Here is a 67,824-nt window from a genome sequence, read left to right on the forward strand (position 1 = left end):
AATGTAAGGGTGCAGCACAGGGTCAAACCGCTTTTGTAGCACTGTGCAATGCCTCGGGTTCCATCTTCAGCATCAAAAAGCCAATTCCGGTTGTACTCCCCATCCTTTCCCCTTCCTTTTGAGCATTCTTTGCCCTGAATTATTGCTTTAGGTAGAGCTGGAATCTGACCAAGCTGGGTCTGCACTCCTTGCCACTGCACAGAGAGCCCGCGGAGAGTCACTATGCCCAGACCATGAAGGACTGATCAGTTAACCCTGCTTAACTTGAAGCAGGAACGTGCAGAGGGGCCTGTCTTCCGTGGTAGAGAACGGTTAGATAAATGTTACCCTGAAGACACTGAGTGGATCTGCAGTTCCAGGGACCCTGAGTAATCAGAGGGCAGCTGGGGAGTCTTGAAGCTCTGTTGGCAGAGAGCCTCCAGGTGACCCCAGAGCCTGGTCTCTCAACCCTATCCCTGGCCCATCACCCCTGCTCTTGTTGTGGTTTCCTCTTCTGCTTCCTCAGACATCCCAACCTCAGTCCAGCCTGCTTTGCTCCCCCTGAGTGAAAGGAATTCATCCTCTGCCTTCTCTTGAGACACCCTGCCCTGCTGCAGAACACTCTAGTGTGGTGGTTCTCAACCTGTGGGTTGCCTGAGGGTTCCCATTTCACAGGGGACACCTAAGGCCATCAGAAAACACAGGCACCCCCATTAGGATTCACAACCATAGTAAAATTATAGTTATGAAGGAGCCATGAAAATAATTTTATGGTTGGAATCACGACAACGGGAGGAAATGTATTAAAGGCTTGCAGCGTTAGGAAGGCTTGGAACCACTGCTCTAGGGTACCTGCATTTGTCATGGCACTTGGTTGCCATTTCTACTCGCTTAGAGATGACATCATTTGCAGCCGACTCCCGGCCAGACTTTGAACATCCTGCGGGGCAGTGGCTGTGTGTGTTTTTACTTAGGACTGTACCCTAGCATCTAACTCAGAACTTAGGATCTACTATGCATTCATGAATCGCTTGTTGGGTTTGGGGATGTAGCTCCCGTGAACTCTTTTCCACAGGACTTACTGCGTATCACACACTTCCAGGTCCCAACTGTCCCTCTTCCTCCTTCCCAATGCCTCTGGGGAAGCTTCCTGTCCTCTGTTTCTCCTGAGCCCACCTTAGTTCAGCCATGCCACCTCTCCCCCAGGTCTCTCCTCCGCATCTCAGCTGCTGCCCCTGCTTCCAGAGACTCCTTCCGAAGTATCCTATATCAACACTTTAAGAAGGATGCTAAACTGCAGAGCCATCTCTTCTTGCTCTGGGCAGTGGCTCTGTGATCTCTTAATCTCACATCGTAATCCATCATTAAGCCCTGCAGACCCTCCACGGTTCAAAGATGTAGCCTCACTGGGATTCTCTCCTGGGCTCCCTCTTCTGTTGAACTGTACCCCTTAAGACACACACAGTTGCAGAGACATTCAGATGCATGGCAAGGTCACCAGATGTCTGGGTCACTCTCTGGAGACCTGTCCATTCATAATCCAAGAATGGACAGGAGACACAAAATTGCTTTTGAGTCCCTAAGAACAAGGTAGGGGTGTTGGAGTCTCTGTCCAGGACCAGGATGAGCCTGTACCCTGTGGGTTGTGATTTGTGCTGGTGTAGTGAGAGAGGACAGTCCAGCCATAGGCTCCCCCTGCAGAGGTGAAGATTAGCAATTAACTGGAAGGAATCTTGGGGGTAAAGTTAATTTAATGGGGAAAAGAGGGAAGGCAGCTAAAGTTCTTCTAGTTCATTAAGGACTTTGCCCTTGACCCGAGGGTATAAAGAAAAGGGTCTTAGTTCCTCTTTAGACTTCCCCCAAGCAGCCGGGCTGGAGCTGAGCCACAGTCAAGGTGAGCCCAGGGCCCCTGTGTTCCAACCCTACCCCTATCCCTTCACCCCAGCTCTTTCTGGGTTTCCTCTTCCTGCTACATATGACATCCCAACCCCAGCCCAGCCTGCTTTGCTCCCCCTGAGCTAAAATAATCCCTGCTCTTCCTTCTCTCGAGAGCGCCTGTCCTGCCCTCTCCTGCCCTGTCCTGTCCTGCCCTGCCCTGCCCTGCCCTGCCCTGCTGTGAACACTCTAGGCATAGTGGTACCTGTATTCGTCACAATACCTGGTTGCCATCTCTATTCACTGAGACATTATATCGTTTGCAGCTATCTCCCCACTAGACTTTGAGAGCAGTGGCTGTATGTGTCTTTAATTGCTACTGTACTTGAGTGTCTAACTCAGAACTCAGCAAACACTACGCATTCAGGAAACACTTCTTGGGACTGGGGATGGGCCTCAACACTGGAGTGCTTGCCTCCTATGATGAGGCCCTAGGTTCCATTTCCAGCAAAACAAATCAGCTACAAAACCCTACTGGATGGATGAATGGCTGCTTAGGTCTATGACAAGCACCTGGGTGTCCATCTCTAGATGTGTGTGAGAATGAAAAGAATCACAGACCCTAAGTTGGATATCATCTATATGGGTATGAGTGTCCTAGACACAGCAAATGTCAGATTTGTCCCAACCTTTTGATATACAGGACTCATTGTGGGTGCCCAACATGATGTCCTACAGCGAGAGATTGGGGGGACCGGCTGTCTCCCCACTTCCAGTCCGTGGGAGACACATGGTGCATGGGGCAACCTTTGCTTATGTGCCCAGCCCACAAGGTAAATATTACTCCTATACCCTGAGACCTGCTTGCCCACAGTTAGCTACCTGCTGTCCCTCTACCTGTTTCTTCTGGGTTGTTGAGGCCTCTGGGAAGTCCTAATCAGTCTCCCTCCTCAGTCCTGCACAGGATTCCTGGAACATCCACCTATGCCATCTCCAGTCTGAGCCCGGTCACCCTCACAGAGCACAGCTGTCCCTGTGGGGAAGTCCTGGAATGTCATGACCCACTACCCGCCAAGCTGGCTCAGGAAGAGGAGCAAAAGCCAGGTAGGTCAAGTTGGGGAGCAGTGGGTTATGGGTGGTCACTTGCTATAGTGTTCTGTCCACTGTATTCATGCTTGCCCCACCTCCAGAGCCCAGGCTGTCCCAGAAGCTTGCCCAGGTTGGCACGAAGCTCCTGAAGGTGCCTCTGATGCTGGCTTTTCTTTACCTCTTTGTCTGCTCCCTGGATGTGCTCAGCTCCGCCTTCCAGCTGGCTGGAGGTAGGGCCCAGGTGGAGGAGGGCAGGGAAAGGGTTCAGAAGGGTCCCAGTTGACGCTGGCTTCTGTTCTGCAGGGAAGGTTGCTGGGGACATCTTCAAGGACAATGCCATCCTATCCAACCCAGTGGCAGGGCTGGTGGTGGGGATCCTGGTGACAGTTCTGGTGCAGAGTTCCAGTACCTCTACATCTATCATTGTCAGCATGGTCTCTTCCGGCTGTGAGTTGGCCCAGAGTGGCCGGGGATAGAGCCCAAGGGCCTGGTCCTTCACGATCGGGGCAGGCATGTGGAATTGCTGAGGAGGCTGAGGGGAAGGGTGGGACTTCAGCATCTCTTGTACTGTCCCCTGAAACAGGGCCAAGAGCTGAGTCGGGAAGGAGCTCCAGGAGCTGGGGAGTGTGGCAGAGGGGGCACCACAGCTCCTGGAAGGCCACGTCCCTTCAGCCACACTGTTGCTCAGGAAAGCCAGAGAAAGCCAGCCAGTAAAAACCACCCCATGCATGCAATCTATTGCAAAGAATTGACTTTCAGGGCTGCGGGGATGCTCTTAGTGGTCAAGAACACAGGCTGCTCTTCCAGAGGACCCAGCTTCAATTCCCAGTTCTCTCATGGCAGCTCACACCTGCCCATAACTTCAGTTTCACCTTGAGTTTCAGGATCTCCTACACCTTCACTCAAACATACGTGCAGGCAAAACACCAGTGCACATGAAATAAAAATAGACAAATCATTTAAAAAAAAAAAAGGAATTGACTTTTGAGATTGTGTGGCTGTGTGCCCAAGTCTGACATTTACAGTGTGACCTATTCAGAGGGGCAGGGTGTGTAGGTGGAAGCCAACCGTGTGAGCTACAGGTGAACTCTCTCCCTCCAGGAAGCTTCAGTTTCCCACCTGAGACTCTCGTCCCATTGGCTGAGGCCCTCCAAGATCACGAATCATCTCCTTTACCTGGGGCTAGGGAGTCTCAGTGGGTCAGAGTGCTTGCTACACGATGTGAAGGCCCAGGTTTGAATGTCCAGTACTCACCTAAGAGCCTGGGCACAGCTGCATACACACCAGTGCCAGGGGCAGCGGTGGAATTGCTGGAGTGCCATGGCTACCACCTAGCTCCAGGTTACGCAAGAGATGCTGCCTCATGGTAATAAATTAGAGAGTACTAGAGCTGAACGCGTGAATTCTTCGGGCTTCCATCTTTGCATACCACACACACACACACACACGCTCACACACGTAGACACACAAGAATACTCTTAAAATCAACTGGGTGCTATCGGCTACCCAAGTCAACACATAAAACCAGCGATCCCACTTGTGGTAAAGCATACCTGCACACACACAACGTGTGGACTGCACAAGGTGTGAGTTCCCATGACACAGTCACATGCACATGTCCACCCTCAGGAGCACATGGACACGCCCTGTACGGTGTGCGAATCTTGTCACATGTGGATATGCTCACACACAAGTAAATACACCGTGTGTGTACACATGGACCTGTGAGGCTCAGCCTAGGAAGTCAAGAGGACACTGGAAAAGACGTCTGAGGCTGGAACACAAGTCATAGGGCTCGTAGGAAATATTATGGTAGGACAGAGGCTGCAGCTGCAGCCCAGGTGTTTGAGAGGTTCCTCTTTCACCAGTGTTGGAGGTGAGCTCCGCCATTCCAATCATCATGGGCTCCAACATCGGAACCTCTGTCACCAACACCATTGTGGCCCTGATGCAGGCAGGGGACAGGACTGACTTCAGGCGGTGAGCTGGGGAAGGAGGTTCGGGGCTCACACTTGTTGGGGGAGAGGGCAGAACTGAGTGCTGGGGCCCCTCATCTTGGGCACACCTTGGAGCTAGGTGTCCTACAATGTGACATCCCTGCTCAGGGCTTTTGCAGGGGCGACCGTGCATGACTGTTTTAATTGGCTGTCTGTTCTGGTCCTACTGCCCCTGGAGGCTGCCACGGGCTACCTACACCATGTCACCGGGCTTGTGGTTGCTTCCTTCAACATCCGAGGTGGCCGTGATGCCCCTGACCTTCTCAAGGTTATCACAGAGCCCTTCACAAGACTCATCATCCAGGTGAGGGTGGGGCTTGCCACGGGATGGACAGATGTGGGATAGCAAGTGGCCCTACCTTCACCTCTCTCTCTCTTTCTCTTTCTCTCTCTCTCTCACACACACACACACACACACACACACACACACACACACACACCATCATCATCATCATCTTGCTCACAGCTGGACAAGTCTGTAATCACCAGCATTGCCGTGGGGGATGAGTCCCTGAGGAATCACAGTCTCATTCGGATTTGGTGTCACCCAGACACAACAGAGGTGAGTTCCAGAGCCAGGTAAGATGACACCCTCTTTAGACAATGGCCTGTTTGTCTCAGAGGCCTTGGAAATCACTTGGCTAGGAAAGAGCAGATGTGTAATTGTTCTGCATCAGTACAGCCAGGGCAGACATTGGTAATCCCTCCTAGCTGCACACGCTGCTGTAGGCAAGCATCAGCTGTGTATTTAGCGTTTCGTGTAATTGATCTGGCCCAGTGGCTTTCAAAAAGCTGTTGTTCCCCAGACTAACAGCCTCCATCCCACCTGGGAACCTATTAGAGATGTAAACTAGATACAGAGTAGAAGAAAACCCACTGCGTAGTACGTACACATCCTTCATAGACCAGTTGAATCCAGAAAAATATGTTGGGAATGAGCCCGGTTGCTATGTCTCCGACTTGCCCTCTAACTGCTCCGTGATTGAGTTTGGAAACCATGGATCAAGCTCAACCCTTTGGTTTCACAGACAGAGACACAGGCCCAGGACTACCCTGCTGCAGGGACACTTGGGGCTAGTCACTGGGCTCTGTCATGCTTGGAGCTTGAGATGTAAGCAAGGTGGAGAGGACCAGGAAGAGAGTCTAGAAGGATATCGAGAAGCTTGGACCCTAGGACTCCAGCTAAGGAGCAAGACTGGGTGTGATGCTCACCAACTCTCAGGGGTGGCCCCCCTGAGAGACATAGCAGTCCCTGGTGCTGGCAGGGGGCACTTTCATTGGGAGCCACAAGTTCATTGTTTCTGCTCAGAATGAGGAACTGCTGGGATTGGTTGGGCACCCATGGATCAGCTGTTATGCCTGTGGTAGTAGGCACAATAGCAAGGCGATTAGGCACAAGGAAGTAGGCAATTAGCACACTTTCTTAGCCATAAAAGGGAAAAAATGCTTCACCAAACCACAGTCTTCCCAATTTGCTTCTCCTTAATTATTGCATACAAGAAATAGCTCCATTTAGAAAAGCTACAGGGAAATCCAGAGCGCACGGCAGAGGCACAGGCCCATCCTCCACTTTCTGTCCTCTTGCCATGGATGTTCCCGGTCCTTTCTACCAGCACTCACGAAACATGTTCTGTCAGCCTGCCCTACGGTGTTCCTTGGCATCCCAAGTGGCTCACGGCATCAATGCCACCCTTCTGAGAGTTCTGCTCTTCCAAGAGTTCAAGGCAGCTTGACAACAAAAAGCCTACGTGGACAGCTTTGAGGCTGCCTCTGTGATCTTCCTAACACGTCAGCCACCTTCTCATGAGCTCTCTGGCACTCTCAGGCAAGCTCTGTGAGTCACTGCAGCCTCAGAAAGCACAGTCTGGATAGAGGAGGAGAAATCACGTACTGATCTAAAAAAGCCTTGGAGATATTTCCGGCCTGATGCCTGTCTTGGGCAAGTCTCTACCTGTGCCCTGAACCTCTTCACCCACTGTAGTCATGAAGTGAGACCAGCCAAGTGTGCCAGCCATTTTACACAAACGGAAACTCAGCTGGGCCAGCCTTCAGGCTGTTTGCTGTTCCAGCTGTCACTTGCCAGAGCACTGGTTCAGGTCCCTGCACTAGCAGGAAACCATTTTCTGTAACAGCAGGTTGCATTTCTTGGCTTGGAGTGTACGGCTGGATCTGAGGACCCTGCTCTCTGCCTCCTCTGGACCTGCTGGGATGTGACTTGCACAGCAGCATCACATGGTCCTGGGATATGCCTTTTTTTTTTACTACCCTCATTTTTCTTTTCAACTCTTCATGGCCTCCAGCCTTCACCACACTGGACCCAACGTTAGCCAAACTGGTCTCAATGGAAAGGGGGAATCAAACCTTTTGAGCGTTTGAAACTTGTGGGATGATCGGTGACCTGGCATTGTCCTTGGAGTCCCTTCTGAGAGTCTCAGTGTGAACTGACAACTGTGCCTGCCTGACTTAAGCAGCATCTTTGGAGGACTGGTAACTAGGGGCAGCTGCTATTACTCTCCACTCTGCAGATAGATGGGAAGCAGCCTCTCTCAGAGGGGTACAAGTGACTTCCTGTGTTATTGCTTCCTGTAATGGAGGGCAAGTCTCGATCCTAATGGAAAAGTCACTCCTCGTGCAGCTGCTTCTCCCAGATGCCACTCTAAGGTACCCGAATCTGTGTCCATTTCTCTTCCTGCCTGCGTCACATCCCAGACCACTCCACCCTCTCGAAGCTGGTGGACTGGAGATGCTCTGAGAAGTTCTCTTTTCAGCCACCAGATGGCGCTATTGGCCTAAAGTGCTCCGCGGCTTCCAGAAGAACAAAGGGCCCCTCAGCTACTATACCCTCAAAGGGGAAGCTATTGTGCAAGCCCACATCCTCTGTGGTTCTCTCCTGAGGAAGGACTCTTGAAGTATGGAAGTCCTTTGTGAACTTAATCACCTCCTTCAGTTCCCAGAAGTGTCTCAATCTAGGATGTCCCTGTAGGCTCTTAAATACCAAGATGCTCTCTCTTCCAAGATGCTTCCAAGAAGCCCCGCGGGGGAAAAGAAGACAGCTTCAGGGACTCTGTCGTGGAGACAAGGGAAGCCAGAGAGGTTAAGTGTACCGCCGGCTCCATTTCACACAGCTGAGAATGGCTCAGCCGCAGTGTGAGCGCAGGACTGTGGAACACTCTTTTGTTCTGCTTTCCACTTCCACCCGGCTCCCTTTCTTCGCCACTTCTCTACCACAGATAGGGGGGGACACATCTTGGGAATGGGACCAGATCTGGGCTTCCCAGCTCTATGAGCTAGGCCAGAGTTCCTACCTTCTCTGCCCTGTACGCTCTCCTTAAAGGATTCTTTCTCCCTTCAATTCTGTCCTAGCCTGGCATTACAGTGGATCCTCCCTTGTCACTCCCTTGCCTCTCCGTTCCCTTCTTCCTCTTTAGGGTCTCTGACTCTCTTTCTGGGTTTAGTTAAGGTCACACAACCCCAGGAAGAAAAGTCAAGTTTCCAGAATCCCATAGGAGGGAGGAGAACAGAATCATCCTTGCGTGAGGTCTGGAGCACCAAAACTACAAATAAACAACAACACTCCAGATACCGCAGTCCTCAGCCTAGCCTTGCCCCTGACTCAGTCAACCCTACAGTGGGACCTTCACCTGCCTCCAGCCTCTATAAGACCCACAAAAATCCCGCCCCCCAGAAGACCCCAGGAAGCAGCTCAGCGAAAGCCAGTAAGGTGTGCATGTATCTCAAGAAGTCATCTGCTCCCTAGGGCTTTGGGCTGCAGACCTCCAGGAAGGTCTTCCAAGTCCTTCCCAAAAGGCTCAGGATCTTTTCGCCTGTAACCTTTATATCTTTACTACTCCAATTTATTTTTCCCAAAGATGTATTTGTTTTATGTGCCCTGGTATTTTGCCTGCATGCATGTCTATGTGAGGGTGCCAGATCCCCTAACACTGGAGTTACAGGCACTTGTGAGCTGCCACGTGGATGTGGAGATTGAACCTGAGGCTTCTGGAAGAGTGCCCTGTGCTTTTGAGCCCCAATTATCCAGATTTAAACAGGCTCAGAGAGGTGGTGTGACCTGCCCCGGAAAGTTGATTTAAAAAGGAGATTTGAACTCAGCAAACACTTGGCTCTCCCGGTGACTAAACCCCAGCCTGACTCTCCCTGACTAATCCCCCAGTTTCTCCTGAGCAGGTCTCACATTATTAACATTGTTGTTTTGTTTTCTTCTTGAGATAAGATCTCACACTAGTTCAGACTGGCTTTAAACTCATGGCAATCCTCCTGCCTCAGCTCTCCAAGTACCCATCTGGATTTCTGTCCTAGAAGATGAGTTTGTTTTTTTTTTTTTAAGGATTTATTTATTCTTATATGAAAGCACACTGTAGTTGTCTCCAGAAGCACCAGAAGACGGTGTCATATCTCATTACGGGTGGTTGTGAGCCACCATGTGGTTTCTGGGATTTGAACTCAGGACCTTTGGAAGAGCAGTCAGTGCTCTTACCCGCTGAGCCATCTCACCAGCCCCCTAAAAGATGATTTTTATCCTAGTTTCTTGCCTAGAGTTTCACGCCTCTGGGCTTGGTGGTGCCCCAAGGCTTAGCTATAGTGAACTGGGAATAACAGCTGAGCACGATGTCTTAGCTATAGTGAACTGGGAATAACAGCTGAGCACAATGTCTTGCTCAAGGGAGAGCATCCCACAAACTGTGATGTGAGAACCAGCTGCGGGCTGTTGAGCCTGTCGACATTACACTGGAGGCTTTTTGTAGTGTATTGTTTTGTTTTGTTTTGTTTTACTTTTGTGATTTGGGGGATGAAACCAGGATCTTGTCCATATAGACAAGGGCTGGACCACTGGCCCAAGCCCCAACCTGATCATACATTCTTTAAATGACACATGGCTTGGAAAAGAACCTAAGGAAGCCATAAGCCTCCCAGAGTGAGTTCCCTCCTGAGCCCCGCCCTTAGCTTCTCCATGGCCATTGCGTTTCCTCCTGACACAGCTCCATGGTTCCTGGGCACCGGTGGGCAAAGTACAGAATCCTGGCTTCATTTTCAACAAGTCCATAATCCAGTGAAACTACAGACTGGTACTCTACCGCCTGAAAGGACACTTCTGCTGGCCTGGGAACTCTGTTTCCTGGAACTTTAAAGTGTGTCTCCATAGGCCTACTGACATAGGCGTGTGACTCCTAAATACTTGGGGGCTGAGGCAGGAGGATGGCAAGTCCAGGGCCTACTTGGATAATTTAGTGAGACCCATGTCTCAAAATAAAAAATGAAATGAGATCTTGGAGTGTAGCTCAATAGTTGGGATGCTCGCTGAATATTTGTGAGTGTCTTAAGCTCAATCCAGAGTATTGAGGGAAAAGAGGCATCTGGGTAGATACAACATGCATAGGAATTGAGCCTAAAGCTACATAATTGTGCTTTCTCTTATAGAACCAGGAGCTGGGCCACACTGGGGTGTATTTCTGGATGGTAACAGTGGCCTGGAGCTAAATTGCTGCTGTCTCTACAGACCTGCCATCTTCACAGGCAGCTAAATTCTACCATAATTTAGGTCACCTGCCTGACTTTGGTCCTCTGTATCTAGGGACTCTTCGTCACTTCACTCACAGTAGGTCCAGAAGAAAGGATCAGGGCTAGACCCTCTGCCCTCACCCATCTTCCTTCCATTTGGGTTCCACAAAGGGCAAGGCACTGAGCTTGGGCGGAATGAAGCTTGGGCTAAGTGAGCCTTACAGGGATCATGGGGCAGGAACTGAGGAAGAAGGTGTCATGAGGATAAGAACTGGTAAGAACAGGTAGGGATGGAGGCTTTCAGAAAAGGGGCTGCAGAAGCCACTGAGAGAGAGGGGGACCAAGACAAGATGCTACTAATGTGGTGATTGGAGGTCCCCACTGATCCCAGGGGTAGGCAGATCAGGCCAGTGACGGGGTAGAATATGTACGAGGTCATATTTCTGAGTGGGATTTCAACTTCATCTCTTCTACTGAGAAGGTAGGCTCAGAGCCACCAAGCAACAGGTCCATGATCACAGAGCCAGAAATGTGTTCTGGTTCTCCCATTTCGCTAGAACCTCCCATTTAGCTCCACCACCACCCCCTTTTCTAGCTTCTCTAAGTCACCTTCCTCTGAATTTAGGCTTCCACTTCTATGTCCAGGGTAGAGGCCATCGGCAGCCTTGCAAACACCACCATGGAGAAATGTAAGTACCTCTAACATGGGAGGCGTCCACGTGATAGCCCTGCACCGTCGTGCCCTGGCTGGCTGCTGCTCATGTTCTGTCCAGCCCTGGGAAAAGCAGCTAACATCTGGGCTTACGGAGACCCTGGTGCAGAGGCTGAAGGACCTAGATGTGGGGGTCTTAGGCTCACAGCCCGTGGGTTGGTAAAGGCGGGAAGCCAGATGTAGGGATAAAGACTCCTGATACTGTCCTTTCAGGCAACCATATCTTCGTGGATACGGGGCTGCCCGACCTGGCCGTGGGGCTCATTCTGCTGGCGGGCTCCCTGGTGGTTCTCTGCACTTGTCTCATCCTCCTTGTGAAGATGCTCAACTCCCTGCTCAAGGGCCAAGTGGCCAATGTCATCCAGAAGGTTATCAACACAGGTGAGCTGGAAGAAGACTGCAGGCCTAGGCAGGGCCCCAGGGAATACTGCAGGCCTAGGCAGGGCCCCAGGGAAGACTGCAGGCCCAGGCAGGGCCCCAGATGAGCTCTTTTGGGTGTTGTTAAATACACCACTATCATCCGTGAACCTCAGGTTCCCCTAAGAATCAAGAAGAGGTGGGACCAGGTCATCCTGGAGGCTCCTTAGATGCTGACAGCCAGAAAACTGGCTGTCTCTGACTTTTGCATTCTCTAGCAGATGGGCATCCTTAGAAGCCATTGTTTTGCTTTGCTTTGCTTTGGTTTGGTTTTTCGAAACTTGGTTTCTCTGTGTAGCGCTGGCTGTTCACTTTGTAGACCCGACTGGTTTTGAACTCACAGAGTTCTTCCTGCCTCTATCCAGGGGGCTGGAACTACAGGTATGTACCACCGTGCCCTGGTTTTGTTTTCACTTGTTCTGGATTTTTCAAGACATGGTTTCATGTAGTCCATAATGCCCTAGACCTTGCTCTGCAGCCGAGACTGGACAAGAACTTCTGATGTTCTTGCTTTGACTTCCCAAGTCTTAGGATCACAGCTATGCATGACCATGTCTAGCTAGAAACCTCTGTTTAATAGACAAATGGACATTAAGCCCCTACTGTGTGCTACAGGACACCGGAGTGAGGCAAACAGAAATGGATCCTGGATCCCAGGATCTTGGAATTGTGATTTTTCTTTCTTTCTTTCTTTTTTTTTTTTTTTCTGAGTCAGGGCTCCTCTGTTTGTAGACCAGGCTGGCCTCGAACTCAGAAATCTGCCTGCCTCTGCCTCCCAAGTGCTAGGACTAAAGGCGTGCGCCACCACACCCGGCATGTGAATTTTCTCATAAAACCAGGCAACTAGGTCATGCTGGGCCGTGTCCCAAATGGTGGCAGTGGCACAGAGCTGCTTAATATTGTCCCTAAAGGTCCACCATTTCCTCATGCCACCTGGGTGGGCCCATCATTTCGGTCACCAACCGGACCGTTTCCTACCTGGCCTTCCTTTACTCTCAGGCTAGGAGGAAGGAAAGAGTGGGGAGGGGTCAGTGATGGTAAAGCATGCGTGACTGGCAAGGGGACAGAAGGACAAATGGCAACACAACACAGTGCCAAAGAGGTCGTTCCCAAGGTGATCAGAGGCCTGTCTGAGTAAGCCAAGACCTGCAGAAGGAGTGGTGTGGACAAAGGGGTTGGATATGGGGACACACGTTTGTAATCCCAGCACTCAAGGCGCGTGGGCAGGAGGATTTTGAGACTAGCTCAGGCCTTGTCAGAACAAACAAACAGAATAAGCTTTTTATTTGTTTGTTTGCTTGCTTTCTTGCTTGTTTCAAGACAGTTTCTCTGTGTAGCTCTGGCGGACCTGGAGCTCTGTAGACCAGGCTGGCCTCGAACTCATAGAGATCTACCTGTCTATGCCTCCCAAGCACTGGGATTAAATGTATGCACCATCACTACCCTTGGCTTTTTTTTGGGGGGGGGGACCTATATATTCTTAGCTAGTCTAGAACTCGATATGTAGACCAGGCTGGCCTTGAACTAAGAAATTTGCTTGAGCTCAGAAACTCTACCTCCAGGGTGCTGGGATTAAAGCCATATACCAACGAGCTCTGCCAAAATAAACTTAAGCAGGGCCAGGATTCTGTGCTTGCTGGGCAAGCCTTAGAGCCTGGGTTGGCTTTCCACAACCCACATAAAAAGCAGGGGTTGGGGTGCATGCCTGTACTACCAGTGCTATGAGGCAGAGACGGCATCCCGGTCCGGCTGGCCAGCCAGTTGAGGCACTTGATAAGATCTAGGGTCCATGTGTTACCTTGTCTCAAAAAATAAGACAGCTTAGGTCAAGGGTGATAGCTCATGCCCTTGACCCTAGCACTTGGGAGGCAGAGGCAGGTGAATCTCTATGAGTGTGAAGTGAGCCTGGTCTACTAAGTTCCAGAGCAGCCAAGGCTACACACAGGAAACCCTGTCTTACCCCCCGTCCCCCAAAGAAGACACAGAGTTAAAGATACAAGGTTTCCCTCTGGCTTACACACACACAGAAAAATAAAACACAAGAGGATGAAAGTCAGACCGGATGACTCACAGCTGTGATCTCTGCACTTGGAAGGCTGAGGCAGGAGAATTAAGAAGAGTTTGAGGTCAACCTGGACTACAGAATGGAGACAGTAGCAACTGCAGCAGGTTTGGGACAGAGTGGCTGGCAGCAGCTTGGGAGAGACAGGCTACGACTAGACCCAACATAGATAGATAGAACCAGATTTAGGGGCCTCGAGACTTTACCCAGAATCCATGCTTTACTGAGAGCGATGGTGTATTTGCAGGATTGGGGCAGGAGTGGGGGTGACATTAACCAATTCTCATTTTAAGCTTCAGTTTGGGCTTTTGAGTTATTACACTGACACTGGGGAGTCACACGTGACTAATGTGGGAGTAAGGGGTGCCTAGGAGGCCAGGATGGGCTTTCCAGCAAGGAGGTGAGCCCTGGGGTGAACACAGTTGACATTCTGTCTCTGTGGGACCCTGATCTGCAGAGAAAGTCAGCCATGAATCAAAAATGTTTCAGAAGAATGATGACAGAATTTTGTAACTTTTTTCTTAAACATTACAGAATAACAAATATTTACACATTGCAATGCTTTTGTTTGCTTGTTTGGTTTTGGGGGCTTTTGTTCTTGTTTTTGTTTTTTTTTTTTTTTTTGGTTGTTTGTTTTTAGACAGGTTCTTTCAATCAACCATGGCTGGTTAGAACTATGTAGACCAAGCTGGCCTCAAACTCATAGAAATTCACCTGCCTCTGCCTTTTGAATTCTCGAATTAAAGGTGTGCATTATCAGCCATTATATACTACAGGAGAGTGTAATAGCCCCAGAAGGAAAGCTCTCTGGTCACTAGAGCAAGCAGAGCAAATGAGAGCTGCTATAGGGGCGCAGAAGACCAGTTAGAGTCTTATGAGGAAGCTACTACCCCAGTACCTCCTCCCTAAAGCCAGTGCCTGCTCTACCAAGGGTTCTCGCTGACCTAGCTTACTGGGGATTTGGCTTCCTTTCAGACTTTCCAGCCCCCTTCACCTGGGTCACGGGCTACTTTGCCATGGTGGTGGGTGCCAGCATGACCTTTGTTGTCCAGAGCAGTTCCGTGTTCACCTCAGCCATCACCCCACTCATTGGTGAGTGTCCATGACCAGCCATGCGCAGCGGTGGGGTGGGGTGGGTGGGTGCTCAAGGAAGTCGACCAAGAAGAACAACGTTCTCTCCTACCTACTAGGCCTGGGTGTGATCAGCATTGAGCGGGCCTACCCTCTCACCCTGGGCTCCAACATTGGCACTACCACTACAGCCATCCTGGCAGCGCTTGCCAGCCCCAGGGAGAAGCTATCCAGCTCATTTCAGGTACATGGAGAGATCTGGCTGTCTTTAGTAGTAGAGGGCTGGGATGGAGAGCACAGAGGATGTAACAATGTATATAACCAGCATCAACTGCCAGCTAAGGTAACAGAAACCGCACTACTCACTGGGAACCAGGATGAACAAAGACTTAGGGGGACTTGTCAAGGTTGCATAGAAGGAAGGGATGGTAAACAGATGGCAAAGTGGGAAATGAAAAAATATTTAATCTTTAGTGGCTGCTAAAGCCAAGCATGGTAGTACATGTCTGTAATCCCAGCACTTGGTAGGAAAGTGGCCAAAAGTCCAAGGTCAGCCTGGTCTACATAGTAAGAAGATCCCGTGTCAGAAAGACATTTTAGCTGCTGGGTTGTAGCTGAGGAGTTAATGGGGGCAGCTAATAAGACACGTGGAAAAGTCCAGGGCAGTTGTCATTGGCCAAGTAGTTCAGCAACACAATATTTTAATAACCAGTCTGGCGTCATCTGGAGCCACATCAGCCTTGAGAGGTTCTCTCCTGCTACCCAGAGCACGTGAGGCCTCTGATATCTACCCCCTGTTGGGCTCACATGGCAGCGCCTGATCACTTCTGACTTCTCTCCTGCAGATTGCCCTCTGCCACTTCTTCTTCAACATCTCGGGCATCCTACTGTGGTACCCGCTGCCCTGCACACGCCTGCCCATACGCATGGCCAAGGCCCTGGGCAAACGCACCGCCAAGTACCGCTGGTTTGCTGTCCTCTACTTGCTCGTGTGCTTCCTGCTCTTGCCCTCGCTGGTGTTTGGCATTTCCATGGCAGGCTGGCAGGCTATGGTCGGTGTGGGCACGCCCTTTGGCGCCCTACTGGCCTTTGTGGTGCTTGTTAATGTCCTGCAGAGCAGAAGTCCCGGTCACCTCCCCAAGTGGCTGCAGACATGGGACTTCCTACCTCGCTGGATGCACTCTTTGCAGCCCCTGGATGGCCTTATCACAAGAGCCACCTTGTGCTATGCCAGGCCCGAGCCCCGTTCACCCCAACTTCCCCCTAGAGTCTTCCTAGAGGAGCTTCCTCCAGCCACGCCCTCCCCCCGCCTGGCACTGCCTGCTCACCACAATGCCACCCGTCTCTAGGCTACAGGCCCATACTACTGCCTGGAACGGGGAGTGGTATTTTTACAGTGCCCACAGTAGAAAGACAGAGCATGTGTGTGTGTGCGCACACGTGTGTAGATGCGTGTCACTTGAGGTACATGATTTTGTGCCACCCTTGGGTACCTGTGCATATTAAGGGCCACAGTGGCGTGGGCTTTTGTAATTAAGAGGTAGTGTGCACAAATACATGCTAGGTGCTGAGCCTGTATGACCGTCAGTGCGGGTGTATGTGAGTACACTGTGTGGGTACAGGGGGGTGCAGATGCCTAGGGAGTCTCCAAACTTTTCTGGAAAGAGTCAGCTATACCCTCTCATCTTCTCATGACTCTTGTACCAACAGGAGGGACAGAAGAACAGCTGGCCTTCTGTATACATGGGCCTTACCTCTGCCAATTCTGCTAACTGTGCATAGAAAAAAAATTGAAAGTTGCATCTGTTCTGATCATATATGGGCTTTTTTTTTAGAAATCATATTCTTTACCCCGACGGCACAATAATCCTTTACATGGCTTTTATATTATATTGGGTATCTAAATCACCTGGAGGTCACACATCAGGGGATGCAGGTTGATTCTTTGCAAACATTGTCGCTTTATAAAAGAGACTTGAGCACCTGAGGATTTAAGTATCCTGAGGTATCGTGGAACCAAATCTCCAAGCATACAGAGGGACACTCGCCTTTAGTCTGAATCCCACAGACCTTGGCTGGTGTGTGCTGGGGAGGGAGATGCTGAGAGACATTCCACTGTTCATTGTGAAACCTACTTGTGTGGAAAGTTCTGTGAGAAAGATTGCTGAAGCCTGAGGTAGAGTTGGAGAACTTGCCACCCCAATATTCCTAATCAGGTGTGGGGTCTCTGGAACCCTGGGAAGGTGCCAGGACCGAAGGCCCCTCTTTATATGGTATCTACCACAGGAGTGGGGAACAGGGCCCAGGAGGCCTGGAGGACCACCAGGATTATTGTGTTCTGCAAGAATCTCCCCATAAGCTAGTTTTCTTGTTTGCAACTCCTCACAAATACACAGAGGATACCTCTCAGAGCGCCCAGTTCACGGTTTATTCTGCTCTCCCTACCAACCACGGGCGGTCTAGCTGTCCTGCTAAGAGCACTGCTCACGCAGCCCACCAATCAGATCGTGCACTGTCTTATTGAGAATGCCTCCATGCACGCCTCGTCTGCCCATGAGCACCAGGAGCGCCCGTGGCGTGTGGCCCACACAGATTGCACGCCCGTCCAGGCCCTTGGTGCGCGCATCCAGTACGCCGTCACCCTCGGCCAGCAGGTAGTCACGGATAACGCAGCAGCGGCGGCCTGCCACACTCAGACCCGTCTGCAGAAAGGTGTGCCGGTCCGGCCCGGTGAGCACACCCACCTCCTGCGGGGAGATGGCCGCCAGCAGACCCCCAGGCCGTGATGCCCACACACAGCGATTGTCCGAGTGGCCCACGATAGCCACGTCATCGATCCGCTGATCTCGCAGCACTGCACTGATGTAGCCCTTCCAGTCACTCATCTCCGCTCAGTCAGTCCCAGCAACTTGTGCTTGCATTAGAGGGGGTGGCCGGCTGGATCCAGAGCTAACAACACTGGCCGCACGCCCGAAGTTCGCAGGGCGGGGCTGTGACGTAAGACAAACGTCACAGAACATCTAACTAGGAAGAGAAGGAGAGGGCGGTAGAGTTGGTGGCGGGGGTCGGGGGAGGTTCTAAAAGTAGCATGTAGGAGGAAATGGAAGAAGATGGATGAGAGGCTGGAGAGGTGGCTCAGCGTTAAGAAAGAGCATTCATTTCACAGAGCCTGAGTTCCGTTCCCAGCATCACCTCTTTTGGCCTACAAAGCCTGTAACTCCCACTCGAGAGATCTGACAAGTCCTTAGGCAAGCTCACACACAAACACACACATGATTTAAATTTAAATAAATAAATAAATAAAAGGGTCCCGCAACTGAGCGCCATTTTTTTTTTTTTTTTTTTTTTTTTTTTTTTTTTTTTTTTTTTTTTTTGGTTTTTCGAGACAGGGTTTCTCTGTATAGCCCTGGCTGTCCTGGAACTCACCCTGTAGACCAGGCTGGCCTCGAACTCAGAAATTCGCCTGCCTCTGCCTCCCGAGTGCTGGGATTAAAGGTGTGTGCCACCACGCCCGGCTCGAGCGCCATTTTCTGAGGACCAGAGTTCAATTCCCAGCAACCACATGATGTCTCACAACCACCTGTAATGGGATCCAATGCCCTCTTCTGGTGTGTCTGAAGACAGCGACATTGTACTCATATACATAAAATACATAAATACATTTCTTTTATTATATCTAAGTACACTCACAACCATCCTTAATGAGCTCTGACGCTCTCTTCTGGTTCATCTGAAGACAGCTAGCAGTCCGTGCTCTTAACCACTGAGCCATTATCTCTCCAGCCCAAATTCTCAGGTTTTTAATTATTTAAAAAAATGGTGCCAGGCATGGTGGTGCATACCTTTAATCCCAGCATTTGGGAGGCAGAGGCAGGCGGATTTCTGAGTTCAAGGCCAGCCTGGTCTACAAAGTGAGTTCCAGGACAGCCAGGGCTACACAGAGAAACCCTGTCTCAAAAAAAAAAAAAAAAAGCTCAGACGGTAAGGGCGCATTGTCTTATAAGCCTGGTAGCCTGAGTTTTATCACCGGAGCCCCCGTAAAGGCAGAAGGAGAGAACTGGCTCCACAAAGTTGTCCTCTGACCTTCACACTGCACTGTGACACACTCACCCATAACACAAACCACGTTTTTTTTTCATAATTAAAAAAAAAGCCAGACATGGTGGCTTATACTTAAACCCGTCACTCATGAAGCAAGGGGATCTGTACAAGTTCAAGGCTACCTAGCAAGTCACAGGCCAGACGAAAGCTATGCAGTAAGATGCTGTGGAAAGATGGGTGTAAGGACGGGGAGTGTAGCACAGTCAGTACAGTGCAGTTAACAGAGGGCCTGACTAGACCAAGAACAAAGTTTTGGGATTGATCCCCCTGCACCACATAAACTGGGTGATGGTATAGGCCTATAATCTCGGTATTGGGACCACAGATGTCTCAATAAATCAATAAAAAGAAGGACATTTTTAAAAGCAAGAAATGTACTCATCTAGACAACCAGGCTCCTCTCCTGCAAGGGAACCACAAACCTCGCTTTGGAGTCACGGTGTCCCCACAGGCTCTGTCTAGCTGGCTCCTACCCCAGATTGTACTTAGAGGCATCGGATGCAGCCTCAGATTTTCCTTGACACAAACATGCACCACCATGCCAGGCTTAAAGTTCAAAACAAACAAACAAACAAACAAACAAAAAACCCACACAACCCAACACACCCCCCTCCCCCTTCTTTTAATGGTGGTGCTGGGATCTAACCCAGGGCGTCTCACACATGCTCAGCAACTACTCTCCGTACCACGATTCCTGCCTGAAGCACTCTTAACTACAGTCCTCAACCTCTATTGCATAAGGAATCACCTGTAGCATTTTAAAAATATACCAAGACTGCCTTCTCCCTAGAGTCCAGTTAATTGACCTCAGGTGGACTTGAACATGGATGTCAAAAGCTCACCCAGGTGACCCAAAAGTATATAGTCCAGGCTAAGAACCTGTTACTGTATAAACATAGAATGGGGGAGTTCTGGCGAGCAATCTACAGGGCCTCCTTGCACAGGGGTTGGCCCAAAGTAAGGATGAGAAAATATGGTGGTCGGACGCCTCTTATGCTGAGATCTGGCTAGTTGCCTTGTCCAGGCAACGAGGGAGTTGGCTTACCTGTGCTCCCACTTGACGTTTCAAGACAGAATTCTGAGGAACATTTTCAAAGCACTTTATTGAGTTTCTGTGCCCCCAGTGTCGGGGCACTAGCTTCACTGTGACCGAGCATGCCTCATTCATCGTCCCATCCCAGGAGCACACAAGGAGGGAAGGACAAAGCCTGGTTAGTTATGAAGCAATATGCTTCTGGATCCAAGCCAGGTAGTTGGCCACGTCTGTGTAGACTCCGGGCTTGTTGCGGTCACCACAGCCCGAGCCCCAGCTGATGACTCCGCGCAGAGTGAGCTGATGTTTTGCAGTTCCTTCCTCACACACCAGAGGGCCCCCGGAGTCACCCTGGGTGGGGAACAGGTAGCACGTGGTTCTTGCCCTATGCTTGACGAGCAGGGACCAAGGTACCTACCAGGACCCCAGGGCTGACCTGGCAGGCGTCGGTGCCTCCCTCCAAGAAGCCAGCGCAAAGCATCCCAGGGAGAATGGCATCTCCGTGCACGTTAGAGTTGGAGCAGTGATCCAGGGCGATAAAGGGAACCTGTGCCTCCTGCAGGAAGGTGGAGTATTCTTCAGCCCCTGCAAATCAGAGGGGAGGACCTGAGCTTGCTGCGTGGGCCAGGCTACCAGACAATTCCCCACCTACTCCGCTTTGCTCCCTCACAGCAAGCCTGAGTGATAGGGACCTGCCAATAAGTATTTCATGGCAAGGGCACTGAAGCCCAGAGAAGAGCAGGGCTTAAAACACAGGAAGCCCTTCCTATCCTCTCCCACACAGTGGCTCAGAACCTGGCTCCCAGAATAGTTCTCTCCATTGTCTCCATTGCTCCAGCGTAGGGACAAAGTCCTGGTTAAGCCTTTATAATTTGGAGCCCAAAAGGAGCACAAGACAGTTCAAGTCTCCCTGTAATCCTTGTGCTGGGTTACTATCTGTCAATTTGACACACTCAAGAGTCATGGGGGGGGGGAGGAACCTCACCCGAGGAGATGCCTCCAGATTGGCCTAGGGCAATATCTTTGGGGCATTTTCTTGATTAATGGTTGATGTGAAAGGGCCCCGCCCACTGTGAGTGATGCCGCCCTGAACAGGTGGACCTGGGTTGTGTAAGATAGAAACTGAGCCAGAAAGGTGCAAGCCTTTAATCCCAGCACTTGGGAGGCAAAGGCAGATGGAGTGCTTAAGGTTGAAGGCAGCCTGGTCTACAGGGCTGGACAGCTCCTGGACAGCTCCCGGACAGCTAGGACTACCCAGAGAAACCCTGCCTTCAAAACAAAAAACAAAAACAAAACAAGAGGAAGAGGAGGAGAAAGAGGAGGAGAAAGAAGAAGAGGAGGAGGAGGAAGAGGAAGAGGAAAAGAGAAAAGCAAAGCAAAGTAAGCAAGCCGCAAGGTGTTGGGGACTGGCTCAGAGGTTAAGAGCTCTTGCTGCTCTTGCAGAGGGCCTTGGTTCCGTTTTCAGCCCCCACACAATGGTTTTCAACCTGTACTACAGATCTGGCTTCCCCTGTACCAGATGTAAATATGGTGCACACATATGCTTGTAGGCAGACTCACATGCACATAAAATAAAAATAAATGAATTTTTAAAAAAGAAAGCTGAACAAGCATGAAGAGAAAGGGAGCAAGGAGTGTCCCTTCCCGTTTCCTGCCTCAGTTCCTGCCTCCACTCCCTGTTGTGGCTTCCTCAGTGGTGGACAGCAAGAAACCCTGCAACCTCGGAAGCCAAATAAAATCTTTCCTGCCTAAGCTGGATTTGGTCATGGTGTTTATCGCCACAATAGAAGGCAAACTAGAACAAACCTCAAGGACTCGGGAATCTCGATGAGAATTCTAGAATCTGGGAAAGTCGCTACAGAGAGACAAGGGCCCTGTGTGTTCTTTACAACTGTCATGTCAGTGAACCGTGTCCCCCAGATTCATCGGGGCGCACCAACTGCGCGCCTAGATAACCAAAAGTCTCCAACCAGCGCCCAACAGTTGTGCCTACCCTCGAACTGGTGACCCCAGCCGGCCACCTCGCAGAGCACTGTCTCAGAGGGTGGGGCCGCGCCGCTGGGTAGACACACCGGCTGAACGTGAGGTGACAGGATCGCGCAACTGTTGGTTTTGCTCTCCTGCAGGCGCAGCAGAGCTACCCCGAGAGGGAGAGGTTAGATGGCGACATAGGGCCCCAACCCTCCGTCATCCTTTCTCCCTATCCCTGTAGGGCCACCCCACCCAAGTCGTGCTGGTAGGTGATGGAGGAGAAGCCCTCGTGAAGGCGGTAGGAGCGCACAGCCAGAGTCTGGCACCACTCGCAGCTCTGGTTGTGGCGATCTTGACCAAGTACCACTGTCAGTTCCTCGGGCGCTGGCCTGCAGTCGGGTGGGGGACAGACAGCAGGCTCAGACCGGCTAACAAATGCTCTGGGGGTGCCTTAGTTTCCAACCCCTCGAGGGAGCTCAAGAATGGCGGGCGGGGGAAGAGTAGGATGCAGGTACGGTAGGAGCGGTCTAGGGGGTCCCCGAGGGTGGCGCTTGCCGATTCTGCAGGCAGTGAGCCGCGGTCAGCACCCAGCAGGGGGCGATGAGACTGCCCGCGCAGAAGTTGTTGCCCCAGTACAGTGCAGCGATGTAGGGGTGCGACCCAGGCAGAGCCACTAGTCCGCCCACCACGCGCATGAACGAGGACAGTCCCTTGCGGAACCTCTGTCCGCAGCCCACCGTGTTGGTCTTGGACAGAGAAGTCTGATGATCGGTCGAGTCTGTGGAAGGAGAGACTGACTGAGGCCATGGATACCTGGCACGGGCTGCCAGGAATAAGAGAGACCCATGTCCTCTGCGCCTGGACCCCCTCCTCTGCCTAACCATTTGGTGCATAGGCCAGAGATGGTGCCTGGGACGGGGACTCCTCCTGACTCTCAGGGACAAATAGAGGTGCGAATGTTGGCGTCTGGCACTGCTCCAGGCCGCAATAGTCCCAGCTCAGCCTGTCGCCACTCCAGACGAAGCACCATGGACGTGTGTCATTATCTGGGTTCCTGCAATCTCAAGAGGGAGCACTGTTAGAACGTGGGGAGGCCCTCGAGGACCCTAAGAGGAAGCAAGTTCCCCTGCCCGGTCCCTTCTCGCGAACCGGCAAAATGCGTGGTGGCCCAGGCCCCAGCTTAGCGCTTGCTTCTCAGTCATGTTCCGGTAGGTGGCCTCCACGGTCCACCGCTGACATGGCGCACCCGACTGCGTAGTTCCAGCCTGGCCCCGATAGCTGAGCCCCCTGCCTTCATAGCAGGTCGCCCAAAGGTCTAGAGAAAGAGAGTTGGCTCCCTGCAGTCAGCGGATGGGTCTGTTGGTGCCCTCTGGTTCACTTCCATTCTCTCTATCCACCTCCGCAAGCCTTTCCACACGGGGTCGTACTCACCCAAGTCGCAAAAATATCCGGTGTAGCCGGTAGGGCAATGGCACAGTGGGTGGTCCTCCACGAGGAGGCAGCTGCCCCCATTAAGGCACGGATTGATGCTGCAGGCTGGGGGGGTAGGGGGGAGGTGCAAACTGAGCCTTCCCTGAGTACATCATTGCACCCAGCCTTCTACCAGGGTTTCCTGACTCTCTGCCCTCCTCCCCACAGTCCCTGCACACCCACTTACCCTGACTGGCCACCGGCTTGCAATGAGCCTCAGAACCTTTGCACTCGCACCTGGCCACACCTCCTGGCCCCGTTCTAAACCATAGCTCATTCTCATGGAAGAACTTGAGAAGCTGAGGCTCAAAGCATTTCTCTGGGGACACAAGGAAGTCAATGGGACCATGGCAAAGCTCCGGGGCTCCAGGGACATCTTGCTGGGAGGCAGTTCCTCTTACCTTTCTGGCAATGTTTCCCAGTGAGGTGTTCAGGGCAGAGACAGTGTGGGCCATTGGGGGTGTTGACACATGTCCCTCCTTTGTGGCAAGGGCTGTGTTTGCTGCAATGGTCTGAGAGGTAGATAACAAGAGAGAAGCACCCGGAGTCAGAAGGACATATGTAGGGACCAATACCCTGCCTGCACCTGCTTGTCATCAAACCATACCCCAAGCTTCTAGACCCTCAAGCTCATCTGGACAATGGTGGCCTCTTTCCCCAGAATTCTTCCTCTGACTTTTGAAAGAATGCTGTAAGAGAAGGGAAAGGAGGGGGGGGGGGCAGAATCCCAAGTGTTTGGCATCTGATGATGCTGAGTGGGTGAGTAGGTAGGTGGGAACGGAGTGAGCAGCAGGACACGCACAGCCTTGAGCCACCCAGGGCCTGCATGCCATACATACCTTTCACTTTCTTGGGCTCCAAGCAGTATCCCCATTGCTGATCTTCATCAAAGTTGGGGGTGGTAGCACACCTGGGGGATAGATGAGGTTTCCCTGCAGTGCCTGAGGCTGGCTAGGCTAGCCTTGCTTCACACACACACACACACACACACACACACACACCTTTTGACCAAACACGATGCTTAGATAGCTAGACAGAGTCCATTTCATCCAGCCCCCTCCCCCAACCCCTATTAGAAAATGTCTTACCAGGGCCGGGAGCCTGGCCGCCTTTTGTGGATGCATTTGTGGTGTAGCTGACGGTGGTACTGAAAGGGAAAATGGCAGAGCCTCCCATCCACAGTGAGAACTGTAGGAACACCACACCTCAGAGCCCTGCCCTGAGGCCCAGCTGCCCACCCTCTGCCTCACAGTGCCTGACTTGGAAAAGGGTCAGCTATGCATTCAAGACTGCATCCTGCTTAGAAAGTAGGCCTCTAGAGTCGGACAGCTGGAATAGATAACTGACCCTGAGCAAGTCTGAAACCCAGGTGCATGTCACAAAGTTGAGCTCATTAAAGATTTAGGTCACATGCCTTTCATCCCAGAATTTGGGAGGCTGAGGCAGGCAGATCTCTGTGAGTTCAAGGCCAGCCTGATCTACAGAATGAGTTCCAGGACAGCCAGGGCTATTACACAGAGAAAGCCTGTCTCCAAAACAAACAAACAAACAAACAAACAAACACTTAGGTCTCTTGGCCACTTTTGGCTTTAGTAAACTGGCAACAGTAATGCAACTGCCAATCCTCACTGACTTTATATTTGTGAACCTGCCTGCTTTGTTTTGTTTTGCTTTTTGGTTTGTTCCCCCACCCCCACCCCCAAGACAGGGTTTCTTTGTGTAGCCCTGGCTGTCCTGGAACTCACTGTGTAGACCAGGCTGGCCTCGAACTCAGAAATTCACCTGCCTCTGCCTCCCAAGTGCTGGGATTAAAGGCATGCGCCGCCACTGCCCCTGCCTGCTTTGTAAACATTTATTTGTAAGCCCCCTCCAACCCAATACTTGTGATTCAGGCTGAGGATATAGGTCAGTAGTGTAGTGTTTGCTAACAAGTCAGCACAAGGCCAAAGAAAGCCAAACAAACTGCCAACGTTCACAGTGCCTTCATGATCTTTATGGAATTGAATGGGTCAGTGAAAGATGCTCGAACACACACACATACACACACATGTACTTGCACACACACATGCACACAAACACACACACACACACAAACACACACATATATACACACACATACACACATACAAACAAACACACACATATATACACACACACACAAACAAACACACACATATATACACACACATACACACATGCACTTGCACACACACATACACACAATGCGCGCACACACACACACTTCTTTTTAAAGAGGGCCAGAGTTTTAGCTCAGTGGCCAAGCATTTGCCTGGCATACACGAGGCTCTAGGTTCGATCCTCAGTACCTCAGGGAGACAGAGTGGTTCTGTGTGTATGCCCAAGTGTTACCTGAGGCGCCTACTTGCAAGAACACAAGAAGTTGTATGTGCCTTATGAAGAAAACGTGTCAGGGACACCTTGTCAGGCAGGCGGTAATAGTGGCATCGGCCATTAGACTAGTGTTAAGGGATCAACAACATGCACACTGGATAATGTCTTTTTTTTTTTTTTAAAGATTTATTTATTTATTATATGTAAGTACACTGTAGCTGTCTTCAGACACTCCAGAAGAGGGTGCCAGATCTCGTTACGGATGGTTGTGAGCCACCATGTGGTTGCTGGGATTTGAACTCTGGACCTTCGGAAGAACAGTCGGGTGCTCTTACCCACTGAGCCATCTCACCAGCCCAAGACAGAGTTTTCTATGTCTTAGCTTAGATGTAATTAAAGAGTTAGGGATGGTTGTGAGCCACCATGTGGTTGCTGGGATTTGAACTCTGGACCTTCGGAAGAACAGTCGGGTGCTCTTACCCACTGAGCCATCTCACCAGCCCTGGATAATGTCTTTAAACAGAATCCAGATGTAACAAGGTTTCATGTTAATGATTGGTGAAAATGTCATAGCCAGAGGCTCACGGAAACTAATTTGTGAACGGAATCACGGAATTTGTGAACTTGATGTTCATGGTAGCTGAGAAGAGTATAATTAATCATAAGAAATAATTATTGGGGATATGGGAGGGTTTGGAGGGAAGGAAGGGAGGGGGATGATGTGGTTACATATATATATATATATGGGGTTTTTTTTGGTTTGTTTTTGTTTTGGTTTTTTGGTTTTTTGGTTTTTCGAGACAGGGTTTCTCTGTATAGCCCTGGCTGTCCTGGAACTCACTTTGTAGACCAGGCTGGCTTCGAACTCAGAAATCTCCCTGCCTCTGCATCCCAAGTGCTGGGATTAAAGGCATGTGCCACCACTGCCCAGTGATGTAATTATATTATAATCTCAAAGAGAAAATAATTAAGAAATCGCTGTCTACTTCAGGGGAACATCGTGAAGCTTAGTGGCAATGCTTGGGACATTGAGTCCGGGACCCAGTAGGTGCTCAACAAATGTCTTTTTCTTTTTCTTTTTCTTTTTCTTTTTCTTTTTCTTTTTCTTTTTCTTTTTCTTTTTCTTTTTCTTTTTCTTCTTCTTCTTCTTCTTCTTCTTCTTCTTCTTCTTCTTCTTCTTCTTCTTCTACTTCTCCTTTTAGTGGCAATTTAGCAACAGGGTGATAAAAAGAGAGGGAACTTGGAGACAGGGGGCCATGGTGGGTCAGGTTGAAAGGGACAGCAGCTGATTGGTTTAGAGTGAAGTTAGGACAGAAGCCTAGAGGGTCACACTGAGTTGGGCTTCAGTGAGAGACATCACACTACAAGCCTCAGCTTGACCCCACAGACAAGGCTCACCGTGGTAGATTTCTGTACTCACAAGTCCTACAGCAGGGTTTGGGGCAGGATGGGGGTGGAACCCTTCACCTAAGTCGAATTTACTAAAAGTTAAGATTTTTTTTCTTGGGCTGGAAAAATGGCTCAGCATTTGAGAGCTACTGTCGGCTCTTCCAGAGGACCTGAGTTCAACTCCCAGCAACCACATGGTGGCTCACAGGTATCTGGAATGAGATCTGATGCCCTCTTCTGGCATACAGATGTACATGCAGATAGAACACTCATACATAAAATAAATAAATAAATCTTTAAAAAAGAATTGTTCTTTCTTTTAATATTTATTTACTTATTTATTTACTATATGTGTTGCTGTCTTCAGACACACCAGAAGACGGCATCAGATCCCAGTACAGATAGATGGTTGTGAACCACCATGTGGTTGTTGGGAATTGAACTCAGGACCTCTGGAAGAGCAGCCAGTGCTCTTAACCTCTGAGTTATCTCTCCAGCTTAAGAAAGAATTTTTTTCTTTAAAATTAAAAAAAAAAGGTTTTTTTTTCCCTCACAGTGCTGCAGACCAAACCCAGGTGTGCATGCGTGCATGTTGGGCAAGTGCTCTGCCAGTGAGCTATGCCCTAGCCTAAGAGCTAACATGTTAGGGCAGTTTCCTGGCAGCAGCATCTACAACAATGAGGAACCCTTTCTCCTCAGCAACCCGTCTAACTTTTCAGACAGGGGAAAATGAAGCAGAGAGTAAACTCACAAGTGAGAAAGTTAGGGTTTGGAGACAACTTGGGGTGTCTGTGATCTTGGGTGAGTCTAAAGCTCTGTTCTGGCTCCCATTGCCCACTGAGGCTCTGAACTCTACCGGTTATGTCTGCCATTCTCCAGGAGTGTTGAAAGGAAAGGGAGGAAGGAAGATGGGGAAACTGGCGAGCGCTTGTCGGTGTGCAGGTGTGATGACATCATCAGATGACATCATCTCCAACACTACAGAGTACCTGCCAGGCTTTAACACAGGCATCCAGGACAGCCCAAGCCCGGCACTCCAGGCACACATCTGGATCTGTAGGCGCCCAGGTTTAAATGTCAACGGAACAGCTTGGCTCAGGATCCCTCCTTGCTCCAGAGGCCTGAGACCCGCAGGCTAAAGCACAGTCATCCCCACAGAGTAGATTAGGAAAAGGGTCCAGGTCACTTACCCACTGTGGGCCCATCAAGTCCGTCCTTAAATTTCTTGGAGTCTTTCCATGGTGGAGCCTACAGGAGAGAAAAGGCAGGAACATTGCCCACAATGTCAGACTTCCCTTGATCCTATAGGCCTCAACCTCCTGCCACCTCGCCAAAGTACAGGATTTCCTCACAACGTGTGGCCTTCCTTTCTCTTCTCATTGACTCCCCCACAAAAGTAGCCTGTGTCCTCACATCCACCAGCATGGGCTGCTACCTCCTTTGTTTGGGTCTTCTGGGCTGGCTGTGCCTTCCCCCAACCACCACCACCACCACCACAAGTCTCTCAGTCACCTGAACTAGCAGGTGACAGGCAGAGGCTAAATCTGGAACAGGGACCCCTCACTGTCACTCTGGCTCAATCCCAGTGTCCACAGTCCTCACCGAAAGTGTCAGATCCAGACTCATCAGCAGAGACCCCAGGAACAACAGAGCCGTCATGGCGTCTGCCGATGGCCCCGCTGCCTGCCCAGGAGTGAGGATCAATAGATGCGGGCAAAGGTCTCAGAAGCCTCAGAGGTGGAGATTGGTCAAGCTTGCTCCTGGGTCTGAGGAGCAAGGCCTTCATGGAAAGCCCAGCAGAACAGCACTGTAGAACCGTTTTGAGCAGGGAGTCACTGATGGGAGTACTGAAGAGCTAGGCTCCTGCCCTCCACTTTCCTGACTTTACTAGGATGGTGTTCCAGGTCCTGTTGAGGGTAAGGTAAGAATGATGGAACAAAACCTGCTTTCAGACTCTTACAGAATGCTTATGTGACCTTCCTTCATGCAGCTTCCTTCTGCTGTGTGACCAATTACCACACTCTGAGCACCCTAAAACAATGCCCCCCAAAAACTACTTTTACGGATGCTCAGACCCATGGGTAAACACTTGGTGCTGCATAGTTAGAGTTTCTGCCCAGATCATCAGAACTCTGAGGTTCAAGCCGAGGTCTCTGGAGCCTCTAAAGTGAGATCCCCTCCCAGGTCCTGGTCAGAACTCACTTCCATGTGGCTGCAGGACAGATGTCCCAGCTTCTTCTCAGCTGTTGACCACGGCTACGTGTGATTTCTACATTTCTGGCCACCTACTTCCTCTAACTTTAAAGCCAGTGTCAGGGCTGGAGGTGTCGCTCAGCAGGTATGGACATTAGATCCAAAGGATCCAGGCTCTAATCCCATCTACCTACAGGAGGGCTCAGAGCTGTCTGTAACTCCAATTCCAGGGGTTCTGATTGCCTCTTCTGGACTTTGCAGGCATCAGGCATGCACATGGTGCATGGGCATGCATGAGGGAAAACATTGTACATAGGATAAATAAATTAATTTTAAAAATTAAAAGCAATAAAACAGAGGGTGGAGCAGAGAATGCCCCTGCATTGAATTGCTTCACACTTTGTGTCTGCTTTGCCAGGAAACTTCTGGTCCCTTTTCAGGGCTCATCTGATTGGGTCAGGTCCATCAAGGATACTCCCACAGAATGAGAGTCCATGGCGGTACATGCTTTTACCGCCATGATGCAAAGGCAGGTAGGTCTGTATGAGTTCGAGGCCAGCCAGCTGTCTACACAGTGAGTTCCAAACCAGTCAGGGCTGTGTAGCTAGACTCAATATGGGCCCTTAATCACATTTGCAAATTCTTTTCCTCTGGAGACACTATGTTTCTCAGGTTGACCTAATTGTGATTCTCCTGCCTGCTTCAGCCTCCCTAATTTCCTGTGCCACCATGGCCAACTACATCGGCAAATTCTCTTACAAAAGGACTGGGGATGTGATTCCTCCGTGGAAGCATGGGACTCAGTGGCAGAATGCTCGCCTAGGATGCATGGCCTTGATTCCTGGTGCCTCAAGGAAATATTTTACAAAATAACCTCAATCACGGTTAACTTGGGTGGCTGGGAGCAGGCAGAAATACACAGGGATGATGATCTCGCTGTCATCTCACCTGTACTCTTTCCAGAGCGAAGTGCTAAATCAAAGGGCATTGCCTTGTCTTACAGCTGCAGTGCTGAGCAGAAGGTGGGGAGCAGGACACTGTGGCTTTTTCTACCCAGCATTCATTTTGCTCAATAGGAACTCTTCCTCCCTCCCTCCTTCCCTCCCTCCCGGGAAGGAGCTTCCAGAGTTGCCAGTGGTACCTTCTCAGTTCAAGAGACAGAGCATGGCATCTCTAGACTACAACTGAGAAATAAGCTTTGCCTCCTGAATGCAGGGATTAAAGGCAAGCGCCACCAGCCCCAACCCCGCCCCCGACCCCCACCCTCACTAGGGTCTGGGATTGTTGGTGGGCATCTTCCACTGATCTGGGACGGTCTGAGAAGAAAAAGCCAAGAAAACAAGGAAGAGAGGGTGGAGAATCTTCATAGGTGATTTCATTTTATAGACAATAAAGGCAGACCATAACAGGTTCCTGGTGCTGTCCAGGAAGAGAGGAAGGCTGTGATCAGCTTTGTCCCGGAGGAACAACGGGACACTTATTCAACTTTTGGTTTCAAAAGGGACTTTTGGTGATTGCCACTAGGACGTGATGAAGACAGTGTTATGGGTCTGGGGCCATTCAGAGACTCGTCAGTCTGATCATTAATACATTCTAACAAAGAAGAGGCTTTTATTCAGATACTGGCTCCATCCAGGTCTATATTTGCAAGTTGGGATTCCCTAAAGCAGCACCCAGCTACCTCAGTCAAGGGTTTTTAAAGGCAAGGAATACAAAGTTACAATTTGTTCTGGGCCAAGCAGAGGGTCCTCTGGAGCAAAACAAGCTCGTTTATAGAAACCGAAATAGTTGTAAAAACAAATTCTAAGCCTTAACCGCCCTTAACATTTGGAGGTCTAATTTTGCTTTATAGTTTTCTTAAGCACAGACATTTTAAACTTTTAAACATAAAATTAGCTGCCATCATAACGTTAGCCATCACAAAAGCAAGACTGAGCCACATAGCAGAGCCAAAAGACCAAAGTGAAAGAAACCGGTCAGTCCAGGGTTGTACCAGGACAGACTTTGGCCCCAGGACCTGACCCTATGACCACATCCTCCCGGGGAGGGGCCAGAACTCTAGGGAAGAGGAACTGGTTTGTACCATAGAGGGCGTGGTTTGTTTCTTTGTTTTGTTTTTGTGAGAGGGACTCGATCTAGGGTGACCTAACTTTGCAATTTCCCTGCCTCCACCTCCTAATTACGGGAATTACAGAAGTGTATTACCACAGCAAGCTAAGAGGGTTTTACAGTAGGAAAGGAGGGAAGGGTTTCAAGGTTATGCAGGAGCCTAAATTCAGCCAGTCCAAGAAGGACTGTGGTGAGCACAGGGCTTCGTATGGGAAGTGGGTGTTGTATCATGAGGTGCATGTGTAGGGTGTAAGGTCCAAGCACACACCTCAGGGTTTGAAAACTCTCCAAACCTTACCGATCCCCTCCTTAGAAATTTCCGGGCTGGTGAGATGGCTCAGTGGGTAAGAGCACCCAAATGCTCTTCCGAAGGTCGGAAGTTCAAATCCCAGCAACCACATGGTGGCTCACAACCATCTGTAATGAGATCTGACTCCCTCTTCTGGGGTGTCTGAAGACAGCTACAGTGTACTTACATATAATAAAAATAAATTAAAAAATAAATTAAAAAAAAAAAGAAATTTCCACCCTGGAAAACTCCACCACCAAGAAACCCCATATAAAGCTTGCCTCCCACTCTGTTCCCTGCTGCTTCTCCACCAAGGAGAGGCAGCCACCTTCTTGTATCTCTCCCAATAAATCTTTTGTGTGAGGTTTGTTGTGCAATGTCACATTGTGATGTTCCTTGGTTACTGAATCCAGGATACCTTTCCCCTGAGAGCTATAACATATCCTGGATGCTCCTGGGCATTTGGGGGCTTACAGCCTGTCATTGTCAACTCTCCAGTCCCTGGGAAAGTACAAACCAGTCATCGGTCAATACAAGAGGCCTAGCATGAGCTAAGCATAGTGGCTCATCCCTTTAAACTCAGGGTTCAGAAGGCAGAGGTAGGATTCTGGGCCTACTTTCGTGTAGCAATTTCTCTACAATGAACTATTCCTAAGACTCAGAAAGTCAACTTAAGAAGCCCAGGAAGATCCTGAAAGTTACAAGATTTATTTTTTTTTAAGATTTATTTTTATTTATATGAGTACACTGCAGCTATCTTCAGACACACACTAGAAGAGTGCATCAGACCCCATTACAGATGGTTGTGAGCTACCATGTGGTTGTGGGATTTGAACTCAGGACCTCTGGAAGAGTAGTCAGTGCTCTTAACCTCTGAGCCGTCTCTCCAGCCCTAAGTTACAAGATTTATAAAGTTTCACTTCCAAGGTTATAAAAGCAGTAAACAGTTGCTGGAGAGGCCACTTTCCAAGCAGCCAAGCTGCTTGCCAGCTATGCAGGGAAGCTCTAAGCATGCAGCTTCCGTGAGTCATCCCATCCCCGTGCTGGAGCAGCCTTTATGGAAATGTAGCTGCTTTTGAGTCATTCATGTTCCTGTAAGTGACCCCTTACACATGTGTCTATAAGCAACTTCAGTAAACTTACAGGTTCAGTAAACTAGACTTGGTTCAATCATTTCTTTAGCCTGTCATTGGTACCCTTGTAGTCAGAATTTTGGTTTCTTAAAAAACCCAGTTATGTGAATATGTTTTTATTTGAATCCCAGGCATGGGATAAGAGGCTGCTTCACAGTGGGTGATTGTGATTTGCCTCGTGCACTAGCCGGGGTGTGAGTTTTGCCAGCTGCAGAGTGTTTCATTCTGGGGACTCTGCTCCTCTTGCTTGCTGTTGTTGTGGTTTGAAGAGAAGAAGTTGGAGCTATCCCGAAGGTGAAGAAGACTAGACTTGCCCCAAGAACCCAACATCCTCAATCAGCAGGAAGTGGTCTATTTTGATTGGCTGAAATAGGTCTACATCCCCTTCTCCACTAACCTTCTTTCTCTCCTACTTAGTGTTGGGGGGTTTGGGAGGGATCAGGGTGGAATAAAGCTTGAGAGGGGGTGAGGGACGCATAAGAACCCAATAAAGTAGAGCAAAATCATAGAGCCAACATGCCCTGACTGTGGTGATAGACATTTGTTCATGTGTCCCCATGTTAAATCATACAACAGCTATGCAGTGAGTTTCTAGGCCATACATATAAACAAATAAGTACATAAATAATAAAGAGGGAAGATTAGACTGAGAGGATGCAGGGACATTCTTTTAGTAGTTTGAAAATGTCTTCAAGGATCCAGGTTCCTTCCCTCTCTATTTTAGTTGTACCCTGAGATTTTAGGTTAATATATAGAGTGAGAGGTTCATCATGTAGTCTTCCTATATACACATGCCATTGTAGTTAGCACCCCACCCCCCACTTCCCTCCTCCACACTCCCTCTTTCCTCCTGACTGGCTCCCTCTTCCTCCTCCTCTTTCTCAACAGGGTCTCACTGTTTAGCAAAACTGTCCTGGAACACACTGTGTAGACCAGGCTGGCTTCAGATTTAAAGGCATCCACCTGCCTCTGCCTCCTGTGTGCTAAAATTAAAGGCACTAGCCACCATACCTGGCCCTTTCGACTCTTTTATTATCATGTTATTGCCTGTATTTTCTCTCCCTTAAGATCTTTTTTTCCTCTCAGAATTCTCTTTCTAGCTTTAACACACACAGGCACACACTTACACACACACACACACACACACACACACACACACACACACTTTTTACATACAGATTCTGTATAGAAGCAAAAGCAAGATGTCTAGATGCTTATTATCTTTTTGAGTCTGGGCTAACATAATGATTTTTAGTTATCACCATGTTTCCTGCAAATGTCATGGTTTTGTTGCTCTTCATAGCTGGGTTGTATACACAGACCACATTCTCTTCATCCATTCATCTCTTGATTTTCTTTCTTGGCTGTTGTGATTACTGCAGTTATAAACGTGGATGCTAAGTATCTCGGACATAGAGTATGTTGATGTAGAGTCCTCCAGGAACCCCTAGTGGTGTATCAGGGTCGTCCGGTAAATCTATTTCCAGTTGTTTGAGAAACCCCCATACCGATTTCCATAGTGGCTGAACAAATTTACATTTTTGCCAGCAGCGAGCAGAGCTTCCTGTTTCTTGGCTTGCACAGCAGTGTCTGTTGTGGTTTGTTTTCTTGGTGACAGCCTTTGTGACTGGGGTGACATAGAACCTCAAAGCAGCCGTCACTGTATTTCAGGATGCTTAAAGGCGGTGTGTATTTTTCCCATGTAGTTACTGGCCAGGTAGACTTTTTCTCCTGAGAGCGGTCTATTCAGCTCATTAACCCATGACTTGATGGTTTGCTCCACTGGTGTGCAGTCTGCTGATTATTCCCTTTGCTATACAGAAACATTTTCAAATTTATTTTATTTATTTATTTGTTTGTTTGTTTTATGAGACAGGGTTTCTCTGCGTAGCCATGGCTGTCCTGGACCTGTGTAGACCAGGCTGGCCTCAAACTCAGAGAGATCTGCTGCCTCTGCCTTCCAAGTGCTGGGATTACAGGGTGTACTATGGCCACCCTGTTCCATAAACCTTTTAATTTCACTTACTTTAATTTCACGTTGTCAATCCTTAGGGTATCTCGTACTAGTTGTTTTCAGAAAGTCCTAGCCAGTGCACATATCTTAGTTTAACCTATATTTTCCTCTAACAAAATCAAAGTTTGAGGTCTTCTATTAGAGTCTTTGATCCACTTTGGATTGGTTCATCCCTGGTTTATCATGGCTCTCGGTGTGAAAATCTTCAGGCCAGCTTCCTTTATGGTCACATGATGGCTGTCGCAGTTCTAAGAATCATATCTAAGTTCACTCCCTGCTGCTTAGGTGGGAAAACACTGGCCATGCCACCAGCTGCTGCTGAGAAGGGAGGGAGGCTCCACAAAACTGCTAAGCTGGACCTGGTGGAGCACACAGGAAGCAGAGGTGGGAGGCTCACGACCTCTCAGAATGCTGAAGCAAGGATATCACTAGGCAGGCAGCTCAGAGGGAAGGCCACTTGCCACCAGGCCTAATGGCCTGAACTTGAGCTTCTACATGGTGGACAGAGAGAACAGAATGGACCCTCACAAGTTGTTCTTTTCATGGCTTCTGCCTGCACATACACTCGTGTGCGCGTGCACACACACACACACACACCCGTAAACCACCTCTAGCAAAGCCTAGGGGAATTCCCATAGCTGGCTTAGAGCAATTAATCTTGGCGCTAGATCGGAGAACTCCAAATTTTAGTAGCCACTGAAGACAGGGGCAGAGAGGCCTGAGATGGCATGACAGCCACAGGCACTTGCTCCTCCAATCCCCGTGCTTTCTGCTTTCTGTTCTCCCATGGACCCTATCCATACCGGTTTCCACATGTATTTCCTGCGGTTGGCTCCGTGGAACCTGCAGGCTTTCCAGTGAATTCTCTTCTGTTTATAGAGCCATTACTTGTTTGCAGAGCAGGACTCCTGCACTTCTGTAGGTGTCACACCTGACCAGCACCAAGTTCTGTTTACCCCACTGCCTGGACACAGTCACATGTCACTTGGTAGGGACACATCCCCAGAGACAGGCATTGATTGGTAGCTAGCTGACAGTCAATACGTGGATGCCTCAGAATGATGTACTCGTGCAATCTAAGACAGCCACTAAGTCACAGACTGTGAAGGGGTCCTCAACCAAAGCACTGTTATGCAGTACATCACTGTGCCCCTCCCTCACTCCCACCTTTGTGTGTGTGTGTGTGTGTGTAGGGGGAGGTATGTATGTGTCTGTGGAGTCCACGTTCCTGTGTGAGAGGCCAGTGGTTGATGTCATGTTTCTTCCTCAATCACTCTCCTTTTTATTTTATTTTTAAAAATTTTTTGCCTCTTTTTAAAAGATTTATTTACTTATTTATTTTAAGTATATGAGCCCACTGTCACTCTCTTCAGGCAGAACACCAGAAGAGGGCAGCAAATCCCATTACAGGTGGTTGTGAGCCACCATGTTGTTGCTGGAAATTGAACTCAGGACCTCTGGAAGAGCAGTCAGTGCTCTTAACCACTGAGCCATCTTTCCATCCCTTTCCTTTTAATTATTATCATCATTATTTTATGAGATAGGATTTCTCTCTATATAAAGCCTTGGCTGTCTTGGAACTCATTATGCAAACCAGGCTGGCCTAAAACTCACAGAGATCTTCCTCCTTCTGCCTCCTGAAACTGGGATCAAATGCATACACTACTACTACCCACTTGCCACTTTAAAAAAAAGAAAGAAAAGAAAACAAAGAAAGGAAGAAAGAAAGGAAGAAAGAAAGAAAGAAAGAAAAAGATTTATTTATTCATGTACACCAGAAGAAGGAATCAGATCCCGACAGATAGGTTTGAACCACCAGGCGGTTGCTGGGAATTGAACTCTGGACCTCTTAGCCATCTCTCCAGGCTGCCTTGTGTTGTTTTGTTTTGTTTTGTTTTGTTTTGTTTTAAAGTATGTGTGTTTATATACATGTGTGTGCAGGTGTCTGCAGAGGCCAGAAGAGGGCGTCAGATCCTCTGTGGCAGTCACAGGTGGTTGTGAGCTGCCTGGCATGGGTGTTGAGAACTGAACTTTGCAAGAACTTCGTTCCTAACTGAGGAGAGGTCTCCCTAGTCACCATGTGTCACCTTTTGGGGACAAAGTCTTTCAGTGAATCTGGAGCTCACTGGGTCAGCTAGACTGGATAGTCAATGAGTCCCAGGAACCATCCCATCCTCTCTGTGCCTCTTTAGTGCTGGAATTCCAGCTGCTGCCACACCTGGCTTTTTGAGTGAGTGATGGAGATGTGAGCTCAGGTCCTTAGGCGTGAGCAACAAGCACCTTACTTGCAGAGCCAGCTCGCCAGCCTACAGCTATACTCTCAAACTTCTCCATCTTCATTTCTACAGCCCTCCCTTTGACTTCCAGGAAATTAGAGGGGTCCAGGGGCTGGTGCCATCAAGCTAGAGGTCTTCTAAAACATCTCTGAGAGAGAACACAACAGATTAAAACAAAGATGGGGGTTGTGGGGTGTAGCTCAGCAGCAAAGCACCTACTTAGTAGGCTTGAGGCCCTGGACTTTTGCCCAGAATGGCAAGAACCAAACAAAATGCTTACAAGTGGAGTTAGATAGGGGATAGAGCTTTTGAGGGACAAAGCCTTTGAAAGCACACCTCCAGAGACACCTGCGTTCAGGACCATCTGTGTCTTGCAAGTACTCTAGAAGGTAGATGCCCTTTCTGACTATGCCAATCTTATTTAAAATCAGAAGTCTTAGCTCATGCAAGAGGTTGAGATCCACTGTGTAAGTAGCTTGAGAATAAGAAATGATGTCCTGGGGAAGAGAGGGTGAGAACCACAGGAGTGGAGGGAGGTGGCCTGTGATACTGTTAGGGCCAATGCCCATTGCATGCTTCTGGGTCAAGGGTCAGCCTCTCTGACCCTTGACTTTTGAGGATCCTTAGGACAGAGTGGGCACTGCCACTAGTGGGATGTTGGTTGGGATGGAAACACACCAGGGAGGCAGAGTCTGGTCACTGTTCAACCCTGGAGAATGGAAAAGCTTTATCACAAGGCCACACTCTGAGCAATTGCTACACTTGTCTCCTGTTCCCTCTGAACTCTTGGTTTTCTTCCGTCCCCAGCTGTGGACCAGGGCAGACAGATACCCTCTCTCTGTCTTGGTTTCTCTCCCAGCAAAGCTGGGCTGGGGGCTTACAGAATGGGAAACACCAAAGTCTTATTCTTTGATGTCTGATACTTATGAGCATGCAGAGACAGAGTAACTCAGGCTGGTTTTGAACCCTCACCCCTCCTGCCAGGCTCTCTAAGCAAGATTATAGGCCTGTCCCATACTCAGCTCCATTTCTTTTTAGCGAGACTTGGGGCATGGCTTTCAAGAGGTTACAGACATACTTGTTCAAAAGGAATGGGGGGACCAGACAGTATCCAGTCCATTGTCTTCCACATCTTGGTACCCTTACTCCCCCAGTCACCCCGCTTGACATAGGGAAGGCTGCCAAGAGGCAGCTCCCCTTCCCACTAACAGCTTAACCCAATGGAGCTTTTACATGACTACAAGCACACAAACTATGGCTTCAGGGGACCGAGGAACTGGATTCCGGTTTGAGAAGGCTAGGCTGATTCCATGACAGGCTTCAAATTGGCAGTAATCTAGCCTGAGGCAAGGACAATGGGTCAGCAGCAGTTTCCAGCCCCCACATCCCAGTGATGGAATATCTGTAGATATGGACCCAACAGATTAACATAGAGGTCACCTACCCTGGAATTCCTTAATCAGGCCTGCAAACTCACTTGGGTGTCTTTCTATTCTGGTAATGGGAGACCCCAGCCTGGTGGACTTCTGCAGAATAAAACACTCTGTATTTACATACTGTTTGAGTCCAGGATATCATTCTTTGGCTAATCATGAACCCTTAGAGGTTTTTATTTTAATATTGATAACCACATGTGGCTGGTGGCTACAATACTGAGAAATGTGGTTCCAGGGTAAGAGAGGCCATGTGTATGGCTGCTAGCTTGCACCAAGCAAGGGGCTGTAGACAGTGGAGGGATAAACAGGGCCCAGATGAAGCAGCACATTTGTAGGCCATCTGGAGGAGACTGGAGTCTCTTTTTATTCACTTTGGTTTTTTTTATTATTTTGGGCACAGGAAATGAAACTGGAAGCCTTGTCACTTAGCGACTTAGACTTTGTAATGACATGTCATGTTGGCTGCATTCTTTTGGTCTGAACTCATTCAGGCAATGCTGCCACATTCAAGGGGTGGGGACATTCGGGTATGAATGCCTTTCAGGTATTAAGGCCAGGGACACTTTAGAAGTTGGTCAGCATGGGTTGCCACAGAAGGTTCTCAACGAGAGAGAGTGATTGGGTCAGGTCTGTTGGTTGTTTTGGTTTTTTGAGACAGAGTCTCTTTATATTATCCTGGCTGTCCTAGATCTTACTTTGTAGACCAGACTGGCTTTGAACCCACATAGATATGCCTCCCTTGGCCTCCCAAATGCTTGGATTAAAGGTATGCACCACACACCTGGCACAGCTAGTAGTTTTTAAGAATAAGCAACCTGGTTGGGTGACATGGCAGAGACTTGTAGTCCTTACTAGGGAAGCCAAAGCAGGATTGCTTACAACCCAAGTTCAAGACCAGGTAGGCTGAGTGACAAATATTAAGAGCTTGTTGAAAGAAAGAGAGGAAGGAAAGAGGGAAGGAAGGGAGGATGGAGAAGCCTATCACTCTACAGGAAACGACCAAACTTTTCTTACTCAATTAGTGCACCGTTTTGAACAATGCCGCAATCACTAACCTTGATGTTTATTTCTTTGGACTGAGTGCAATGACTTCTACAGGCCAAGATTCCAGGAAATGTACCTCTGACATTATTGTGTGGTTATTTCATCCAAATTGAAATGTTCCCTCCTGGAGATGGGAAGTGGGGGAGATGTCTCAAAGACCAGAGAAACTAATAAGAGTTATCAGGCTTAGGAAGCTCAGACAGCTTCAAGATACACATGTTACATGAGCAGGAAACAACTTCGCAGAGAAAAGGGAGTCCCTGGTTGAGTTGTATGCACATTGGGCAAGGAGCTAGCCCACACAGGACTTAGGAAAGCTACGTAGGCTTTCCTAAGTCCTTACCTCTGCTGGGTGACTCAGCTGCCTTTGAGTCAACTATAAAGTACGTACCCCAAAGAAGCTCATTGGTTCAAGGAAGCTAGAACTGGGTTGGACTGTGCTAAGTTTTCCTTTTTAAAAATGTCTCCAAAATCTGGGAGCTGTGACTGGTATCTTCTCTTCACCCTAAGTTAATTCCAGTTCAACTCCATTGTTTACATGGCCTGGCTGTCACCCCAGGACAGGGTACCACTATTCTGCTAATGGTTCACCCCAAAGGTCCACTTCCTGTCTTAGCCAAATACTTGGTTGCAAGCAGCCAAACCAGATTCTGGGTAATTTAAGACCAGGAAGAGACTGGACAGTTCTTGGAAGGGAGCTTGTTTGAATTCCCCATGCTGGCTTAACACCGCTGACCTCTAGCCCCCCAGCCTCCAACCCCAGCATCACCACCACCCCTCCCACAATGAATTTCAAGTGACCGCCAGCTGTCTTGTGTTGGTCCCTTCCTTGGCTACAAAGGCCCTGTTGGAAACACTGTAACACTGTCTGCTACCCAGGACCAATACTCACTGTCTTTTCCAATTTTCTTTTCTTCCTTCTTTTTTTTTTTTTGGTTTTTTTGAGACAGAGTTTCTCTGTATAGCCCTGGCTGTCCTGGAACTCTCTCTGTAGACCAGGCTGGCCTTGAACTCAAAAATCCGCCTGCCTCTGCCTCCCAAGTGCTGGGATGAAAGGTGTGCGCCACCACTGCCCTTTCTTAGGTGCCTTCAGATTTTCTTAGAGTCAGGACCTGCCTCTGCTTCTCCTAGGATTCCTCCCAGATGGTAGAGTGTTCAGATACTAGACACCAAAACAGATTGCCTGCCATTCACAGCCCAAGGCCGCAGAGCAGCCTAGAGCCCTCTAGGAAAGCAAATTTACTCATCTCCTTAAAAATCTGCCTCCATGACTCCCCATTACCCTCAAAATGAAGTCCAAGGACATCCTGGATCCAGGCTCCATCAAGACACTCTCCTCACTTCATGGTCCCCGAGCCCACCCCAATGCCCACTGCAAATTCTACAGACGCTCTGCCCTTAGGTGTTATATATGTTAAGCACCCTTCCCTCCTCTCCTGACCCTTGTTCATGCTACACTTGTTTAGATCGACTTGTTTACTTATATTAACTTATTAATCTGTTTGTAGCTAGAGGAGAACAAATACAGTTGACTGTCTTCTTCTACCAGATGAATCCCAGGATCGAACGCAGGTCTTCATATTTGGTCAGGCTTGCCCACTGGCGCCTTTACCAGCTGAGCCTACTTGCCAGCTACAGGATCCTCGAGGATGCTGAAAGGGTTCTTTATCCAGGTTCTTTCCATCCTCCATGCCGTCAAGCCTTCACAGGTGCACATTCTCACTAGCCCTCAGGTCTCATCTGGACACAACGGTCTTCACTTGGTGCTTAATCATCCACTAGTCCGAGCTATCATTGGTAAATATGTCACCCTTCCAGGAGTTTCACATTTCACAAAATAAACCCTTCTCTGTAAACCACAACACCTTCCATGGTCTAGCTGACACCCTTGCTTTTGGCTCACCTCAGAACACTGGATTCTGGAAACATTTATGCTTTGGTCCTCGCCAAACTTAACTTTGGGCGCAGTGCCTCTTCTGGATTTACTCAAATGTCATAGCCAGAGACCACTCTGGTCCCTTTAATGACATGTGGCTGGGGGTGGGGGTGGGCATGCGAGGCGCACTCTACCACAAAGCGTCCTCTCTAGTTCTTTGTTTTAGTAGCATTCATTCTAAAACCACCCATTAATGTGCTCACTTACAGGATCGCTACCACCTTTCTTCCCGCCTAGCACGTAAGCACTGAGTTTGGTTTTCTTGCTTTTACCACTATATCCGGCACCTGGCTGGGTGCCTGGGAAAAAAAGCAGTGGCAGTTATTTTTTTTTTTTCAGAAATGAATGAATATGGATCAAAAACATGTAGTTGAATCCGGTTGTTCCTTAATTCCCGAGTTTGGGCAAGCCTCCGTTTCCTGCTGTGCGAAAAGGGGTGGTGATGAGGAAGTGGGGGATTGAACTACACTGTGTTGATGAGATGCAAAATTCGGACCTGTCCCCCCACCCCCAGTCTCCGTGTGCAGCCAGCCACTCAACATCCAGCGCCTCAGGTCCCCACCTGTACAATGGGTGTGAACTCATCCTCAACGACTTAGGGTGGCTGCGCTGCCTTATAAGGCAGCAGAGGCCGAAGGCACCGGACGGGTGGGAGGGGAGAAATCACAACATCCGGCTGCGGGGGCGGGGTGCGGGGTGCGGGGTACGGGGTGCGGCTGGGCTGGAGGCAAGCGCTGCTGGGAAGGCGATAGCCTCCTTCGGTCCTCTGCTAGCTTTGGAAGCGCGCCCTTCCGAAGCAGCTGACCTAAGGGACGACGGCAGGACACACATTCTAACCAAGCTACCTGATAGCCGGCAGGAGACACAGCGTGTCCCCAACAAAACCCTAGAAATCCCATCGGCGCACCAGAAGCCCAGCCACGCCCCCATCCTTTCACCCAATCAGATCGCAAAACTGGATGGTCGACGCGTCTTTAATCCAATCATATGTTGGGTATCCTGGGTTTGGTTCCCGAGAGGCCCCACCTCCGACTTCTCGGCAGAGGCTCGGCCCTAATTGGCAGCTCGGCATCCTACGAAGGCCTAGACATTCGAACCTAGGGGCCGAATCCCGTCCGCAGTCCAACCAGAAATCGGCGACGCGACGGGGCCCGCCCCCTCTCTGCAGGGAGCGAGTTCCCGGCTCCGTGGGCGGGGCAAGAGAAAGAGGCTGACCAATAGTAGTCCGGCGCGGGGAGCGTCCGCTCGCCCATTGACTGAGCCAAGTAAACAGAGGGCGGGGCGGGGCGGGCGCCGGTGGACCGGGAGGGGCGCAGAGTACGCGGCGGGCGGCGGCGGCCCGGGAGGCCGGTGAGGCCCGGAGGCCGCGGTGCGGTCAGTCGAGCCGAGCCGAGCCGAGCCGAGCCGAGCCGCGCCGATCGCCATCGGCTCCGGCTCTCGTGGGCGGTCCCGGCCGGCGGCGCGGCCTGGCGGGCCGGGCGGCGCTGCAGCCCATGGAGCTCGAGAACATCGTAGCGAACACGGTGCTACTCAAGGCCCGGGAAGGTGAGGCCAGGCAGGCGGGCGGCCAGGCCTGGGCGCGGGGATCGCAGGCGCGCGACCTCCGAGCTCCATGAGGCGCCCGGGCCCCAGCTATCCTCGTGCCCTCGAGTCTGCACCCGCACTCTTAAGCGCAGACATGAGCCCTTCCGGCCCTCCGCTTCTGCCCCCGGAACCCGGGGCCCAGGAGGGGCGGGGGTCGCGCCATGGGCCTCAAGCCGGGTTTGGGGGTGATGAAGAAGAAAGGGAAGGAAGGGAAAAGGTGGAACGTGAGTCCCAGAGGAATGCGTGTGAGGCCTCTTCTATGTGAGAGGCAGGAAGGTGCCCCACGTGCCCCAGGCCCAGATGCCCTGAAAGGCACAAAGTTGGTAATCGGTAAGGATTAGAGAATGAATGAGCCGAGCCTTTGCATAGACAACCCAACCGACAGGGGGAAACTTCTGGACACACACATTACATGCAGAACCACCACTCACCTGGAGCTTCTGGGCACTAAAAACGGGTGCATGGGTAACGATTTTGGCATTTAGCAAGCCTGTGACCTGCTAGGGCAGATGCACCGGGGAAATAAATGAGAGACGAGCATACCGGGCTATAAACGACTGTAGGGCTAAAAGCCAGTCTGGTCGACTTAGTGTGTGCGCGCACATGGATATGGTGCGGAGTTGCTCTTCCTTGGTTTCACTCCAGATGTTATTTGGCTCTATGGGTCCTAGATGACTAGAGCCAGACAAACGACATAGAGTGTCATAATCATTAGATACCTGTAGTGCCCTACTCTGTCCAGGGTGCTGGTGGGCAAACACCAACAAGATTTTTCTTTTTGGAACTCCAGGGAGGGACACGGTGACAGCTTTCCACTTTCTGCTGGGTTTCCATGATGAACGAACCTTCAGCTTCACTGTTCTATATCAGTTTACAGGTGTGAAACTGAAGCTCAGATCAGAGACTAACCCAGTGAGATTGTAATTGACCTAGGGTCAGGCAGATACCCAGTAGAGTCTATAGGTAGCTCAGACAAGTCCCCAGTGTGCTGCAGTCCCTGGTGTCCTCTGCCTACTTGGTGCATGTCACACCCAGAGAGGTGTTACCTGGAAATGGGATGGGCAGGTTGGATCCCTAGTGCCCAAGGGAGGCAATCTTATCTCCTGTCCCTTATCAAGCTCAGGGGCTGGGCCTTCCTCTCAGCCTCTGGGGGCATCTGCTGATTCTGTTCTGCCTCGTCATGCAGCCAGCCAGGGAGGAGGGATAAGGAGAGCCAAGGCCAGGCTTCACTTCCTAGGGCTAGCCAATTCGGGGCTCAGCTCTGCTGAGGGCATTGCCTTGTTGGGCGAGATCCTGTGGGCACCTTTGCATAGGTGAGCCGGCATTACTGGATCTTGGCCCAGGATATCATGGCCAAAATGAGGACTAGTGCCTCCTCTAGAGGTCCTGTGTCCTGGACTTACTGTGACAGCACTGTACACACCTGCATGGCCTTTGACCTGCTTCCTGTCCCTCAACATTATTGTTTCCTTATTTTACATGTAAATTTTAAGGAAAGCCTCATTGCCCTGAAATCTTCTAATACCCGTGGACTGCTTGTATGAGAATCATTGCACAAAACAGCTAGCAGCTTGAGGCCAGCTTTCCAAGTGACCAGAGACCCTCACAGCAGTTGGGAAACCTGTGGTATATGCATACAGTTGGCTTTATTTTGTAGATTCTGTTTTTGAGATGGTCTCACTATGTGTATAGTTTTGGCTTACTTAGATCTTGCTATGTAGATCAGGCTGGCCTTGAACTCAGAGATCTGCCTTTGCTTCCCAAGTGCTGGGATAGAGCTCAGTTGGCTTTTAATAAATGCTAGTCATGTAAGGAACTTGGATTTGAGAGCTGGGCTTGAATTCTCTTCTACTGTTACCCTCAGCCTCAGAATTCACTGCCCAGAGCTTAACTTGTACGTCATCTGGCACTAGGTGGGATGACCTTTGGGGTGTGCTCCCTCACTTGGATTTCTTCCTTCCCCCAGTGCCAGAGGCCTACAGGAGGAGGGCAGAGTAGGGTGGAGAGGAGACCCACAGATCAGCAGCTGGTTCTAGGACAGGATATTTGCATGTGACTTTTTGCTCTTGTCTTGATACAGCTGGGAGGATGGGGAGGAGGAAGTGGGGGGGGGTGAGGCAAGAAAATGTAGGGCTGGGTGGGGAACCTGGGTTGGAGGGAGAGTGGGAGGGAGCTCCCTCTGGGGAGGCTTGCCCATGGTTAAGGAGTTGGAGGTTTCTTGCTCACTTGCAGTGAGGCAATGGCTGTGGGGCACATAGGGTACAGGCTGTAGCAGGGCCACCAGAGAGGGTTTCTCAAGGGGACACTAGCACTTCCTCTTTCCTCATGGAGCCCAATTAGGGACCCAGCTGTGACCTCTTCCCAGAAGGCAGCTCCTCCCCCTCCATCACTTGCACTGGATCAGATAGAGGCAGTGCTGGGGAAATTGAGGCCTGGCTACAGAACTTGGTTGCCCTAGGCTGTCAGTAAATTGGACATAGGTCTTACCTCTCTATATAGCCCTACTGGGGGCCGGACACAGACTTTCCCACTCACCCTACAGTGCAGTGATGGCTGGAAGTATACCCTGGAGATTCAGGCCCAGGCTCCTCCCGTCATTCTGATGTCCCCATGTGTTGTCCCAAAGACACTTGTGGGTCCCATTCTGATGTGCTCTGTTTGTCTGCAATGTTGGGTTTTTGTTCACTGGTTCTTTGAGACTGTGCCTAATTTTCAAATTTCTAGTCTAGTTTGCCTGTCTCTCACTACTTCTGCAGGTGGGGGTGGGAACTCCTGAAGCACACATTTAGCCTACCTGTCAGACTCTGGAGGCATCCCAGCTGGCTCAGCCAAATAAAATAAGGCAGGCATCAGTGGGGTTGGCGGGGGAAGATGGGGCATCCTCCTGCCACCTCCTTGCTGAGGGCAGGGGATAGTTCTGGTGTGGTGATTGGTGTTACGGGGATGAGGGGTTGTTCAGATTGCCTCTGGCATCTCACATGTGTCCCATATGACACAGGATCTCTGGCTGGCTTGCCTTGGCATCTTATGTGATACCCTCTACTGTGGTACCTTTGTCTACTTTCTTGATTGATGTAGCCTAGAACTGACTTGTAGACCAGGCTGGCCTCAAACTCAGAGATCCACCTGCTTTTTGGATGGCGAGTGCTACCATGCCCGGCTTCTTGTCTTTTTTTTTTTGTTTTTGTTTTTGTTTTTTTTTTTTTTTTTTTTTTGTTTTTTCGAGACAGGGTTTCTCTGTGTAGCCCTGGCTGTCCTGGNACTCACTTTGTAGACCAGGCTGGCCTCGAACTCAGANATCCGCCTGCCTCTGCCTCCCGAGTGCTGGGATTAAAGGCGTGCGCCACCACGCCCGGCTCCGGCTTCTTGTCTTGTCTACTTCTTTTTGTTTTTCTTTTTTTTTTTTTTTCCAAAACATAATTCCTCTGTGTAGCCCTGGCTGTCCTGGAAGTTGCTCTGCCGACCAGGCTGGCCTTGAACTCAGATTTTCCTGTGTCTGCCTCCCAAGTGCTGGGATTAAAGGTGTGCCCCCCACCCCCCTGCCCAGCTCCTACTCTCCTAACCTGTAGACTTCCCACTGTGTTAGGAGTGAATGAGGCGGAACTTCTTGCTGAGATGTCTTCATGGTCATTTTGGTTCTCATTCAGGGAACTCTTACCATGGGTTCCAACAAGGGCCATGTGTGTCCTGGAACTTGTTAAGGGCATCCTGGAATGTTTGGAAGAAGCCTCAAGGTTCCTCCCACAGCAGGCTTGGCCTTACTTAACAGGGCCCTGAAGGCCTCTCTGTACAACATGTTAAGGGGAAGGTTCCGAGGCAGGTGGCTCAGGACTCAATGGGACCCAGCTCCTGATTGCTCTTGCAGGTGGTGGCGGGAATCGCAAAGGCAAGAGCAAGAAATGGCGCCAGATGCTGCAGTTCCCCCATATCAGCCAGTGTGAGGAGCTTCGACTCAGCCTTGGTGAGGCATGGCTCCCAGAGCAGATTGGGGGGAGGGGAGCTAGGGTGGTAGCCATGAGGAGCCATCCCCAGGCATTGCCTTGGCCATGGGGGCCTGTGTAGGAGGGATGTCCAGGAAGACCGAGACGCCATAGTCCAGTTCCAGTTCCTGGGCCTGAAATGGCAGAGGGCAGAGAACGAAGACTGGTGTCAGCAGAGTGGGCATGGGCGAAGGCAGAGGGCCAGGATGGAGGGTGGTGAGAGAAACTTAGGAGGGAAGTCAGGTTTGGAACAGCAGTCCTGTGCTCATGAGCTTGCATCTGAGGGTACCCGTCAAAGCTAGGGCAGTATGGTGGTTACCTCTAGAAGGGCTCATCCCAGTTCCAGCATCGTGGATGAGGGTCTGAACTGTATCTCAGGTGACCCCGTCCTCTGCTGATGGCTTGCATGCGCTTGGGAGGCCCAGCTGAGAGCAGCGGAAGCCACAGCTTCCTCTCGCACTTTCGCCAGGCAGGCAACAGGTGTAGACTTGGGCTGGGCTGGGCGGCAACCACACAGACCACACCCAACTCCAGAACTGTGACAAGCAAGTCCAGGAAACAACAGGGAAAGGAGACCTGGTGTCTAGAGCCCAGACTCCTGGCTGTGTGGCACTGAGTTGAATTAATCAACCTCTCTGGGCCCCATAGCCCCCAGGTTACATTGGACTTGTAGTGGCACCCACCTGAAGATTGCAGGGAGGGTTCTGAAGAGATAATGACTGCCACTTTTTGGGGCTAGAAATTATTGGATTCCAGATGTGGGGATGTAGAACAGGGTGCCCTGCCAGTGAGTCCTAGGTCTGTGACCTCGCAGTTCCCCTCTTGGCCTGCAGAGCGCGACTACCACAGCCTATGTGAGCGCCAGCCCATTGGGCGCCTGTTATTTCGTGAGTTCTGTGCTACGAGGCCTGAGCTGACCCGCTGTACTGCCTTTCTGGATGGGGTGGTGAGTATCCCACCCAGGGCCCAGCCCAGCACTGAGGGCAGGCAGAGGTCCTGGCCATTTTCCTTCCCCCCCCCACCCCCACTCCGTCCCCACATCTGTCAGGTTCTTTGCCTCTCACCCTGCAGGCTGAATATGAGGTGACCCCTGACGAGAAGCGGAAAGCATGTGGGCGCCGACTAATGCAGAACTTTCTGAGCCACACGGTGAGTGAGCGATGACAGGGAGATGACAGCAGCGGGCAGGGCCCAGTGACAACAGCACAGGAGTGACCACAGCCTGGGCACTGAGTGCCCGGGAGCTGTTCCAGGCAGCCCCAAGGGCATGGAGCCCAAGGGTTGGGCTGAGCTTGGGTCAGGCAGCCTGCCAGGGGCTGGCTCACCCTGCCTTAAGGGTCAGCAGAAAGGGAGTTGAGCAAACTGGCAGCTAGTGTGCACTCGCTACCCACAGCCGCCCTCGGCACCCACAGACATCTGCCTCGGGAGTAGGCAATTGTCCAAGGGAGCCCTCCTGCATTAGCTGTCTGTGGCATGTCCCTAGGGTCCCGACCTCATCCCTGAAGTTCCACGGCAGCTGGTGAGTAACTGTGCCCAGCGGCTAGAGCAGGGACCCTGCAAAGACCTCTTCCAGGAGCTGACCCGGTAAGGCTCCATACCTCCTGGTCTGGAATTGTGCCAGGGAAGGGGGCTTCTGTGGGCTCTGAAGTCTGTGATAAGCTCAGCTCCTCTTCCTGTCCGCGTTGTTGGAGTTTAGCAGTTGCCTCCCATCCCCGCTTCAGTGTGGAGTACCTGCACCCTCCTGCTCAGGGCCTCAGTGAGAAGCTTGTCCAAGGAAAAGGATGGTGCTTTGTGTCTGACCGGCATGTAGTGGGAGGCCTTCAGACTCAGAATTGGCCTTGTTAGAGGCTCGCCTACAGACTGATCCTCTCTCAACAGGCTGACCCACGAGTACCTGAGCACGGCCCCTTTTGCCGACTACCTCGACAGCATCTACTTCAACCGTTTTCTGCAGTGGAAGTGGCTGGAAAGGTGAACGCCTCCCAAGCTGGCCTGTGGTAGGCCAGATTGTGGGCTCTCATGGCAAGCCCTGCCTGTGTAAATGTTTGTTTCTTTACTCTCGCCTATAGGCAGCCAGTGACCAAAAACACCTTCAGGCAGTACCGAGTCCTGGGCAAAGGTGGCTTTGGGGAGGTAAGTGGCCACCCAGGTCTTTGCAGAGTATAATAGATTGGGTACTGTAGGCCCGGGCCCTCCCACCTTCAGCAAGAGCATGTCTGGTCCCCATCCATCCCTGTCTGCCTGGTTACAGGTATGTGCCTGCCAGGTGCGGGCAACAGGCAAGATGTACGCATGCAAGAAACTGGAAAAGAAGCGGATAAAGAAGCGAAAGGGGGAGGCCATGGCTCTCAACGAGAAGCAGATCTTGGAGAAAGTGAACAGTAGGTTTGTAGTAAGTACACAAGGAGCCCTCTCCCTTCCCCTGGGCCACACCGCCTGCTACATTCCCCACCCACCAGGCTAAAGTCCCTCCCTATTGCCAAAGGGACTGCCCTCTGCCCCATCCCTTCCTGCCCTGGACAGTACCCAAGAAGGGTGGGGTAGGAGTGCTATTCCAGGCTCAGGAAGCCTGCTGGGTCCTAAGGAGTGGCACACAGAAGATTGTTTGGGTGGCTGCCATTAGCATTTAGGAGAGTGAGCATGCATGCAAGCAGGTTCCTGGCTGAGGGTGTGGGTCTCCCGAGCACAGGTGAGCTTAGCCTACGCCTATGAGACCAAGGATGCACTGTGCCTGGTGCTGACATTGATGAATGGAGGCGACCTAAAGTTCCACATCTACCACATGGGCCAGGCTGGCTTTCCTGAAGCACGTGCTGTCTTCTATGCTGCTGAGATCTGCTGTGGCCTGGAAGACCTGCACCGGGAACGCATTGTGTACAGGTAGGGCGGAGCTCGGATGGCTGGCTGTTCCAGGCCTTGGGCCTTCCTGGACATCGACAGCAGTTAGGTTTGAGAGTGGCAGCTCTGGCTGCCTGTCAGGCAGGGCAGTGGAAGTATTGTGTGCTGGAGGTTTCTCTAACCACAAGCCAACACCGGCTCTACACAAACTCCCCGTGTTTGATAGATTTGAGTGCTTCAGACCTAGGTTTGGGGAGCCAGCCTCCTGGCCAATGTGTGAATTCTGATTTTTGTCATGCCTCTCTGTGTGACCTTAAGCTAGTCCGCTCCCTGCTTCCAAAACAAGTTCTGTTTCTGGGAGACTCTACTTCCTGCCTTGCAGGCGGGCTCAGTAGTAGCGAGCCCTACTTATGATTATGGATGGAGCTTTTATTAGAGCCTCCCAGTGGCCCCCTGAGGGGATGGAAGGGTAGCCTCATGTGACGGAGAAGGTAGAGTTGGCCACCGGGGGAAGGGAGCACAGGTGAACAAGTCCAAGGATGACTTCCAGGGATCCCCTCTCCCCAGGTGGCTCCCCCCACTGGGTTGGAGTCCTCACTTCTTACTACTCTAAAAAGTTCCTGAGGTCCTGGTTGCTGCCCGGGGAGAGCAGGGCTTGTTCACCTTGCTCCATGCCTGAACCCAGAAGGCACTTGAACTGCCAGAGGCTGGCTCTGTCTGGCTTCCTGGAAAACAGGCATCTGACCCTGTGTTTCTCTCCCCATAGGGACCTAAAGCCAGAGAATATCCTTCTGGATGACCATGGTGGGTGAGAAGGCCCAACTGGGAGATGGGGTGAGGTTGGAGGCTTAGCCTATCAGTGAACCCACCTGCTTCCATACCCCTACCCAGGCCACATTCGGATCTCGGACCTGGGACTGGCCGTGCATGTGCCTGAGGGCCAGACCATCAAAGGCCGTGTGGGCACTGTGGGCTACATGGGTAAGTCCCTTTGACCTAATATGCCAGTCTCCTCAGCCCCCTTGCTGTCCCAGGCCTGGCCTACTTACTCACTGTTGTACTAGGGGAGGGAGGGTGTTAACTTCAGAGAGTAGGTAGATGCCTATACCAACACTGCTACCCGTGTGTGTGTGTATGTTGGGAAACCAAGACTTAGCCAGATCCCACCATTGTGAACCCTGCTATTCATTTGCCGGATGCTTATTGAACACCTAGGACTGGGTGGGCCTGTGAGGGTGAAGGGAAACAGAAACAGCATACACATCCATGCCCCATGCTTGGATAGCATGCCATTCACAGGGGACACAGGCAGTGGAGACCTAGCTTGTGGACAGTGTGACACAGTACAGTCTAGGCTCTCCAGAGTCCATCTTGGGCCAGGCATTCCACTTCTTGCCTTCTTTCTCCTACTGTAAAACCTCATCAGAGCTGTCTCCTGGAGGGCTTTGAGGTGAAAGGGGATGCTGAATGGAGAACTGTGCATGGGGCCTGCCAGGGCTGGTGGGAGGTAGCAGCCAGTGGGCGTTTTCAATCGTTGTGAAAGCCAGAAGTTACAAATCAGTAGCTAAGTGGTCCTGATCTGGCATACATTAAATTTGAAGTTGAATTGTTTTTAGAATAATTTGAATTGATTGCCAGCATTTAAGGCAAACAACTTAATGTTAAAAAAAAAAAAAAAAAAAAAAAAAGGTGTCTGGGGTCTTGGTTGGGTGTGTATGATGTAACTCATAGAGCACGTGCCTGATAGTTGTGTGGCCCTGGGTTCCACACACTCCAGCACTAGGAATCCCACCCACACCCCCAGGAAAACAAGCAATCAGACACGAAGTTCTTGGTGTGACCCTCCCCTCAGGGCCACACCAGCCACCATTGATGAGATGTGGCTTCTCATACTGGCTCAGTCCACAGCAGGCCAGTGGCATACCTGCCTATCCAGAGGATGTTTGATCAAATCTGGTTTTTGTTTCTGGGGCCGAGTGCTCCCTGCTCCTCACTACCTGCCCAGCCCTGACTCCTGGTCCCTGTCCAGCTCCAGAGGTGGTGAGCAATGAGCGCTACACGTTCAGTCCTGACTGGTGGGCGCTAGGCTGCCTCCTGTATGAGATGATCGCAGGTCAGTCACCCTTCCAGCAGAGGAAGAAGAAGATCAAGCGCGAAGAGGTGGAGCGGCTGGTCAAGGAAGTGGCCGAGGAGTACACAGACCGTTTTTCCTCACAGGCGCGCTCACTCTGTTCTCAGGTACAAGCCAGAGTCTTAGCTGGGGGTAGCTGGGGTACCTCACCCACTCAGGTACCCTCACCACCACTGCCCTTCTATAGCTTCTCAGCAAGGACCCTGCTGAGCGCCTGGGGTGTCGCGGAGGTGGCGCCCGTGAGGTAAAGGAGCACCCCCTTTTCAAGAAACTGAATTTCAAGCGGCTGGGAGCTGGCATGCTAGAGCCGCCTTTTAAGCCTGATGTAAGTCCTGCCCTCCCTTGCTATTGGCCAGCCGAACCAGGGGGTGGGGTGGGGCAGAGCTGGGGTGGGTGACTGGGAGCAAGGGCCAGGTCACTTTCAGTGCAGATGTTGGAAAAACCCCATCTAATGGCTTGGGCTGCCCCTCACCCCCAGAGAGAGAGTGTGTGTGTGTGTGTGTGTGCGCGCGCGTAGGCTTGTGAAAATGGAATGCCCAACATACTGTGGGTTTTAGTGTACCAGGTTAGAATGCCGGGCAGACATGGAGATGCTCTGAGAGCATTGCAAGAACTCACGTCCTCTCTGTACTGTGATTGGTTAGCCTTCGATGGCAGGCATCTTTTCCCAGGGAGTGGCAATGGTGGCCTAGTGGCTCAGGCTCATGTCTTCTTAGATAGCCATCTACCCAGTGGACACAGAGCAAGGTTTGTTCACGAATTTGAAATTAAATGCTCTGTTTGCTGAAGGGCCCCACTGGACACCCAGATCACCCCTTCCTGGCCCAATGGGAATAACCCATTTCCAAAAGAAACTGAGACGGTGGTGCCATCAGGGGCTGTTGGGCTAACTGCTGCTCTGCAGGCAGACAATTACCCCCTTCAAAGTTTTACTTTAAAATATTTATCTTATTTTTAATTTTGTGTTTGTGTGTCTGTCTCTGTGTGGGTATGTATATGTCTGTGCATGTGTGTATGTCTAGGAATGTGAATATGTCTATGTATGTGTGTGCCTGTGGAGTATGTGTATGTCTGTATGTGTGTGTCTGTGCGTGGGGACGTGGATGGGAATGGAGTCACCGGTGGTTGTGAGCGTCTGCGTGACATTAGTTTGAGGAATCAACTCAGATCCCCCACAACAGCAGTGCATACTTCTAACTGCTGAGCCGTCTTTCTAGTCCTAGGATCTCCCTCTTGAGAGAGTGCAGACAATTGTACTCTAGATATTAGAGCCTAGAAGCAGAAACCCTGCTCAGACTCACCACAAGTCTGTTGGTTCATTTGGCCCCAAGTCTCTCTGGGCTATCACTGGGGCTTTGTGCTGGGTTGCTAAGACTGTCCCTTGGTTCTTCAACTTGTCTGCACAGAACCTGAATTCAGGTTTCTCTGTAATGTCAGAGGAAGAGTTCTGGTTGGCCAGGATGGGATCATGTCCTTGCCTCCCTCCCTTAAGTATGTGGACACGGGGGTCCTGTGATTTGACAGTTTTCCACTTGGGAAAGTCTTGAGGTGATGGGGGCACCAGGTTGATGGCTGTCAGCCACATATGTTTATGCGTTTGACAAATACCTGAATATCTGTATGAGTCAGGTCTTGGAGATAATGAGGTTCATAGAGCCAGGCCTATTCTCATGCTATAGTGGAGAGAAATAATGAAAATAAACTAACATGCAAAGAGTGTTTTCAGATAGTCCCAAGTCTGACAGGAAAAAGAACAGGCAAAGAAGGCGGTGATGTGGGTGTGGTCATCTCTGAGAGAGTGATGCTTACGCAGAACTGAAGGAGAGAGTCTTGCAAGACTAGAGGCCACAGGCATTAGAGGCGGAAGGGACAGGCGGGCACTGAGGGCCAGTGGCAGGGTCAGCCTAGGGACATGGAACCACCACCATGAGGCCATAGTGTCTGGAGCAAGTCAGTGCAGAGCAGCAACAGTGAATGTCACGATGTTCTAAGGATGACAGGAGACCTTCAGGTTGCAGCTCTAATGTGTGGTATGGACATGGGTCATAGAGAATGAGTGAGCTGGGGAGAAGCCAGCGAGGGGGGCTCTGAGTGATGGCTCCCACGCTGCGGGTGAGCACTGTCAAAGAGTTGGCACTTGAACAGGACAGGTCTGACTTCACCCTGCTGCTCCAGGCTGGAGCTACTGCACAGGTTGACTTCTCTCGGCACATCGTCTAAGTAATCGCACTGCCCGTGGGTCATCTGTTCAAAGTCAGAAATAAAGACAGTGTCTTGGAACTTAGAAGTAGCAAATGAGAAAACAAATTTAACAATGCTTTTATGGTTTTAATTAAAAAAAAAATTACATGTCTACCTATGTCTCTGTGTGTGAGTGTGTGCATGTGAATTTAGGGGCCCCTGGAAGAACAGTGCAAGTTTTTAACCTCTAGACCAGCACTTGACAATATTGGGGGGAGGAGGGCCGGGTTTCTCTGTGTAGCCCTGGCTGCTCTGGAACTCACTCTGTAGACCAGCCTGGCCTTGACTGGTAGATCCACCTGCCTCTGCCTCCTGAGTGCTGGGACCAAAGGTGTGCATTACCATGCCCAGCCGACATACATTTTTTAAAAAGATTTATTTTATGTATATGAGTACACTGTCACTGTCTTCAGACACACTGGAAGAGTGCATCGGATCCCATTACAGATGGTTGTGAGCCACCATGTGGTTGCTGGGAATTGAACTCCGGATCTCCAGAAGAGCAGTCAGTGCTCTTAACCACTGAGCCATCTCTCCAGCCCAACAACACATTTTGAACAACTCTGTTGAGATGAAACTCACAGTCAATCCATATAAAGTATGCATGTCAACTGAAAGAGTCATGTGACTGTCACCACAAAAGTTCAGAATGTTTTTGCCAGCCCTTTCAGAACATAAACAAGACCTTATGTCCATTAGGGTTCCAGATCCTTCCCTGCTACCCCAAGAAACCATGGCTGTCTGTCTCCAACTAGTTTACATGCTTCAGTTGTGTGGTCAGATGTGGGCATGCTGAACACAGTCCTCTGTGACTGGCTTCATTTGCTAAGCATGGCTTTTTTGTTTGTTTGTTTGTTTGTTTGTTTATTAAGACAGATTTTCTCTTTATAGTTCTGGCCATCCTGGAACTCACTCTGTAGACCAGGCTGGCCTTGCACTCAGAAATTCTCCTGCCTCTGCCTTGCTAAGCATGCTTTTAAAGTTCATCTATGTCGGAGCATTCTTCTTAAAAGCTGGTTAATATTGTTACATGGATATAAAATAAAACTTATTCATTCTTGGTTGACATGAGGGTATTTATCTTTTTGAGGGGTGGGTCTATCAGGAATAATCCTGCCGGCTTTTTTGAGATGAGGTGCCATTGCATTGTCTTGTGCAATTTTGAACTGGCACACTCGGGCATTCTTCCTGACCTCAGTATATACATTGACGGAACATTTTGAAGTCAAAAATACTGTATCTTGTAGGGAGCTTTAGACCTTTTCAGGTTAGGTACACCATTTTACATGATGGTGATGATCAAGTATGTATCAGTAGGCAGGCTGGTAGCTGTGTGTGGTGTGTCTGTGAGTGTGTGTGTGTGTGTGTGTGTGTGTGTGTGTGTGTGTGTGGATTGAACCCAGGGCCTGACGCATACTGAGCCACTGTTGTATCACTGAACTACGCCTCTGACTTCATGATGGTAATGTGTTAATTGACGTCCTTTGTGGTAAGATTTTGAAAGCAGCACAGATTGAAAATAAGAAAGCTTCAAATGCAGAAGCCAACTCCCAGCAGGAACTGGGAGGGTGGTTGGTAAGACCAATCCAGTACCGGACACCCCAGAGTTGAGACACACACACACACACACACACAGTCCATATGGAGGGAGCCAGGACTCCCCTTCCCACCCCAACCCCAACACATACCCAGGCAGTCCTGTGCAAGTACAAGGTCAGCCTCAAACCAGGTCTGCACACAGCCTGTCCAGGCCCCGCACAGAAAGGGTCACGATCCTTGTCTATGGAGGTGAAAAGCGCCTCAGAGACAGTGGAGTGCTGAGCTCAGGAGTGTGTGGGGCACCATGCTGATCTCTCCAAATCTGGACTCTGCCAAGGGTGGCAGACTCAAGCCCTCCTGACTCCTGCCTCTTCCACCTTAGCCCCAGGCTATTTATTGCAAGGATGTCCTGGACATTGAACAGTTCTCAACAGTTAAAGGTGTGGATCTGGAGCCCACAGACCAAGACTTCTACCAGAAGTTTGCCACGGGCAGTGTGTCCATCCCCTGGCAGAATGAGGTAGGGATTATCCTGTGACTGGGATGAGGTCCAGGTAGGGCACCCCCGGGGCCAACTCTCACTGCTTCCTGTTCCTGGGTAGATGGTGGAGACCGAGTGCTTCCAGGAACTCAATGTCTTTGGGCTGGATGGGTCTGTTCCCCCAGACCTGGACTGGAAGGGCCAGCCCACTGCACCCCCCAAGAAGGGATTGCTACAGAGACTCTTCAGTCGCCAAGTAAGTCCTAGCAGTGTCTGCCCTGGGTCCCACCTGCTCCACTGGGAGAGTGGGTGGGAGGCAGAGCTGGTGCACGCCTGCCCCGGGAGTGGGCATCTTCCTATGCCCAAGGTGCCTCATTCCTGCCTGAAACCCCCGGCCCCCACGCCTGGCTGGTCTCATGGCCTCTTTTCTCTTTCCAGAGGTGAGCAGTGTGGGATCCCCATGGGTTGGCCTTGCTGCCTGACTGTGGGGAGCCCCAGGCAGCCCATCCGAGGCAGAGGCGAGATGTAGGAGAAAGAAGTCTGGTGTCCACCTTACCCGCTCCTTCCCTGCCGCTTGCCTCCCTGCACCCTGACCCCTTCAAGCTGCTAACCTTGCTTAGCAACTGTCTCCTTGTGCTTGAGTCTGTCCAGGGGGATGGACAGAGGCCTTGCTCTGACAGATCTTGGGAGCTTCCTAGTCTTACTTCAGTCTGTCGCCAGAAAGCCGTACCCTGACACCACCCGTGTTTGGCCGAGCTGCTGCTCTAAGCCTCTTGTGGGAAGCCCACAACCCTCTCTGGGCAGAACACTGGCCTTGGTCGGCCTTAGTGGTGACTAACAGCAACGCTGTGCCTCTCTCTCTCCCTTCATGTCTTCCCTGTTCCTCCAGGATTGCTGTGGGAACTGCAGCGACAGTGAGGAAGAGCTCCCCACCCGCCTCTAGCCCCCAGGCCGAGGCCCCCACCGGCGGTTGGCGGTAGCAGCTACTCTCAGTGACGTTTACAGTTTTGCACAGTGGTGTTCCCCATTGTCCACACAAGTCGTGGGTTGTGGAACACAGCCGGAACTGTCCCCAGTGTCCTCCATTCCTCAGCCACTGGCCCAGCTGAGTTTGACAAGGCCTGGGCCATCTTGGGACAAAGGTGCGTCCCTTCAGCTCTCTGTGGAGCTCGGGGCTTTATGTATTTATGTATTTGTATGAATGTATATAGCTACCAGAGCGTTCTTAATTCCATCCTGGACCTGGACACCCCAGGGCAATTAGCCCTGGCCAGGAAAGCCAGGAGCTGGCAAGAGGAGCCAGTGCCAAACTCCAGGCTTCTAGGGCCCAGTGGAGATGAGCAAGCAGAGAGTGGGCCAGGTCAGACCTCTGCCCACAGCACTGCACTGGCCACCTCCAACCTCCAAGTGAGACTTGTGCCTGCCTGTTGTGGACTGAGGCCACCACCTTCTGGTTGCCTAATGCTTTCCCTCTTTCTCAGCATTTGTCAGGGTTGGAGCTGGGGCCTTTGTATCCTCTAGGCCTGGGTCATAGTATAACCCCAGACTTAGCTGACTGGGACCCATCAAACCACTGCCCGAGATGGGTCGCTTTCTGCCTTCCAGCTCCCAGAGCACACAGTAGTCCTTATTCTGGGTCATATCCTGAAGACACCTTTTTCAGAAATGCCCCAGTGCAGGCCATAGGGGGGTTAGACTTAGCCCTCCAACATTCCAGAATCCCTCATAAAAGTAGACCATGCCCAGCAATAATCCACCCTTCCCTGTGTGTGCCTGGTGGGGGTGGGGGTGAGTGTATATCATTGTGTGAAGAGAGTAGGGTAAGGCTGTGCCTAAGCCCCCAGACCCTAGCCCTGGCCTTTCCCAGACTGTGATGGCTGTCCTGATGCTAGTTAGGACAGCATGGGACCATAAGGCCCTGGCTTTTCCATATTTAAAGCCAATGTAAGCTGCCATGTGTCTCTATGTGACCAATGTGAGCTGCCATGTGTCTGTGCGAATACAGTCTGAGCACACGGCTGGCCAGCCACCACTGCCTGCCTCCTTTTATTTCTGGTGTTTCAATGATTCTTCCTGATTTCTTGGCCCAGCTGGAAAGCATTGAAGGTGGATCTGTAATGGGACTGGGGGTTGCCTTTCAGATGCCCAGGAGTCCTCAGGACTTTGCAGGCAACCAAACCTTGGAGTAGTGACTCAGTCTCTGCATTTTTTCATTGCTAGGTGGAACACAGCCTTAGATACCGGCTTGGGTTTATGTATGACTGCTACAGAGACAGACATATCTCAACAGTCTTTAAGCTCTCTTAGGTCAAAGAGGCCTTGTAAACTAGGGAGTGGCCTGGAGAAGCAGGTGGGAGCTGTTGTTAGAAATACCTGCCCCTAGTTAGTGAACGATGCCCTCCTGTGTGCGTCCATTCTAATCTGGCACACATGCATAAGGTCCAGGATTCTCTTCTTTTAAACATGTGGGTGGGGCTGGGCAGTGGTGGCACACACCTTTAATCCCAGCACTTGGGAGGCAGAGGCAGGTGGATTTCCGAGTTTGAGGCTAGCCTGGTCTACAAAGTGAGTTCCAGGACAGCCAGGGCTATACAGAGAAACCCTGTCTTGAAAAAACAAAACAAAACAAAACAAAAAAAAACATGTGGGTGGGAAAAGAGTAGAGGAGATTGAGAAAGACTGGTGTGATGGGTTGGAGGGGCCAGCCACCTGAGTCAGAGTTCCTGAAGTTAGCAATGGCCATGTCCTGAAGCAGTCACTTGGAAGACAGGAATTGGCAAGAGCATTTTTTGGGGGCCAAGAGCTATTTAGCCACACGTTTCTACTAGACTCTACAAACTCCTCCCAGCCACACGTTTCTACCAGGCTCTACAAACTCCTCCCAGCCACATGTTTGTCTCTACCGGGCTCTACAGACTCCTCCCAGGAGCCTTAGCCCAAGAGTCCTGAAACTACCTTGCTTGTGAGCTTGTCACCAAGGACTGAACACAACAGTCCTGGGTACATGTCCCAATCTGGTGACTTTTGAACCTGACTCAGCAGGGGCCCTTTCTTGTCTGAGTATGATACAGATCCCTTGCATCTCATCTGTGAGAATATGAAATGGGCAGGGAGTCTGTTGGTCTGTGCTTCCTGGGCTGGCCTGGAACCCACTATGTAGGTAGGCCAAACTAGCCTCAAACCTGATTCTCCTGCCTTTCCTGTGCGGTGCTGGGATTATGTGTAAGCTCCAACACCAGGCATAAGCAGCACCCATCTTAGTAATTGCCAACAGGTGTCTTCAACCAGGCCTCCTCGCACATAGAACATTTGCTTATGCTTCTATCCATTCGAAAGAAATAAGGTGTTCCAGGTATTTTCATTGGGTAGAAAAGAAGCCAGATGAAGACAAGGCAGGTAAGAGTGAGTAGGTGTCGTGGTGCTCCCCGAAGTGCTCTACCAGCTGCTGGGACCAGACTCTAACCTCCTTTGGGCTAGGAGGCATCCAGGAAACTCATTGTCTAAGGGTAGGTTTACCTTAAAGCCTTCCTGTTGTTTCCCAAAAAGACTGTCAAAACTCCACTCCCTACCCAGCCCTATGGTGAGAGCCAGGGACCCAGATGGAGATGAGGTCCCTGCCAGCTTGGAGCTCATCTGGTAGGCAGAGAGGTGCGGGGATAGGAGCGCTCAGTCTGTTCAGCATTGTGGACAGGGCTGAGACTGAAGGTACAACACTAAGCAGCAGTCCCTTGGCTTCAAAAGTGTTGGGCTTGATCCTCTGTGGGACTGGCCACCTGTGCCCAGGCAGAGCCAAATGGACAGGCCGAATGAACGTCTGTTGGGAGAGGATTTGTTGCAAGGTGCAGTTGATTGTTGCAGTTGCAAACATGCAGCCAATGTTAAAAGCTCTGCTCTGTGTGCTCTACTGGAGGTTGGGAGGGTCCCTGAAGGGTTAAGGGCCTGTCCCACCTTACACAAAAAGCACCCTAATATAACGTGGGCAAACCATTCTCTACTATTCCCATCCTTGTGGATTAGGTGGTGGTAGGTTAACACACACCACGTGGGCATAGCTCAGTGGGACAAGGGCTTTTCTAGCATGTGAGAGAAACCTGGGGTTGATCCCCTGTATGATAAGGGAAAAACAAGTCAACTCAAAAGGGGGGCCAGGCTCCTGTCGCTAACGTTTCACAGGAGGATGTGACTATCAGAAAGAAGCAAGGGACCCCAGCTGATTGTGGCTTGCCATTCTTGAGTCTGTGGAATCCTGGTGGCCAAATTAGAAATCAAACCAGTGTGTTGTGGGACAACTTTTGTTAGAGGCTTCCCTTTGATGGCACCCATGGGTTGGTAGAGACAATGGTTATCTCCCTGAGACCTGGTTGTTCACACTCAAGGAAGGCATTCACCCCTAGGGGGGCTGTGTTGAGTATGTATCCTTCTCTACCCCCAAGGCGTGCGTTAGTTCATTGGACAGTCCTAAATGTCACCTGTGTGCTTGTCTTTACTTGCTTCTCTTTTTTTTGGGGGGTGGGGGGGGGTGAGACAGGGTTTCTCTGTGTAGCCCTGGCTGTCCTGGAACTCACTCTGTAGACCAGGTTGGCCTCGAATTCAGAAATCCGATTGCCTCTGCCTATCGAGTGCTGGGGTTAAAGGCGTGCTCCACCACGCCCGGCTTCACTTCTCTTTACTAGAGCTAATGGGAAAGACAGTTTTCTCATTGGGAATGACTGGCAGAGCTTAAATCGAGCTGTTGGAGACCACCCATACCTCCATTTGGGGGCAGCATGCCTAATGCCAGCGTTTGAAATGCCTGGAACCAACTGACAGGAGTTCTGGGTTCACTGGCTTTATGTGCCCTTTCCCCTTGGCCTCCAGTTTATTTAAGATCCTGGCTCTCAGAGCCATTACTGTCCCAGTTGACATGGTGGGAGGTGCTTCGGGGAGTTCACCCTTAATGCCATAGAGGAGTTGAGATAGAAACAGTAGAAAGGCAAGCACAACCAGTGTCAAATGAAGATGGAGCCAGCTATGAGCATGCCCATGGGACCGGAGCGGTTTAGTGCTCAGGTGGGTCTGTGATGCTTCTCAGTAGGTATGTTAGAATGTATACCTTCTGGTACAGAGCGGTTGGGGTCGTGAGTTGGGAGGAAGCCACACCGGGGTGCTGATTTCATCGAGTCCCTGCCCCCATTACCTGTGTCTGAATATGCCCAGATTGAGCTGTGTGAGTCTCCGGGTTTGTTACCTCAGCTGCTCCGCTAAGCATCCGGCGTCTATGGCCGCAAAGCTGCCAGTGTGGCCTTCACCCCTAACCCCTTTGGGTAGCCTGTTGCCTGGGAGCTGTACGGAGTGTACTTTTTCTGCGCTGGGATGCCCTTGGTAGTGCGAGCCCACATCCTCTGCCGCGTCTGGGTGCGGCAGGTGGGTCCGGAGTCCCACCCACCCCTTCTCTCGCAGCAGCCTCGGCAGCGTGTGGCAGGGGGTGGGGGGGTGCCTCTGTTGGCTGCGCGCGCGCGCACGCCAGGCTCAGCACGCGCCCGTGCGCGCGCCCCGCGCCTCCAGCCCAGCGCTCAGAGCGGCTTTCGTTGCCACTGTCTGCTCCCCGGGGCCGCTGCGGGCTCCAAGCTTGGGTTCTGTCGGTTGGGCCGCTTGCCCCGAGGCAGGAAGACGAGTTCGAAGAGGATGCCTGGGCCCGTGAGTACCGCGACGGCTGCGGGCCGGGCGGGAACAGAGCGCGGGCGGAAGATGGTCTTCGGGCTGATGACCATCCCTGCCGGTGGCTCAGAACCCTAGCCTGGTATCGCCACTCGGACCCCGACCGGGACAGCGGGCAGCCCCTCCCCCAGCCCACACCGGAGGGAAGGAAGGAGGGGAAAGTGAGAGAGGGAGCCGGAGCCGGGCGCGAGCGGCCACCAGTTCGCTTGGAAACCGTTGCCACAGCAACGGGGTTGCGCTCCCCGGCAACGCGACTGCGGGGTGGTGACGCCCCCTCCCCCACCACGGCCGGGGGCGCGGGAGGGGGGAAGGGGGTGCACTGTGGAGAGAGCATCGCTCTTCTGGCCGGTCTGGGTGTGCCTGCCTCAGCACGTCGAGGGTGGGGGTGAGGGAGAGCGGCTCCGTGGGCATGAGCCGGCTCCCACGTGGCTGCAGTCGTCGCAACAGGACTCCCAGGGTGGCTGCAAACGTGGAGGCGGCCCAGACCCTGGGCCTGCCATGGGAAAAAGGCCTGGAGGTTGGGTCTGGGGTCTCTGCCTGGTAACTACCATTGCTAGTATCACCACTAGGGTGGTCTCCCGTTCCCTTGAAACATGGCCTAACAGAAAATCGTATTCTCCGGAGGTGGTTTATTTGTTTTTTTAAACTAGAGAAGAGGAAAGAAACTAGCAGCGTCTCTTCTCATGGCCAGTGCATGTGCCAAATCATGGGCCTGCGGTGGGCCTCTGTTTGATGTCCTAGCCACCATTCTCCAGGGAGGAGTAGAAACAGAGCAAAGGACACTGCTGACCCAGGAGAGCTGAATCCCAGGCCAGCTGGGAGCGACCCAGCTCATTGTCTGGACCACAGTGCCCCTTTCTTGTCTGTGCACAATGCCTTGACTGTGTGGGGTGGCATGGAGGATGGCCTGCAAAGAGGCCAGTGCCACATGGAGGTGCCCTGCCCAAGGGAGCTCCTCGGACGGCTGCTGAGTCAGAAAAAATGACCTCTGGCTCCCCTCCCAACCTCCCCTCATCAGACAGTGTGCTGGAGAGAGAAATGGCCCTCCTGCCAGCAGGACCTGACTCAGCAGATGCCAGCCCTGACCACAGGCTTCAGACCCAGCATCCCCAAAGCCACAACCAACCATCCCTAGCTTTCTCTTTCTATCCAGTGAAGTATCTGTGCCCAGGATCTGGGGCATTTGAGGCCTTGGCATAGGATGCCCTTAAATGGATGCTACCTGGGAAGGCAGGCAGGGAGACCTGGAGAATTAGTCACAGGTTCCTTTCATTCTTTGCCTGCTCTGTGTGCAATCTGAGTGCTCTACATCCTCAGTCTCCTGTCCTTAGAGCAGTTGTGCAAGGTAAGTTTGCTCTGCCTGTTGTACAGATGGAGAGTCTTGGGGCTCAGGAAGTAAGGGGACTTGCCCAAGGTCAAACACCAATAAGCGCTATCCTGGGTTTCCAGTGCAGGACCCTCTGCTGACATAGGCCCCCCTGAGCCATGCGATCCAGGCAGGAAAGGCTCTAGCTAGAGCTTGCCAGAGGAACATTCTTAGCCTGCCTTCGTGTTCCTCCAGTGAGGAAGTTCCCCATTTCGAGCCTTGGTGTACCTTTCTTCCTTCTCGCTGAATCAGCTGGCTTCTTTCTCCCTCACATGCAGCACAGGGTGTGCTATTGATAGGCTGCCTTCTTGTCTCCTTCCTCCATTTTCTCTCTAGCTGACTCCAAGCTTCAGGCTGGCTGCCTTAGTCCCCTGGGAAAGCCCCCAGCCCCTGTCTCTGGTGTATAAGCTTACTGGCCTCTTGTGGCTTGTATTTCTAATGATGAGACAATCTGGCAAATCCAGATTAAGATAGTGCTGGAGCCCTGTGATTGGCCAGACCAGCTCAGAGACTGGGAGCCTTCATGTGTCTTAGGGGCAGTGGGATGAGGGATGTAGCCAGGGGCCTGCTCAGCAGTTAATGTCACCATGCAATATGTGGACTTCATGTGTCTAGATCATCCAGTTTTTGAGATCATGCTTAAAACTGACCTTTGTGCAAATGTTGGGAAAATGAATGTTGAAAACAGTTGTTACTCACTGGGCCAACAAGACATATCCACAGACTGTGTTAAAGTTGAAGGTCTTAACTCTTGACCCTGCATGCAGCCCATAGTAAAGTGGGGGGATTTCTGTTGGACACAGTGCAGGGTGCTGGCCTCAGCTGGCCACACGTAGTTGTGTACATGAGACTTACAGTGATTTCACATCGGTTGTGTCCCTTCCCCCGCCCCAAGACTGACTTGGGCATTATTGGACAGGTTTGGGTCTTTTTTGTCTTGTCTGTTTTAGGTTTATTCACATTGTGTTTGGGTGTTTTACCTACAACTCTATCTGTGTACCATGTGTGTGCTTGGTGCCTATGGAGGTCAGAAGAGGGCATCAGATGCCTGGAACTGGAGTTTCAGGTTGTAGTTAATCACACTATGTTTGTGCTGGGAACTGAACCTGGGTCCTCTGCAAGAAGAACAAGTGCTCTTAACTACTGCACCATCTCTCCAGCCCCCCAGCCAGGTCTTAGCATCCCTGTTCTACCTTAGCTGTGTGACTAGGATGGGATCACAGGGTTAATTAGGGCAGAAACAGGTTCCTCTCAGTGCTTGACTTGTTAAAACGGGCTGCTCCTTCTGGCACAGGAACATTATCTTTCCCACCAGGTGGCCTCCTCCCTTGCAAGAACAAATCCTGTCCATGCTGAGTAAGGGGTGGGGACACAGGGAAGCACAGAAATGAGGTTTTAATATGGGCTTGGGCTTTCCCTGCCCCAATTCCTCCACTGCCTCCGACAGGGTCAGAGCTGAGAAATGTGGGCCTAAGGAAATCCTCTGTGTCCAAAAATGGACTGGAACTCCAGTCTCTGGTGTCCTGTGGCAATTTCTTGGTGCTGAGGTCAGGTCACAGATCCTCCTGAGATTAGTGGGAGTGAGGTTATGGCAAATCCATGCAAGGCTGACTCTGGGAGACAAGTTCCGCTCTCTCTGGCCTCAGCGCATCTGTGTTGGTGTGAGAGAGAAGTGTAGAAATGTCACCTGTGTCCCTGGTATGTCTTGCCTGCCATGACTGGACTCAGCAGTCTTCAGGGCTTTCCAACCAAGTGAGCCCATGACTCGACCTCTTGAGTGTTGCTGATACCACAACTGTAGAGGCTAGTGACACCTGCAAGGACAGGTGACAGTGACTTCCCTCCTCCACCTTAGCCATGTGTTCAACCACTCTGTCTCCTCAATATATTTTTCCTTGTATTCATAGATGACTGGGTTTTTGCTTTGGTTATAACCCAGCCTGACTACCAGTTTTAATGGTGCGTACCTTTAATCCCAGTAGTTGGGAGGCAAAGGCAGGTAGATCTCTGAGTTCCAGGCCAACCTGGTCTATATAGTGCCAGGACAGCCAGAGCTACATAATGAGACCTTGTCTTCAAAACAAAACAAACCCACCCCTAGAGGGCTAAGAGCTGGGTCATGGCTTTTTTCAGTGATGTTTCCCAAGATGAACTATACACTGATCCAGCTCCTGAAGTATTCTCCTCCCCTACAGCTAAAACACCACTCAAATCACTTACACAAGTGGCTTTTAGCTACTGTGTGCCAGTTGATCAGGCCTTTGTTAATTCTCTAGTGCATACCAAGATCACTAGGCTTTATTATCCTCACCCTGGCCAGGGCTATGAGGTAGCTCAGGGCAAACACGTCCAGGGAACGGTGGAGGAAGGAACACATTCTGGAGACCATGACCGAGGTCACGGGGTTCTCTGGCATCTCACATGCTGGGAAGTTGTTAGAAATTTGAACTCTGAAGCCAGGTGTGGTGGCTTTTGCCTGTGAACTCAGTTTTGAGGAAGAGGAAGCAAGAGGGCTGTGATGGCGTTCAAGGCCAGTGTGGGTGACCTAGTGAGTTCAGGACGAGAAACGTGAACCACCAGACCTCTTGAATCGTGTGGCGGTGGGTGGTGCTAGATCTCTGGATCTGGACAAGCCCCCCCTCCTTGTATTTCAGACACTTGTACAGGTTTCAGAGGTACCATTCCAAAACCCACCAGTCACCCCCAGCCCAGAAGCAGACAACTCAGTGACCTTTGCAGAAATTAGCACAATCCTTATCGTAGGGATTCCTGAGGAAACTGAGCACAATGGTTAGAAAACACCTGGAGTCTTGCTTTCATCCCTTGGTGTAATCCCAGGATGGTCTAAGAAACCCCAGCAAAACCATATGCCCTAAATGCTATACAAATCAGGATGGAATCCTAAGAAATGTTTAATAATCTGCAAGAATATAAGGCAATGAGAAAAAAAGAGAAAGAGGGAATACAGTAAATGAGAAACTTGGCAGATGGAAGGAGGGGTCCATCTGGAGGGCGTGGCCCCCAGCAGGGGAGGCAGGCAAGGGGTGGTGTTTGCTATCAACATCACCAACATAGACAGCAAGTGGCTGAGAGCAAGATTCCAGGTCTGCAGATTCCCCCAGCTAGGGCCAAAGCATGCACAGAGGCAGGGAAGTGCCTTGGGGCAGGGGGCTTTAAAAAGTGTGGCCTGCTCGATAGAGCATCTCAAAAGATATGCATGGCCCCTTTGATGTTTATGGACTGAGCAACTCTTGTGGACTAGAGGAGATGGTAGGCCAGATGTCGGCCCTCTGTGGCCGCCTGCAGGAGAGTGCTTACAGTTGGACAGTACAGCTCAGCGGTGTGTTCCCAAGGAGATTTCTCTGACCCTCAGATTGCATGGCGCAGTGAATGATGGTTCTTAATCCTTGGCTCAGCGACAGACGCACACAGATTTGGGGCTCATTCTTTGGAGTCTGGCCAAAGCCCACTTTAGCTAGGTACCCTTAGGTTATAGCTTCTGTACTTTGTTCTGTGTTGAGCCTGAAGCTGCCACTCTCTCTCCATCTTGTACTTCTTCCCCACTCCCTGAGCTACACCACAACAGGTGGGCCAGAGCCTTCGCAGGAAGTCTGGCAACTAGTTAACCTAATGACCAGGGGTTCTCAGGGTCTCAGGTGCCCAGTGCTGACCAACAGAGTTTCATCCACAGCCCGCCACATGGGAAGTGGGCAGTGACTGATTGAGATACAGGCTAAACCTTAGCACCTTCTTTTAGCTGTGCCACATGAGACGAGGCTTGCTCTTGCTTCTGAGAGTGTCACCTCATCTATCAGAGGATAGTGCAACCAGAAGTGACAGGGTGATGTGAATGCTCTTAAGATTCTGCATGAAGCCAGTTGTGGTGGTGGTGGTCCATGCCTTTCATCCAGCAATGGGAAGGCAGAGGCCTGTGGATTGCTCTTAAGTTTGAGGCTAGCTGGGAGTCTATAGTGACACCCTGTCTCAAAAATGACAGTTACCTGGAAGGAAAGGACAGTTTCTGATGACCCTCACATTATTCTAAAGCTTCCCCTTATATACTCTTAGAAGGGACCGTGACACCATGTTGTCCATGATAGCCCATCTTCTGGGCTCGAGCCATCTTCATCATTGCAGACCCACGTCACCCCTGATTCTTGGCAGATGCTTCTAACTTAGCAAGCATCATTAACTCCAGCCACAGAAATTCCTTCTTTAACCCGGAACTGTTTCTGCCCTTTTGCTTGAAACCTCTAGCTTGTGCCTATTTCCTCAGAACATTCCTGTTCCTGAGGGCTCAAGGAAAGAGAACAACAGATTTAATTAACTCCCAGTGACTGGCAGCATCGTGTTTTTATCTGGGCTGCATCACCATGGCAGCCTCGTGGTGGGGTTGTCAAGGGGGCGGGCAGAGCTATTGTTCCTACCCTTGTCTGCTCTGGAACGCAGGCCCAGGAGGATAGGACTGGCACGGGCACCAAGTGACACATGGCTGAAGGCAG

At 50.8% G+C, this 67,824-nt stretch overlaps 5 protein-coding genes across 6 annotated transcripts in view; 3 read left to right on the forward strand and 2 right to left on the reverse strand.

Annotated features, from left to right (window-relative positions):
- The first annotated feature begins 1,768 nt into the window (after positions 1–1,768).
- Slc34a1 (solute carrier family 34 member 1) lies at positions 1,769–16,536 on the forward strand. The gene is made up of 13 exons (XM_021180346.2): positions 1,769–1,873; positions 2,558–2,687; positions 2,809–2,958; positions 3,045–3,173; positions 3,247–3,390; positions 4,812–4,923; positions 5,049–5,244; positions 5,407–5,502; positions 11,083–11,146; positions 11,383–11,550; positions 14,624–14,740; positions 14,839–14,963; positions 15,565–16,536. Exons 2-13 carry the CDS (start codon positions 2,579–2,581, stop codon positions 16,066–16,068), a joined length of 1,914 nt encoding a protein of 637 aa, XP_021036005.1. The 5' UTR covers positions 1,769–1,873; positions 2,558–2,578; the 3' UTR covers positions 16,069–16,536.
- Positions 16,537–17,125: 589 nt separating this feature from the next.
- On the reverse strand, positions 17,126–17,775 carry Pfn3 (profilin 3). Its single transcript, XM_021180349.2, has one exon. The coding sequence runs from the start codon at positions 17,602–17,604 to the stop codon at positions 17,191–17,193; it is 414 nt and encodes a 137-aa protein (XP_021036008.1). The 5' UTR covers positions 17,605–17,775; the 3' UTR covers positions 17,126–17,190.
- Positions 17,776–19,904: 2,129 nt separating this feature from the next.
- Positions 19,905–28,725, reverse strand: F12 (coagulation factor XII). 2 transcript variants are annotated; one of them, XM_021180533.1, is made up of 14 exons: positions 28,638–28,725; positions 28,226–28,283; positions 24,383–24,482; positions 24,134–24,204; positions 23,696–23,806; positions 23,482–23,613; positions 23,256–23,360; positions 22,974–23,139; positions 22,706–22,878; positions 22,380–22,602; positions 22,077–22,213; positions 21,847–21,990; positions 20,290–20,438; positions 19,905–20,204 (listed from the first exon to the last, which is right to left on the reverse strand). In XM_021180533.1, the coding sequence occupies exons 1-14, from the start codon at positions 28,692–28,694 to the stop codon at positions 20,037–20,039; spliced, it is 1,794 nt and encodes a 597-aa protein (XP_021036192.1). In that variant the 5' UTR covers positions 28,695–28,725; the 3' UTR covers positions 19,905–20,036. The 2 variants fall into 2 exon arrangements, with proteins under 2 accessions (XP_021036192.1, XP_021036193.1); XM_021180534.1 differs by lacking the exon at positions 22,974–23,139 and having other exon boundaries at positions 22,706–22,885.
- Positions 28,726–42,785: 14,060 nt separating this feature from the next.
- Positions 42,786–58,292, forward strand: Grk6 (G protein-coupled receptor kinase 6). Its single transcript, XM_021180129.1, has 16 exons — positions 42,786–43,010; positions 46,915–47,010; positions 47,863–47,975; positions 48,101–48,178; positions 48,513–48,613; positions 48,908–49,000; positions 49,099–49,162; positions 49,281–49,421; positions 49,719–49,909; positions 50,634–50,671; positions 50,759–50,848; positions 51,897–52,105; positions 52,186–52,323; positions 56,161–56,298; positions 56,381–56,515; positions 57,149–58,292. The coding sequence occupies exons 1-16, from the start codon at positions 42,959–42,961 to the stop codon at positions 57,200–57,202; spliced, it is 1,731 nt and encodes a 576-aa protein (XP_021035788.1). The 5' UTR covers positions 42,786–42,958; the 3' UTR covers positions 57,203–58,292.
- A 3,472-nt stretch (positions 58,293–61,764) lies between these two features.
- The window catches only part of Prr7 (proline rich 7, synaptic), an 8,630-nt gene continuing 2,570 nt past the window's right edge, over positions 61,765–67,824 (forward strand). The window contains exon 1 of the mRNA XM_021180815.2: positions 61,765–61,935. The gene's annotated coding sequence lies outside the window, so the exon portion shown is untranslated. The remainder of the gene's footprint in view (positions 61,936–67,824) is intronic.

This window comes from Mus caroli, chromosome 13 (genome assembly GCF_900094665.2).
Source record: "Mus caroli chromosome 13, CAROLI_EIJ_v1.1, whole genome shotgun sequence".
Taxonomy (NCBI): Eukaryota; Metazoa; Chordata; class Mammalia; order Rodentia; family Muridae; genus Mus; species Mus caroli.

Excerpts from the sequence above, each read along its gene's own strand:
- Grk6 (XM_021180129.1), top strand. The coding sequence starts at position 42,959 with ATGGAGCTCGAGAACATCGTAGCGAACACGGTGCTACTCAAGGCCCGG. Across the intron at positions 52,106-52,185 it reads CGCGCTCACTCTGTTCTCAG|CTTCTCAGCAAGGACCCTGC; the intron begins GTACAAGCCAGA and ends GCCCTTCTATAG. Across the intron at positions 56,299-56,380 it reads CCATCCCCTGGCAGAATGAG|ATGGTGGAGACCGAGTGCTT; the intron begins GTAGGGATTATC and ends GTTCCTGGGTAG.
- Slc34a1 (XM_021180346.2), top strand. The coding sequence starts at position 2,579 with ATGATGTCCTACAGCGAGAGATTGGGGGGACCGGCTGTCTCCCCACTT. Across the intron at positions 3,174-3,246 it reads CGCCTTCCAGCTGGCTGGAG|GGAAGGTTGCTGGGGACATC; the intron begins GTAGGGCCCAGG and ends TCTGTTCTGCAG. Across the intron at positions 5,245-5,406 it reads TCACAAGACTCATCATCCAG|CTGGACAAGTCTGTAATCAC; the intron begins GTGAGGGTGGGG and ends TCTTGCTCACAG.
- F12 (XM_021180533.1), bottom strand. The coding sequence starts at position 28,694 with ATGACGGCTCTGTTGTTCCTGGGGTCTCTGCTGATGAGTCTGGATCTG. Across the intron at positions 23,807-24,133 it reads GGAGCCCAAGAAAGTGAAAG|ACCATTGCAGCAAACACAGC; the intron begins GTATGTATGGCA and ends TCTACCTCTCAG. Across the intron at positions 23,361-23,481 it reads CAAGCCGGTGGCCAGTCAGG|CCTGCAGCATCAATCCGTGC; the intron begins GTAAGTGGGTGT and ends CTACCCCCCCAG.
- Pfn3 (XM_021180349.2), bottom strand. The coding sequence starts at position 17,604 with ATGAGTGACTGGAAGGGCTACATCAGTGCAGTGCTGCGAGATCAGCGG.